The sequence below is a fragment of the Vombatus ursinus genome, unplaced genomic scaffold (genome assembly GCF_900497805.2).
Source record: "Vombatus ursinus unplaced genomic scaffold, bare-nosed wombat genome assembly UNPS02014786.1, whole genome shotgun sequence".
In the NCBI taxonomy this organism is placed as follows: Eukaryota; Metazoa; Chordata; class Mammalia; order Diprotodontia; family Vombatidae; genus Vombatus; species Vombatus ursinus.
Window position 1 is genome coordinate 32,301,742 of NW_020954564.1, and position 71,106 is coordinate 32,372,847.

The 71,106-nt window shown below is 42.9% G+C and overlaps 3 protein-coding genes across 4 annotated transcripts in view; 1 reads left to right on the forward strand and 2 right to left on the reverse strand.

Moving 5' to 3' along the window:
* Positions 1–8,900: 8,900 nt before the first annotated feature.
* Positions 8,901–25,786, reverse strand: POFUT1 (protein O-fucosyltransferase 1). 2 transcript variants are annotated; one of them, XR_003569589.1, is made up of 8 exons: positions 25,652–25,786; positions 24,385–24,506; positions 23,483–23,665; positions 22,356–22,468; positions 17,892–18,084; positions 16,682–16,924; positions 10,521–10,781; positions 8,901–9,529 (listed from the first exon to the last, which is right to left on the reverse strand). XR_003569589.1 is itself a non-coding variant. In XM_027868117.1 (7 exons), exons 1-7 carry the CDS (start codon positions 25,764–25,766, stop codon positions 10,593–10,595), a joined length of 1,158 nt encoding a protein of 385 aa, XP_027723918.1. In that variant the 5' UTR covers positions 25,767–25,786; the 3' UTR covers positions 8,901–10,592. The 2 variants fall into 2 exon arrangements, 1 of the variants encoding a protein (XP_027723918.1); XM_027868117.1 differs by having other exon boundaries at positions 8,901–10,781.
* A 204-nt stretch (positions 25,787–25,990) lies between these two features.
* PLAGL2 (PLAG1 like zinc finger 2) lies at positions 25,991–42,742 on the forward strand. The gene is made up of 3 exons (XM_027867933.1): positions 25,991–26,043; positions 35,704–36,073; positions 37,543–42,742. The coding sequence occupies exons 2-3, from the start codon at positions 35,814–35,816 to the stop codon at positions 38,762–38,764; spliced, it is 1,482 nt and encodes a 493-aa protein (XP_027723734.1). The 5' UTR covers positions 25,991–26,043; positions 35,704–35,813; the 3' UTR covers positions 38,765–42,742.
* Positions 42,743–60,123: 17,381 nt separating this feature from the next.
* Positions 60,124–71,106, reverse strand: part of TM9SF4 (transmembrane 9 superfamily member 4) — a 67,102-nt gene continuing 56,119 nt past the window's right edge. Inside the window, exons 14-18 of the mRNA XM_027867661.1 lie at positions 66,373–66,548; positions 65,213–65,276; positions 63,874–63,993; positions 63,323–63,412; positions 60,124–62,316 (exon numbers count right to left, since the gene is read on the reverse strand). Coding sequence (XP_027723462.1) covers positions 62,167–62,316; positions 63,323–63,412; positions 63,874–63,993; positions 65,213–65,276; positions 66,373–66,548 — 600 coding nt within the window. The 3' untranslated portion in view covers positions 60,124–62,166. The remainder of the gene's footprint in view (positions 62,317–63,322; positions 63,413–63,873; positions 63,994–65,212; positions 65,277–66,372; positions 66,549–71,106) is intronic.

The window sequence follows — 71,106 nt, forward strand, 5'->3', positions numbered from 1 at the left end:
TTTTCTAAGTTAGGGGTAGGTGCTAAAAGACTCTAAAATACTGGGGCTCAGTATGGAAGGAGGGACACTTTTTGAGATTGTACTGGTGTTGAGGAAAAAGCACAGGGCTGGGCGTCTGCTTGGGGAGTGGCCTCTGGCAAGTCACTTACTGTGCCTAAACCTTGGTTTCTTCCACAGTAAAATCACAGTTTCTAAGGTCCCTTCCAGATCTAACATTCTACGTTCTAACACAACTTTCAGCTTTGACTTTCCACATTTTATGAATGAAACTCCTTTCCAGTTCTGATATTCCATCTTTTAAAATCTGAGGTCACTTCAATTCTGGTATTCTAGGATCTGTAGGTTCAAATATAGTATCATCATCATCATGGGTTTCTGCAACATTCAAAGCTTCTTTAGTTATGACCCCTCCTGGGGTATTTACATTCTAATAGAGAATTCTTAAAAACTAATAACCCAAAGGAATGAATCTCTAATAGTGGATTTTCAGGTTCCAGTTGATAGGGGAATGGGGAAAGGAAGTAGAGAGACCTTTTGTGGGCAGGGGGACCTCAGCATGTCCCACATATCACGTCGGGAAGGTAAATGGGGCTTGCTCAGCCAAGGTGCCTGGAGATTCACCATGCTGGTGGGTATTGTTTTCCCTCTTCTTGCTGAGCTATTTAGCTGTGGGGGATGGGGAGAACTTCTGGGAAATCTCTTTTGTTTGTCCCCCTCCTGGTGTTTACTCAGTTCTGCATGGGGTCCTCACTTGAGGTTTGAGAGGCCCCACATCCTAGGACTCTTAATAATGGATTAGATGCTGAAGCAAACGGAGCCTGCTCGCCCTTAAATAATGTTATTTGAAGGAGAAGGCCTGGGGCTTGAAATAAATCAGGTTTCAGGCAAGAATTTGAATTAACATTGACAACATAATCCACAGTCCTTCAGGCCACTGTTTTCCTCTGTCATCACCACTCTGACATGGCAGACTGTAGTGAGATGTGGGGGTGGGGAGAAGTTTTCAGGCTGGTGGAAGCTCTTTTATTGAACTACTATGATTCTTTTGAACTTACTAGCAAGGCTGTAATAAGCTCACTAATAATAACAGTTCGAGTCCATAGTGCTTTAGAGTTTCATAATAACTCACATTTATATAGGATTTTAAGGCTTGTAGAGTGCTTTGCAGACATTGCCTTGTTTGATGCATAACAATTCTGTGAAGTAGATGCTATTATTACCTCCATTTTACAGACAGGAAACAGAGGCTTAGAGAAATTGTGACTTGCCCAAGGTCATACAGCTAGTAAACCTTAAGATTATAGATTTAGAATTGGAAGGGACTTGAGGAGCAATTGAACCGAAGCCCCTCATTTTATAGATGAAGAAACTGAGGCACAGAGAGATTAAGTGACTCCCTGAGACATAGGATTAGTAAGCAGGATTTGAACCCAGGGCTTCTTGCCTTCAAGTCCAGTACTTTATTCCATACTGCCCCTAATGTCTGAGGTGGTATTGAACTCTAGTCTTCCTAACTCCAACAGTTCAACACTATTTGCTATACTATTTTTATTCAGTCATTTCAGTCACATGGGACTCTTCATTACCCCATTTGGGGTTTTCTTGGTAGAGATACTAGAGTGGTTTACAATTTCCTTCTCCAGCTCATTTTACAGATGAGGAAACTGAGTTAAACAAGGTGAAGTGACTTGCTCAGAGTCACACAACTAGTAAGTATCTGAGGCCAGATTTGAATTCACAAAAATGAGTGTTCCTGACTCCAGACCTGGCACTCTATCCACTGCTCCACCATACTATTATCTCCTTAATTTTTCTAACATTTTTCCTTATAACAGCCTTGTGAAGTAAGTAGTGTGAAGATTTTTTACCCCCATTTTACAGATGAGGACATTGAAGCTCAAAGAGATTAAATTGCCTGCTTGGTGGACCAAGTGCTTTCCTCACAACAGCCCTATGCAGGAGGCATAGTTCGAGTATTATTATCCCCATTTTAGAGATAAGGAAACAGGTTTCTGAGAAGGATAGTTAACTTATTCAGGGTCATAAACAATTAAATCGGATTATATGTGTTTTTTTTTCTTTTTTCTTTGTCCAGACCTGAGATTTTGCTGGCATAGGGAATTCTCAGTAAGGAAAATTCCTTTACCAGTGCAGATCAGCAAGTATTCTGTACCCTGTAGTTCCAGAGAGAGTGCACTGAGAAATTAAGTGATTTGCCTAGGATGACATAGACAGCATCTAACAGAAGCAGAACCTGAACCCCATTCTTTCTGACTCTGAGGACCACTTTCTCTATATTACTCTACATCACTTCTCTCAAGGATTCTTTCCACTATACCATGGTGCTTAACTCTAACCTCTTTTCCCAACATTGGTGAGAATGGCTAAGTTGAGGGATGGACTGACATGTGATACCACTCACTCTCTATTTGCTAATATGTCCTTGCCACATATAAGCCCTTTGGAACAACTTTAAACATAAATGGTTCAGGAACCTTGGTGACAGGCAGATCTCTCAAAGAGCACCAGACTTAAAAGACCTGGTTTGAGTTTTGACTCTGCCATTAACTTGATGGGTGACCTTGGAAAAGTCACTTTCCTCAGTGCTTCTCAGACTCACCTTCTACAAAATAAGGATGCTGCTATTTCTACTAAAAGGTGGTCAGGATCAGGGAAGCCCTATATAAATACACCTCTAACAATTATTGGGGCATGACCTTGGGCAAGTCATTTGACTTAGTATCCCAGAAGAATCTAAAACCAGGTTGACCAGCATCAGTAGAGGATATTTTCTCACCAAGGATTCCCCACACCATTGTTATTGCTGGTCTCAACCACTCTTACACTACCTACAACACAGGATTGTTGTGAGGATTAAATAATAGAATAATTAATAAGCAGGTTTAAAATACTTTATAAAGTTCCTTCCAATTCTAAGGACTTATGTTCAAATGCCATCTCTGCCAGTTAATTATGTGTGCCTAAGGGAAAGGAATAAACATTTAGGTAGAGCTATTTGCTAAGTGCTTTAAAAGAAATTGTCTCATTTGATCCTCACAACAACTCTTCCAGGGAGGTGCCTTTTCAAGGCAAACAGAAGTTAAGTGACTTGTCCAGGGTCACACAACTAATAAGTGTTTGAGGCCAGATTTGAACTCAGGAAGATGAGTCTTCCTGACTCTAGTACTTTAACCACTATGACACCAACTTACCTCTACCTGGGAGATGAGTACAGATAATTGAATAAGCAGATGACAAGTTCAACAGGACTCCCAGGAGTCATACTCCATTTTTTACTCTCATTCCCCATATTCAGCCATTAGCCAAATCTTATCTTCTTTACCTCCTTAACAACTGTTGTAATTGCTCTCTTTCTCTCTTTTTACAATAAAATCACCTTTGGGGCAGCTAGGTGGTGAAGTGGATGAAACACCAGCCCTGGAGTCTGGAGGACCTGAGTTCAAATCCAGACTCAGATACTTGACATTTACTAGTTGTGTGACCCTTAACCCCATTGCCTCAAACAAACAAAACAAAAACCTTAGTTTAAGTCCTCATCACTTCTTCCCCATACTATTGTATTTGTCTTCTAATTGATCTCCCTGTATCTAGTACCTTCCTTCTTCAAACCATTCTCCACACAGTTGCAAAATTGATAGCTCTAAGGCTTTATCCTGCTCATGTCACTCTCCTGTTCCAGAAGCTTCCAAAGTGACCTTCCATTGTCTTTAAGATAAAATACAGGGGCAGCTAGGTGGCGAAGTGAATACAGCACCAGGCCTGGATTCAGGAGGACCTAAATTACTTACAAGCTATGTGATCCTGGGCAAGTCACTTAACCCGGGAAAGAGGAGGAGGAGGAAGAGGAAGAGGAGGAGGAGGAGGTCCCACAGAGGGTTAGTTTCCATTCACTCCCTGTTTCCACTGATCTTTCTGCTACACAGAAGTATGACAAGTTGTTGTTGTTTAATATCTGCATTTTACAGAAGAAAACAAGTGAAATGTGAAGAAGGCAAGACCTTCTGTGAGCAGGGGGACCTCAGCATGTCCCACGTATCAAAGCTCAGATGAAGTGCATCCTCCTTTTCTATGAAGCCTTCCCTAGTCCCCAAACAGAAATTAATGCTTCTCACCTCAAATCACACGTAACTTTTCATTTAGATCTCTCCTTTGCACTTGACATATCCAATTTAGATTATATTTACCTTGGGACTTATTTCCTTTGCAAGATTGTGAACACAGGGGAACAGTTTTCAACCTGAACTATGTATCTCCTCCATTACCAAGCACAGGGCCTACAGAAGTGCTTAGTAACCATTTCAGTGGTAACTGTAACTTTCTGGGTCTATAAATATATTTATACTTGGTCTATGTTACCCTCATGTGTGCATCCTGACCCCACAATTCCATTGTGTAAGTTACTCAAAGACCTGCCTTCTCTTTCATCTTTCTTGCTAAGCACCTAATCCAGATCCTTTGCGTGCTGTTGCTAAATTTCCATTTGACACAAATTGGTCTGATTAGCCACAATTGGTACCCTGTACCTTGACCCTGACATGGTGATGTCATTTTGGTCCTCTGAGCACGAGGACAACCACCAACCAACCATTTGACACATGACCCACGGGTGATGAAAAGACACTTGATAGGTTTAAATTGGTAACCTGTGTGGGTACAGTGAAAAAGGTAGCACTAAAAGGAATGGGGCTGGTTATGGGGCAAAAGGGAGGAATAACAAATGGACAGAGCGAATGCTACATTGGTACCTAGGGAATGTTAAAATAAAGAGGAAGGCTTTAGATTGCTAGGTGCACCGAAATATGGAAAATTTATGAAGTAGCCAGTTTGGCGCCATAGATAGAGCACTGGACCTGGAATCAGAAAGACTCGGATTGAAATCCAGTCCCAGAGACTTACTAACTGTGCTATCTCAGGCAAGTCACTTCACCTCTGCTTGCTGTGGTTTCCTCATCTGTAAAATGGGGCCAATAATAGCACCTCCGTCCCAGGGTTATTGTGAGGTTCAAGTGAGAATATTTGTAGAGTACTTTGCACACCTTAAAGCACTATATGAACGTGACCTATTATAACTTATGGAAGAGCATACACAGGCATGATACAGGATGAGAAAGCATTGTATCTCCAGTGGTTGAGGAAAGTCCTACTCTGATCGATGAGATCATAGATCTATCAAAGTATCAAAATATAAATTCGCATATTACTAGATTTTCTGCTGTTTCTGCAAATTTAAAAACAAAAGATCTATGAGGAATCTATCAAATACTCTGAGAGCACAGAAAAAAAAAAAGATGAGTCTTTGATTAATTTTCACAGTATATACCTATGGGGACAGAACATATGCATGGTTCATGTGGACATTTAAAAAGATGAGAGAAACAAAAATAAATGAATTAAGCAGAACCTTTCCATCAATCATTCAACAAACTAAGTTTCTACTACATATTGGGCTCTATGCTCAGGGATGGGGGAGATAAAGGCATGGTCCCTATCTTCAAGAAGTTTACATTAAGCATTTTGTGAGGACAGAAATGCTTATCTTGAACATTTTTCCCATGATTCTACCTGGGTGTTAATCATGGAACACAAATGATTTCAGAACAACAAACATGACAGATAACCCACTGGAAAGGTTTGTGATGGGTGTAAGCAGGTGGTGGCACATTGCCAATAATAACTTGTGCATGAGCAAAGGCATAAGAGACATTAAGGGAAGTCATAGATGATGAGAAAAGGGATCAGACCAGTTATTTGGTGAGAATGAGAGTGGTAGCTGTGATACCTACCCCTGACGTATTTAAAAAACAAAGGGTGCATCAGTACATTGATTAAAATAATCCCTATTTCTATAGCAAAGTTCCTTCAAACCCCACAACAACCTCGAGGGTAGGGGACACAAGTAAATCATCTCCATTTTAGAGATGACTAAACTGAAGCTCAGGAGAGGTGAAATTATTTGTCCCAAAGTTACCTTATTAGTTTCATAATGAGGACTTGTTCCTAGGTCCTTAGACTCCACTTCTAGTGTTCATTATACTAGCATACCACTCAAATTCACAGGGAAATATGAGTAAGATTCACCTAAAGTGAGAAGGCATGAGGTGTGGGGGAGGGGTTGGGTTGTCATTTGGATTGGTAGAGGGAGCAACAGCATGGATTGGATCCATCAGAGCAACAAAACATTCAACTTTGAGTATTTTCACACCTATGAAGTGGGATTTCAGGGGGTGGGGAACCTGCAGCCTCAAGGCCACATGTGGTTCTCTAGGTCCTCAAGTGTGGCCCTTTGACTAAATCCAAACTTCACAGAACAAATCCCCTTAATAAAAGGATCTGTTCTGTAAAACTTGAACTCTGTCAAAAAGCCAGACCCAAGGACCTAAAAGGCCACACGTGGCCTTGAGGCCTCAGGTTGTCCACCCTCGAGAGTCAATGGGGGCAAATCACAGTCCCCTGCAGGTGGACTGGAATTTGGAAATGGACAGAAATCATTGGGAGCAGAATCTGGGAAATAAGGTTGAAGATCACACTGGAGAATTCCATTGGGGAGAGGTGTGTATGTGTGTGTGTGTGTGTGTGTGTGTGTGTGTAAAAATGACTGTAAAACAATTAAAACTGACCATTGTGTGCCATATTTTGGTTCCAAAGTCCCTAAGAGAGGTTCAAGCAAGTTAACCCAGAACCTCACAATGAGACTGCTTTAGAAAGTCAAGCATTTGAATGTACACATTTCTATATACAACACTTCCACGCACCAGTTATCTTACCTGTCTCTGTACTCTCACCACTGTGTGGATCACAATCAGACTGTCCTTCTTATCCAGTGAAATTCTTATCCAAATCCTATGTTGCAGAGCCCCTTACACATGCTGGCTGAATGACCCTGGGGACATTACTTCACCTTTAAGGACCCCAGGCAACTGTCAGAGGCACCACCAACCTCCCTGGGTCTCCTAGTGTTATCCTTGACTCATTTTCATTTACCCAACACATACGATCCATTGCCAAATGTTCTTACTTTCTACCTTCACATCTCCTGAACAAGTCCTCTTCTCTCTACTCACAAAGCCATCCCCTTAGTCCAGGCCCTCATGACATATCACCTGGATTATTGCAGTTCTTGCTGTCTAACTGGTTTACTGGTCTCAAGTCTCTCCTCCCTTCAAACCATACTTGGCTGCCAGGGTGATTTTTCTAAAGCTAAGAACTATGTCACCTTCTTGATTAGTGAGAATCAGTGGCTCCCTAAGACCTTCAGGATCCACTATGCCTTATCTGTTTGGAATTTAAAGTTCTTCATAACCTGGGCCCTTCCAACCTTCTCACTATTCTTATATTTGCTCTCCTCCATAGACAGTATAATCCAGGAATGAGGGCATATTTGATGTTTTTCGTTCCTTCTTTTGGCAATTGGGGTTAAGTGACTTGCCCAGGGTCATACAGCGAGCGTCAAGTGTCTCGTCTGGGGTCAGATTTGAACTTGTGACATCCTGACTCCAGGGCCGGTGCTCTATCCACTGTGCCTCCTAGCTGCCCTACTTGATGTTTTTCAAAGGAGACACTTCACCTTCTGTGTTATACTTGACTTTCCTTCATACACAATACAATCTAGGAATGCAGGCCTATCTGATGTTCCTCAAACCAGACACCCTCTCTTCTGTTTGCATGCTTTGCATTGGATGTCCTGTATGCCTGGAATGCTCGGCCTCCTCCTCTTCCCATCTCCTTAGTTTCGCTGGCTTCCTTCAAGACTTAGCTCAAACACCACCTTCTTCAGGAAATCTTTCCCAGTTCAACCCAGGTGCTAACACCTGCCCCTCTGAGATTACTTTCCATCTACTCTGTATGTACCTCCTATGTACCTGTGATTTATGTCTCCCCTACTAGAATGTGAGCTTCTGGAAGGCAGGGGCTGTTTTTGTCTTTTTTTTGCATAGTGCCTAACACATACTAAGTGAATGCTTGTTGACTGACCTTCACAGGCAGGGTGGTAACCAACATTGGTAGGAATTTCTTCATCTGAGAGTTTCTTAAACCAATGAAATCAAAGCTCCACTCTCTAAGCCATCTCATCCTTTCATAAATCTTCCCTAAAGGATCAAGGAACTAGAGGCCTTCCTCTGGGTCTTTTAATATTTCATGGATACCAGTGTAAGACTTCTTATCCCCATTCCTCCCACACTGCCTTTCCCAGGCATACATGTCTTGGCTATCTTTTATGATCTTTTTTTATTTCTTAAGTCAGTGTTGGTGATATGCTGCAATCTACCTGCCCCCTTCCCTAACTGCTGATTTGGTTTTAAACTCAGTGTCTTTACTTTATAGCCACAGTGTATTTATCTCATTTAACCTTACAAACCTATAAAGGGCAATATTAGTTGACCTATTTTATAGATGAAGAAACTGAGACCCATAATTTAATTATTGTCTAATATCCAACACAGCCAGTGCCAGTTAATATTCAACCGTTGATGAATTGGAGCACATTGGATTTGGAGACCAAAGATCTGGGTTTCAGTCTCTGCTACCCATGTGACCTTGACCAAGTAATTTCATCTTTCTGGGTTTCATTGCGCCTATTTGTAAAATGAAGACAATGAGCCTTGTCTTCTCTCCTCTGCAGGGGTATTGTGAGGAAAGAGCTTTGTAAACTGTAAAAGCCTCGCAGAAATGTGAGCTGCACAATGACTCACTAAACTACACAAGCTTTACGAATGGAGCAGTTAAGTTTGTTCTTGTGACCTTATTCTGGGCAAGACGTTTGGACAGAGATGTTTGGACAGGGGGAGGTTGCTAGGTCTGTTTACCAGCTTGTTAACTTGCCTGGCTGGCTAGGGAGGAAGACAGGAGTGAGAGATGGTCATTTAGATAATTTACTCGACTTAAAAATGTATGCCTGTATTTTATTGAAAAAAAAAATTACAAAATTCCTTTCCAGGGGATTTAAGGGAATTTGAGCAGCACAAACTCATCTTCCTGCATGCCTTCCCTTCCCAGACTGGCATCCTGAGGCAAGTCCCCTGATCACACGGTGACCTCTACAACACATCACTTCCACCTTACGAGGGGAATTAAGCTCCTCCTCCTCAGAAGAAGAATGTCAATGTTAAAACCAAAGTGAAGGGTGGCAAGCCTGGGATTCCTCTGAGAGGTCTCCTAGCTCCCAGCCTGAACTGTCTCCACCAAGGAGAAGCAGAGGAGGACAGGCTATCTCTCAGTAGTCTGAGAGAATTTTACAAGTCATCCAGCTAAAGCTTCCACCCTTGGGCAGTGGGCAGAATGATTGTACAATGCCTTAGTCACACGAATATGTTGAGAAGGAATGACTTCCTCCAGATTTAGACAGCTTTGGAAGAAAATCTCCCAGGTCCTACAAAAGGGATGGAAGCTAGAGTGAGGGAGGATGTCAAGGGTCACTTAAGAGTGAGAGGTCAGATATGGAAGTTCCATCCAGCAACTGGGCCACTTGCATCTTGGTTGTCACACCCCATCGCCACAGCCTCAGATCCCACTGTGCAAAGGAAGGAAGGCAGGAAGTAAGCACAAAGTTTCGGTCAGCACTCTGGAGCCCAGAGAGTAAAAGTCATTCTAAGCAAACTCTTTATACTGAGAGGTTGTGCTAGAGGTCAGCTTATCCAAAATGGTCCTTCTGGGATATCAGTGCACATGGGCCTCACAAGGAGGAGAACCATAAAAGGAGGGGTGACCATAATGATGCATAAAGGTGGGGGCAATATGGGCAGGTGGCAAGCAACCAAAGGGTCATCTTTGGCAAGCATGGTATAGGCTGCCAACCCTTAGTCAACAAACCTGCCCCAGTTTCTCATCTGTTTGCACCATTAAGGCCACTTTAAGTTTCCATATGAATGCCTTCCACTGTCATAAAAATAGTTGTGTGGGAAGGAAAATCTAGGTTGGTCATGTTTTAAAACTAGAAAAGCTGTAATCCAGATCTGCTGCTCAGAGGATTATAGAGTTAGAGTGGGAAGAGACCTGGGAAGTCACCTATGCCAACACTCTTATTTTACAGATAGGATAAGGGAGGTCCACAGAGTTGAGGTGACTCACTCAAGGTCACACATCTTATAAGTAGAAAAGCCAGTGCTTCCAAATCCAGTGCCCTCTCTCCACCACATTAAGTTGCCAGTGGATGCTTAGAGAACCAGGAGGGCCATGGTACTTCAGTGATGGAGTGCCAATTAAACAGGAACCCCTTGAAGAAATAGCAGGATGAAGATGGAAGAGCATGGGGAAATAAGAAACAGAGTATTCCATTGCCTAATACTAACGATTAGCTCAGGAATTACCCAGAAATGGACCACAAAGGCAGTTCTCTTCTTAGAAGAAGCCCTTGCAATTTGAGGTATTCTGCTTTCTGGTCTCCAGCAGGTAAGATGAGAAGACAGCCTATATCCCGGAATTCAGGTGGGTTAAGACCAGATACTGGACATAGTCACCCTCCTCCCCCCAGCATTTGGAATGAAGCAGGCTGGTGACTTGACCTCACTGTCTGGCCAGACGACCACACCACCACTGGATCTATGGTCTTGATTGCTGGGGGAAAGGATGGAAGATCAGAACTCGTCTCGGAGCTGTGGGGGACGGTCCATGCCAAAGAAGGAGGAGGACTGGCCCCGTAAGTCCCGTTCCCGTTTCACAAAGGCAGTAAAGGAAGAGACACAGTTGCCAATGAAGTGGTCTGCCTGGCCAAGGATATATAGGTCAATCTGTGCCACTTCAGGCTGCAGGGTCACCACCTTCACCTGCAGGGGGAAAAGAGGCAGAGCAGGTTAATCTGAGGGACTTGGGGCCAATTCATTTCAACAGTTTAACTAACACTAACAAAGTGCCTACTACACAGAGGTGTAGTAGTGTCTAGTGATGACAGAGATGCAAAGTTTAGCTAAGATGTTGTCTCTGACCTCATGGAGCTTAAAATCGAGGAGGGGGATAAAACACAACATAAAAAACTGCCACGTATAACACATGATAAATACAATGTTCTCCTGGCTTTGAATAACAGAATACCATAATTTCCAAAGAATCACAACTGCAGGAGCCTTAAAGAGCAACCATAAGCCACATGGTAGGCATAAACAAGCACTATATAACCAATAATGACTTGTACCTGGGAAACTTTGTGAAAGATCAGTCAATTAATAAATGACTACTTCATTAAGATACTACTATGTGCAACCTAGATGCTATCCTCAACTCCTCACCATCTCTCACCCCCCCCTCCCACATCCCCCATCCCCATTCAAGCTGTTGCCAAGGTCTGCCGATTTCACCTTTTCGAACTCTGGAACATGTCCCCTTCTCTCCTCTGACACTGCCACAACTCTGGTATAGGCAGGCCCTCATTACCTCATATCTGGACTACTGTGATAGTTTGCCCCCCTCAAGTCTCCTCCCACTCATCTACTCTCCATTCAGCAACTAAAGTGATTTCCTAAAATGCAGGTCTGATCACGTTACCCACTCCTACTCAGTAAACTCTAGTGGCTTTCTATTGCCTCCAGGATCAAATAGAAACTTTGACTTAAAGGGCATTCAGAGCCCTCTACAACCTAGCCTCTCCTACCTTCCCAGTCTTCTTACACCTTACTCCCCACAGGTACTCCTGGGCCACTGGTCTCCTGGCTGTTCCATGAACAAAACACTTCACTCTCAACCTCTGGCATTCTCTCTGGCTGTCCCTTATGCCTGAAATGTTCTCTCATCTGCTCTGACTACTGACCTCTCTGGCTTCCTCTAAGGCCTAACTAAAAATCCTACCTTTCTACAGGAAGTCTTCCCTAATACCTCTTCATTCTAGTATTTTTCCTCTTTTAATTATTTCCTATTTATCCAGTATATAGTTTGTTTTGTATATATTTGTTTGCATGTTATCTCCCTCATTTAGATCTTGAGCTCTTTGAGGACAGGGACTGTCTTTTGCCTCTTTTTGTATCCCTAGCTCTTAGCACAGTGCCTGGCACATAGAATAAACGCTTATTGACTAATTAATGGCTGGAGCCCTAGGCTAAGCACAGGGGATACAAAAGGAGGCAAAAGATAGTCCTTGCCCTCAAGGAACTCACAATCTAATGGGGGAGATAACATGCAAACAAATATATGCAAAACAAACTATATACAGGATAAATAGGAAATAATTAAAAGAGGGAAAACACTAGAATGAAGAGGTGTTAGGGGAAGGCTTCCTGTAAAAGACAAGGTTTAAGTCGAGAATTAGAAGTGTTCTGGACAGCCAGAGAAAATGCTAGGAGTTGACAGTGAAGTGTCTTGTTCATGGAACAGCCAGGAAGCCAGTGTCATTGGACTGAGGAGCACTTGTTGGGGAGTAAGGTGCAAGAAGACTGGGAAGGTAGGAGGGGGCTAGGTTATAGAGGGCTTTGAATCAAAGTTTGTATTTGATCCAGGAAGCAACAGGAAGTCACTAGAGTGTATTGAATAGGGGGATAACAAGGTCAGACTAATGCTTTAGGAAAATCACTTTAGTAGCTGAATGGAGGATGGACTGGAGAGGGGAGAGACTCAAGGCAGGCAGACCCACTTCAGGCTATTACAATAATCTAGGTGTGAAGTGATGAGGGTCTGTACCAGGTGGTAACAGTGTACAAGGAAAGAAAGGAGCACATGTAATAGATGTTGCAAAGGTGAAACTAACTAAAGGTGAAAGGTGAAAGTAACAACTTGGATGTGGCGGGAGAGATCATGAGGAATTCAGGATGAGGCTTGCGTTTTGAGCCTGAGGGATTGGGAGACATCAATGAGATGATGTTTGATCAGAAAAAGAATCAGGCTAGTCGTTTAGTGAGAGTGGGAGAAGAGGGGGCAAGTGCTTCACTGGTACCTGCAAGATATCTCAAGAACCAGAAAAAGATATCCCAACAAATTCAGTAGATCTTCTATGGAGGCGAATAATTCCTTAAACTATTGAAATAAGAGCATTAAAAAGGCACAAGCTAAATACTATGCAAAGTCTAAAAGGGAAGAAGGCAATTTTTTCTTGGGGAGGGGAGAGGGGGAATCAGAGAAGGCCTTATGGAGAAGGTAGCATTTGGGGTGGGCTTGAAAGAATGGGTAGGTTTCCAACAGGTCAAGAGGGAGGAGGACATTCCAGGCACAGGGAACATAGAGAGAAAGCTGAAGAGGGCAAGGTGTAGGTAGGGTAGAAAAAAGAGCAGTTAGGCAAGGCACAGATTATAAAAGGGAGTAACGTGAGATAAAGGTGGAAAGGTATGGGTTTGCACAAAAACACACATGAGTTTGGTGTAGAAATACATTAGACTCAATAGGGAAACAAGTGAGAAGTGGGGGAGGGCACAGAGGAGTTAAGAGAGAAGATAATACTGAGGAGGGAATAGTCACAAGCAAAGCAAATTTCCTAATCCTGAAGGAAGGATTAAAAGTGTGGGAAGGGAGAGAAAAGAACTAGAATATAAGAGGTGCCTTAGCTCGCTTCTTAGACAACCAAGGAATGGCTGGACAACTTGAATAGGAATGTAACACACTATCACTTCATTGTAAGAAGTGATGAAAGAGACTATTTCAAAGAATCCTGAATTGTGACAGCAGAACCAGGAGAACAATTCAAATATGGGCAGCAACAGTATAGAGAAAGTCAGCTTTGAAAAACTCAAGAACTCTCATTAAAGCACTGACCTAGAGGACCTTTAATGAAGCATGTTACCTACCTCCTGACAGAGGTGAGTAATACAAGGTGCAGAGACACACATTTTTGGACATAAACATGGCTTATTTGTTCCAAGGGTTTTTTTCCCCCTCTTTTTTTACTTTTTTTTACTTTTTTCACAGTTAATGGGGAAGAGGAAGAGGAGATTAGCAATAATGATGTTAAAAAAAAGAGAGAGAGAGAGAGGGCCATTTAAAAAAATGCCCAGAAGAGAACAGAAGGAAGTTCAGACAAGCAGGACAGTTTTGAAAGTAACTTGTAGATTATGTACTCTTTAAAAAGGCCAGGGGTGTGAAATAGAGATTCACAATTTCACATAGAACATTTTTTTTCCCTGTTCTCCTGGAATGTGTTGAAATTTTTTTTTGGTGTTTAAGTTCAGAATAAAAGAATATGAAAAATTAAGATATCACCAGAATGTGGAGGGCCTTGAATGCCAGGCTTCAATAAGAGTCAGATTCAATAGTATTTTCTTTCCTAGGGTTTGAGGTCATGACTGAAAATTTAAGGAGCCAAGAGGACTAATACACAGAATCAAATTCCACCTCATATTTGGCACAAACAAGTCTTCAATCTTTTCCAGTACGACACACCCATGAACTTGCCAGTTCAGCCTGTATCTGTATCTTTCTCCATTGCTACCTTCCCTCAGTCCCTCATTCAACCCCTCCTCCACTCCAGTCAGGTAAATCTCCTGAATATTTCTGAAGGCATTAGGCTTTGTTCCTGCCCCTACCTTCTCTTGTACCTCTGCCTTTGCTGGAAACGCTCTCTCCCTCCTTTGGCCTTTACAAACTGTATCGTTTCATTAACACCCAGATCTAGTCTGAACTCCTCCAGGACAATAACAAATTCATATTTCCATGGTTTTTCAAGGTTTACAAAGGGCTTTTCTCACAACGCCCCAGTGAGGTAAGTAAAACAATTATTATCATCTCCATTTCACAGAGGAGGAAAAAAAGTTCATGTGACTAGCACAAAGTCATGCGGCTCCTAAGAGGCAGAGTGAAGATCTGAATCTTATTTTCCTGATTCCCAAGTCCAGGGCTCTGTCCAATGCACCCTATTGCCTCCAGTGGCATGTTTTCTTGATTGCCTACACAAACTCATTTTAATACGTTTTACTGAAGCTTTTTGGTCTTTATATCACCACCATTTCCCATAATCTCACCCCCTTTTTGTGAGGCAATCAGGGTTAAGTGACTTCCCAGGGTCACACAGCTAGGAAGTGTCAAGTGTCTGAAGCTGGATTTGAACTCAGGTCCTCCTGACTCCAGGGCCAGTGCTCTATCCACTGCACCACCTAGCTGCCCCCCAAATCTTCCTTTTCTCATAGAACCTTCCCTTAAAACAAAGAAAAAACAGCTGGGAAAAACTGAATACAGTGACCATGTCGTTCAGCAGAGCCAACATTTCACACCTGTCATCTCCCACTCTTTACTAAGAGAAGTGTGTTCTATTACCTGTCTTCTGGATACAAATCTTGAATTACACTATGGTACAAATCTTGTACTATAATCTGGTCACCGGCTGTGTTTAAATTAGCACTTTGGTGGATGTTCTAGCTGTTTCCACGTATTAAATTTCTTTCTCTTTCAACATGACTATGAGGCAAAGCTTATGTCGTATATGAGACAAAGATAGAAAGTCAGCATGGAGTAGTGAATAAAAACACTGGTTTGGAGTCAAGTCATACCAGTTAGTGATGGACCTAGAATTTGAACCCTGGTCTTTATAACTACATGGCAGAGCCAGGTGGCTCAGTGGATAAAGAGCTGGGCCTGGAGTCAGGAAGACATGATTTCAAATCCAGGAAGACATGATTTCAAATCCAGCCTCAGACACTAGCGGATCACTTCATCCTGTTTGCCTCAGTTTCCTTATCTGTAAAATGGGCTGGAGAAGGAAATGGCAAACCACTTCAGTACCTTTGCCAAGAAAACCCCAAACGGGGTCAAAAAGAGTTGGATATGACTGAAACAACTGAACAACAACTTATGACCATAAATCTGGTGCTCTTTCCACTATCTCATGTTGTCTCAAGAAAAAAAAAGTCCACATACTCTAACAGCGATAAACCCACCACTTCCATAACATATCCACTAATAACAGAGGACGGTGAAGAGGGCAGAACATGGGGCTTCCAAAGCCACCCTCTTCTTTGAGGTGGCACTGATAGCCTGGGTCCGGGGACAGAGAAAGAAGGCCAGTCATTATCACCATCACCACCATCAGACCATTCCCATCTTTCCTCACCACTACCCTAAAAGGCTGGATGGTACAGAGATTATCATCTCCATGTTACATAGGAGTGAAGTGAAGCTCTGAGACATTAAGTGAGTTGCCTAATACAGAGAGAGAGAATGTTAAAGCCAGGAATTCTTAATCAGTACTTAAACACAGTGTTGGCACAAAGGAGGTACTTTATAAATGTTTGTCAATTGATCTGTTGATAGATTAAACCATCTTGACTGCAATATTTTTTCCACTATACGATGTTGCTATTCCATCTCTTTCTTGTATAAGAACACACAGCCTCCTCTGACTTGTGAGAGAAGGCAGGATTTACACATATGGAAACAATTAAAACATTACAATGAGAGAATCCAGGAAAGAGCAATAAACAAGCCCTCTTGGTGGTCAGACAGAGGGGGGAGGATTAATGCTGACTGTAGTTAGCCGTCACAAATCAGAGCCCGGCCTGGTGCTGGTAAGCAGGTGGAGAGAAGGACAAACAAAGGGATGAAAGGCCCAGAGAAGCCAGAAGTAGCAGCAGTGACAAGCAGACCTGCTAATGGTGGCATAGGTTGCCAACCCCTAAGAAGCTGGTCCAGCCTTTTTCTCGTCAGCCTGCCTCCCTCCCTCCCTCACGTCACAGCTCCACACAAGCAGGCAAAGAGTAATCCCAGCTTCGTCTCTGGTCAGCTTCTAACACTGCACCCCCTTCTCTCCCCAAGAACCTACCTTCCCTTTGAATAGCTGCTGAATTTCAGAGACATAGCTCTCTGAGTCTGTGGCAATGTAGACAGACTGGGCTTTGGCCGTCTTCACCCAGAGCCTCAGGGCACGTTTGATCTCCTTCAGGTCTGGCAGGCACATGACCATGGTGAGAGGCACGGCAGTGTTGCGGTTGTAGCCCACACACTGGGGTGAAGCCATGAAGTGGGAGCCCGCTGTCCCATCCTTCAGCATGTTACAGGCATTCTTCTAAAGAGGCAAGATGTGAGTGAGGAAGAAGAGGAAGTAAGAGGAAAAGAAAGGATTAAAGAGATATCACTTTCCTTCTGATGGCCTCTTTCTCTACAAATTTTAAAAAAAACCTCCAAAGAAAATAAAAATTCAAACTCAAAAATTTACATTCTGATGGGAAAAATTAACAACATAATAAAAAAAATGTATATTCCTATGGGCTTCTTCAACTCTTCTCTGTGAAATTTCTGAATATATCTGGTCAGTTTTCATGCTGTCAGGGGGCACCTGGACTTATCTCTGCTTATCCCTCACTGCCTCCTCTATAGCAGCCTGCTTGGAGGTCTCTGTGATGCAGATATTCCTGGATTCTCCACGGCAGGGAGGGCAATGGGGCACCAGCTCTGGCCAGGTCCTGCCAAGCTTGAATGACTTAGCACCAGGACCATGTATCCATCAGCTATGGAACAGCCCCTTTAAGTTCAAAGAAGCTTATCCAGAGGCCTGGCCCCAGCATTCAATTGCTTGATATAGCAAAAAGGAGTTATAACCTATATCTACATGGTACTGAGAGCATCCACATGGGTTATATCATGGTTCCTTGATATCGTAAAAAAGTATCCTACCCCAGTTTCTAAGAGCTTGTCTTTCACAAGAGTCCACAAGCTAGCACAAAGGACGGAGGGTCAAGATTCCCATATTCTATTTTCCCCTCTGTCACTGGCCTGTTGCCTGATCTGGGGAGAATATCACATGCATGACCTCTCACTGCCTCAGTCTATCCATCTGTAAAACAGGGAGAAAAATGGTGACTGTTAAATCACAACTGAGCAGAATCCTTGGAGTTTTTTTGTTGAAAGGGAGTCCAGCAGAAGAATGTTAGCAAACCACAAACATCAAACACACTCATGATATTCCTACAATTGCACACACACCTGGTAAGCTCTGGGCACTGAAAGATCCACAAGGTAAATAGAAAAGTTACCCAGTCAGAGCCAATTCGGAGATGAACCCCAACATAAGGCCTGATGAGATGAGACTGGATCTGGGTCTCCCCCTTTTTTGTCATCTCGTCTGACCATACCATGTACTTCTGCAGGGCCCTGTGTTCTTCTAACACTGGAAACTGGGCTGGAGCTCCAGGCAGGGCAAGCACTGGGTGTTTATCTGGGGGAAACCTAGGAGGGAGAAGAGGGCAGGCTGAGTCACAGGTCCAGCCACTTCAAGGGAGAGGGATGGAGGGAAAAGACATGAGCCTACAGCATACCCCCACAGGAAATGGATGAAGTTGCGCCATGACCTCGGACTAGCTGAAAAGTCGCACCATATGCAACAAGCACAAGAGATTTTGAAATCCCAACGAACTGATAAGAGTGCTAGGTGCAGAGCTCAAAGCTTTATTGTCTGACTTGGAATTTACAATGCTGTCTGCTTGTTTTATAATTAAAAATTTACAGTGGAGTCTTCTAACCTTGTGAATGTCATGTTGGCTCCCAATCTGTGGTGCTGTAATTCACTCCTGGGCGTGGCGCTGGCCAGAGCTTCGGGCCTTATACTCAGCAAATAATGAACATACTTTAGCTCTACGAACAAGTGGCTGCCTTTAGAGAAGAAATGGGTTTTGCTCAGGGCCTCATTGAATGTGACTCTGTAGAACAAGCCTACAAGTCTTCAGCTAAGACCACCTTTAACTTAGAAGGATTTAAAAATATATATAAATTCCTAAAAAGACTAGATTGGCTCCTTTTCAAAATGAAGAAAGAACTATTTCTTTCTTCTGTTGAATTACACTCATTTGCACGCACCAGAAGCAGTAGGGATGTTACCCAGGATCAAGTATAAAAATCACCAATTCCATCCATCTCAGACACCTCTAAAGGAAGCCTGACTTTGACATTTCTAAAACCACAGAAATCACAATTTCAGTTGGAAGGATTTTTAAAACACAGTGTCAGAGATGGGAGGGACCTTGGAAGTCATCTAGTTCAACCCCCTTCATTTAAGATAGTAAATTTTGGAAATTCCATGTTCCTACCAGATCTGGAATATGTCACCCACTAAATGGATCAGGCCCAGTGAATGAGGGGATAAAGTGACCAAGCAGGGAAGAGGTCCACTGTCTTGTAAGAAATGTTGAAACGGTTCTCTTGTTGTTCATGAATAAGTCATCGAGAATAGATTGATGAAGTTGTTTTTTTCCTGATAGGGATGAAAAGTTGCTTTTTGGGAAGCAAGCCTGAATAACAACCATGAGATCTATGGTCTTTCCTTCCTTGTTCCAGCCCTGATCATCTTCTGGCTGAACCATTATGGTCATTTTATGAGTGTTTCTAGAACCTTTTATCACAGGCTACCACGAATGGCATTCTCCCTCCTCTCCTCTAATCCCTGCAGTACCTCTCCCTTAACAGCTACATTATTTTAAACAATAACAATGATTCATATTTAAATAGTGTTTCACAGTTTAAAAAATTCTTTCCTTGACACAACCCTATGAGGAAGGTAACACAAGTATTATTTACTATTTTGTAGATGAGGAAACATGCTCAGAGAAGAAGGAGAGGAGGAAGGAGGGAAGGAGGAAGAGGAGGAGAAGGAAGAAAAGGAGGAGAAGGAGGAGGAAGTAGAGGCGTAACTTACATTTCTATAGTACTTTTGCAGCATGGAAAGGTGAAATAACTTGCCCACAGTTCCACACCTTATAACAGGCAGAGCTGGAACTCAAACCCAGTTCTCTTAACTGCCAGAGTTCTGTAATCCGCAATCTTTCAGACACCACATCATCATTACAAACTCCTCCAACTTTACCCCTATAAACGTATTTGCTGCCCTCTTTATCAAATTTCATGCCCACCACAGAACCTCAAAATGGCGCCTCTCCCAAGAGGTCATTCTTTGTCCTGAAAAGGTATTTATCTATCTATCTATCTATCTATCTATCTGTCTGTCTGTCTATTTATCTACACACACATATAGATACACATATGTATATACATCTACATATGTGTGTACACACACACACATTACAGATTCCCCCAGTTAAGACTACTGGGGCCATGTGACTGAAGGCATCAAACCACAGCAAAAAAATTTTTGACTATGTAAATCCAAGGGGTGACTGTGGAGTAATGAGGCTACTTAAAAACAAACACACAATAGAACTTGCATACCCAAATGAGCTGTTTCTCTCAAAGCAAACCCCCTGGGAGTTCACACATTCTAACAAGGCTCATGATGTATCAGTGCTCACTTTGAAAACGGCCTTCGGGGTCTATGGCAGGCTTCTTTGGAATCTCCTCAATGGAAGCAAATTTGCTATTTTTTGGGGGGGGGGTGGGGCAGGGCACACTCACTAGTTTTTTTGCAAATGCCCAAGAGTTATTTGGAGCTGAGTCCAGAGAAAGAGATAGCAATGATGTAAAGAAATTCAGTCTGGGTCAGAAATGAAGTCTGACTATAAAACAATAAGACATATTTTTTTTTTTTTTTGGAGAGGGGCCCCATGGACCTGCCCAGGAAGCCTATTCCCAAAGAGGAGTTCAGGCTTGTGAGCTGTGGTGCTTTTGAAGAATGACAATATATTTGTATCCTGGCTCCAATGTTTACTAGTTGTGTTACCATGAGCTAGACACAAACTCTCTTTGCCTCAGTTTGTTCACGTTCAAAATGGGAATAATGATACTTGCACAACCTAGCTCACAAAGTTGTAAGGAAAATACTTTGTAAACCTTAAAGCTCTGTATAAATGTGAGTAATTATTACAAGTTCTAATCTATTTATTTATTTTTCTTTCTTTCCATTTTTTTAGGCAATTGGGGGTTAGTGACTTGCTCAGAGTCTCACAGCTAGTAAATGTCAAGTGTCTGAGGCTGCATTTGAACTCAGGTCCTCCTAACTCAGGGCTGGTGCTCTATCTACTGGGCCACCTAGCTGCCCCCTCTATTTATTAAAAAGAAACAAAAACCAGTCTCTACTTCAGTCCCTACAGTAACCACAATCTCACTGACACAGGCATTCTCAACATTATCTACCACCGCCCCTCTGATCCATAGTAGATAGTGTACATAAGGTGCTGCAGTACAGGCCGGCTTTCTCATGATGAATCTCTTGGACTTAACATAGCTGGTTTCAGATCACAGATACACAGTCAAGTGCTGGGCCCATCCTCAGTCTTTCCAGCTTCACTGGTGAAGCCTTTGGGAACCCAACCCTCTCACTATACCTTCATATCATAATGAGGCAGCAGGAGATTTGATTTGATTTTTCCCACCTTTCATTAATTAATTTATTTTTTGTTTTCAACAATCACTTCCATAAGCTTTTGAGTTTTAAATTTTCTCCCCCTCCCTCCACACCTCCCTCCCCAAGACAGCATGCAATCTGATATAGGCTCTACATATACATTCCTGTTAGCAGGGCTTTTAGTGGGACATCTCTTCACTTAACACCAATAAAAAGTAGGAGGTTTGATAGTCACACATCTCTCTGCCTCAGCTTGTATTATGTTGGAAACACTGCTCTGTCCAACTGAATCAAGGGCATTAGTTTAAGAAGAGAGTTTAGTGGTTTAAGAACTATGCTTCTATCTGCCCCACATGATGCCCCTTTTTTCTGCCTCTCCCAAACCTTCCTATCCTTCACAGCCCAGAACCAGACTAATTTTCTCTATGAAGATCATTCTAAGCCTCTTGATCCTTCCTTTCTCTGCCTCCGGCAACATTTATTATCTTTACTACCACAAAGCATTTAGCTTTGACCACTTCGGATTGCTTAAGTTTTCTCTCCCTAACTCAAATATAAAGTTCTTGAAATCCGGGACCATGAAGTCTTCTGCTCTTCAGTATTTCTCATAGCACCTAGTGTCTAACATACAGTAAACAAGCATTTGATAAATATCTGTCAGTACACTTAACCTACTTTTTCCTAAACAATGCTACATGTCTAAGGGCAATTATTAATTATACCGTATCTGATGATTACCAGGATGACACCATTTTCTTAACTGAGGCTGAAATTTTTTTCTCACATAGAAGCAGCTTCCAATTTTAACTTCTGATGAGGAAGGTTAACCTGCAAGTAATTCTCATGCCTTGACCAGAAAACCCAGGTTCACGTGATCATAAAATGTTCGTTTTATGATAGTCTTTATCAGGGGATAAACTATTGCTCAACCCCACAGCAGGTCAACGTCCCACGGTGTGCGGCTGTGAAATGGGAACAGATCAGACAGCAGATACTCTCTGGATACTGGCCCTTTGCTGTGGGTTATGCCTTGCTCTCTAAGCCTCACAGGTTCAACAGATGTACTGGCTATCCCTTCGATCCCAAGTAATTGTGTGTTATAGGATGGAATTGTGAGGCAGAATGGGGCTCTGGCCAGTTACTGACCTCCACTGCTAACACTTGATTGCCCTAACCCCTCTCCACTCCCACCCCCCACTCTGAGTACCTGTGGATCCAATGGTCCTTGTAGGAAGAGCTGAAGGCAATGCCACCAAAAAGTTCTGATCTGTTAAAATTGACATTGAACTGATCCCAGAATGGACCAAAGGGGTTCCCTTCCTGCAAAACAACATATTCAATCAGTTGCTTGGATGGGCAGGAGCTAGGTACTAAGTGGACAAACGGAGCTGGGCCTTGAAAAGACAAAAGGAACAGACTAGGGGTGGGTTCTGTGTGGAGATGACAAGAGATCTAATTCCAGGTGACAACGAACGTCTGAATGGCCTGAACAAAGGTAAGTGAATACAAAGCATACATAAAGTCATACAAAATAATTTCAAAAGGAAGCCAGCGCTAATAATTGGGGTCTAGGGGGGTGAAGGGGATCAGGAAAGACCTCATGTAGGAGGTGGTACCTCATCTGTGCTTTCAAGGAATGCATTCCAGATAGGAGGAGGGAGGAATCTGGACAAAGGCATGGGAGTGGGACTGGAAACACTGTGTATGGGGGCTGTGGGTCAGTTTGATTGGAATGGGAAGTGTATAAAGTCTAAATTTATCATTAAGGCTCTGAAGGGCATCACATACTGCTCACCCCTATAGCTTCATAATTTCTAAAAAGCAATACAAATTGATCTGCCTAAACAAACATTTTATCAAGTACCTACTGTAAGGAATTAGACTGGATTTGAGCCCTGGACTCAAATGACTTCTAACCATTACAGTAATTTGCAGTCAACACAATCACAAAATGTTGGAACTGGAAGGGACCCTTATGGATCGTTTAATTCAACTCCCAAGTAGGACCAAAGGACCAGGGGTGACATCTAAAGAGGAGTGACACATAAAGTCATGCCATGAATTACTGGTAGAAGTAAGCTTGGGATCTAGATTTCCTGACCACTTGTCTGGCACTCTTTCCACCATATTTCATATGGCACACTGCTGTATGCTAGATGGTATTTTTAAGGAACCATAGGGAAACTCAGCAGAAGGAATACTCCTTCTAGCTACATTTGGCCTGAGGAAAAGAAGCAGGAAGAAAGAGCACACAAAAGAAATATATAAGTAGAAAGTACAGTATGTTCCAGGTATGGACAAATGGAGTGAAGGCCAAGGCATCCAAGGACCCACCTTCATGGGGCAGGTCTTCTTGTCAGCACTCCGCTGGGCTGCAACATCAAAGCAGTAGGCCACTCGATTCTCAGGGGGCCAGTGGATCGGAGCCAACTTCTCCATGAACTTTTCCAAGCTGATGACCCGATGATATTCCTTAAGTGGCTCTAACTTGAAGTACGTCTCATAGGACACATGCAGCTATAAGAATGGAAGAGGGACAGAAAGATAGTGGGAAAGAGAAGTGGGACAAAGAAAGAGAAGGGAGAAAAGAGAGAAAATGTAAAAGAGAAAAGAGAAGTAACAGAGCAAGAATGCAGAAGAATTGGGGAGAGGGAAAATAAGGGGAAAAAATGAAGAGAAGAGAGAGGAGTGATTTAGGGGTCATTTTGACTATTGTCTTGATAAGGAGGAGCCATTTTCTGCCCACCTTTGTCCTTGAGTAGATGCCATCTCTTAGAGGAAAATGAAAACCAGCCATTGCTATGTCTGTGTCTATAGGCATTGCTAGCCTATGTCTAGGTGAACTCATTAAAAATATAGTGCTAGTGAGCCAGGGACCATAAGTTTGAACTTAATGTAAGTTGGCTAAGCTGTGCCTTGGCTCACGGTCACAGACTAAACTCCTAATGCCATTTCACCTTTGCAGCATATGTCACAAATAAGCTGAGATGAGAATGAGAATGGTTCAGTGCAACCCATTCATACTATAGGGCAAAGAGATCCAATCACACTTTCTAAAGACAGAATAAGATACTGGAGAAAAGAACACATGCTTGTAATCCCTGGGGTGGACCCAGTCAGTCAGGTCAAAAAGCCACAGTTTACTGAGAGCATCCCACGGACCCACTGTGGAATTTGTAAATTCTCTCAAAATCTTGAATAGCAGGGTTCAGGCTGAGGCAAAACCTAGGACTCACATTGGTGTATGGAGGCTTGTGATGCTGGTATTCAATCCATGGTGGGACAGCCAGGGTTCGGTTCAGTAGCTTTGCAAATGCCAAGGAGCCCAAGAAGTGATCTGCTTGGTTTCCAAACCGCCCTGGAAACAAGAATAAGCCAGGTTGAGAGGGAGCCATGAGGCACTGACTGAAACAGTTCAGGTATGGACAAAATAAGTATTTAGTGTTTGTGGAACTGAAGTGAGCTAAAAAATTACAAGAACCAGAAGGAACCTTAAGAGAGTATTTCTGACTCCCTTAATTTACAAATAAGGAAACTGAGGCCCAGAGAAATGAGCCATGTCCACTTGTACAAAGTCACATAATAAATAGCAAAGCCAGGATTTGAATTCAGATCTTTTGACTCCATATCTAGTTTTATTTCCACCAAGATTGATTTTTCAGTTGGCAAGAGTTCTTATCTATAGGGGAACGAAGGGGAGAAAACAAGAAAATGTATAATTAAGAAAATTATAACTACTTCCTGGCTACCTGTCCCAAGCTTTGAAAACCTAGAGTTCTAGTTGGAGATCTGCCACTGACCCACTGAGGGACCTTGGTCAAGTCATTTCCTCTCTGGGCCTCAGTTTTCCCATCTGCAAAATGGACGGGCAGGAGTTCAAGTCCCTTCCAACTTAAAGATTCTAGCAGCCTACGTTTCCTGGCCATTCCTCTGGAGAAGAGGCCAAGGGCCCAGAAAGATCCCTGGCCTATTTTCTGGGGAGGAGGGGACTGGGGCTCTGCACAGAAGGAACTCCTAGCTGATGCAAAGAAGCAGGCGGGATAGCATAACTTCTATCATCTCCTACATCTGCATAGTTGGGGCCGGGCCTTTAGACGACCACTCCCTGGGTGGCCAAAGAGGGCTACAGGGCAGTCTGGGGGAACAGCTGGAGAAGGCTATCTGGAAACACCGGTCAGGTTACCCCAGGCAGCTGAAATGGACGAATTAAGCTAGAACTGGCGGGTCCTTCCCCCCACTTCCCGGGACCAGAGTGGACTGGTCGGGGGCCACAGTGGGCTGGTCCAGTCCCTGGGTAGACGCAGCCTGGATCTGAAGTAGAACAATCTGGTGGGCGCTAGAAGGGTCCCATCGGACAGGTCCACAGAGAGGCTCATCCCCCTCCCCCCCAGTACAGTGGATTGGTCCGGGGCCAGGCTCTATATCCCGGGACTCACGCGTGCCCCGCATCGCAGGACCGCCGGGAGGAGCCCAGCAGGGGGCGCCCGGCCCAGGAGGCCTTACCCATGCAGGGACAGTAGAGCAGGTACCCGGCGGGGTCCCAGGCATGGGCAAGGGCCTGCGCGGGCAGCAGGAGCCCGAGCAGGAGCAGGAGGAGCGCCCACGCCGCGGGGACCATGTCTGTCCACGGCTGTAGGCTACCGGCCCGCCCGTCGCGCTCCCACCAGGCTTCGCGCGCCGCCCCGCCCGTGCCCTTCTATCCGTCCGACGCGACCATAGAGAACCCGCGGCACCGCCCCCGCTCCTTCCCCCCTCCCCTCAGCGGCCCGAGCGCCCGCTCGCGCGGCTCCCAGAATGCACCGCACAATGGCCCGACCGCCGCCACTACCGGGGCCTGACCGGGCCTGGCGGAGCCGGAGCGCGGCCCGCCCCGGAGCGCGGGGGCCTCGAACACGGTGAGTGAGGAGCGTGAGCAGGGGGAGCGAGGCCGGAGAGCTCCCCCGGGGGGCGCCGGGGCCGGGGCTGGGTGGGTAGAGCCGGCTAACGACCGAGCTGCGTCCCCGCCCCTGCCCCGTTCCGCGCGCCCCACAGGGAGGGAGAGGCCCGGATAATCCGAGCCCACGGGGGTGGGGGGGGAAGAGGAAGGAGGGGGAGTACCGGATAATTCCTCTGCGCGGGAGAGGGAAGCGAAGGCCCGGCCCCTTAGACCCCCGAAGAAGGGGAGTGAGGACCGGAAAGCTCCCGCCCCTTATTCTCCCCTCCCGACCCCCCCTCCCAGACCCAGATAAACGGGATCCCGGAGCCCTGGAGGTCTGCCCCGCATCCCCTCTGGCGGTGACGCCGCGCCACTCCTAGCACCTCACCTTCCCTTTCGTGGGGGCCGGTGGGGGGGTTCTCTGCGTTCTCGACCCCCCCCCACGTGATCCTGGCCCGCCCGCCCGCAGGTGCAGCTGCCCCCCCTTCGGTCCCGCATTCTGTCACTGTGAGTGCTCCCTCCACCCAGGCAGCCCGACCCCCGCTATCTCGTGGGGGCCCTGGCCCCCCACCACACGCACAAACATGCAGCAGGCCCCACGGGTGGGCTGGGAAATTGAGCACCGGAGGGAGCGAAGCTACTTGCCCAAGGTCGCGAGGGGAGCAGGGATCTGAACGGGCTGCTCCCTTTCCGAGTTAACAGTTTATTACTCAGCCCTTACTGGGGATACCTTAGCCCCTGCCTTCCACAAGCAGACGTCCGAGGGACCTGCAGAAAGCATATCCGGGCCTTGCTAATCCTGTTTGGTGTCTCCTGGAGTGGTGCAAGCCGCAGAGGCTCCTTCGCGCCTCCTCTCCCACCCCCACCCCCCATGTAATTCTCGTTAGAGTCTAGAGAGCCTAATGGAGCTATTTCCATTTCCCTTCCTGCTCCTGTATTTTCTCCTCCGGGAATGCATCATGAGGATTTGTTTCTAGTGCTGTGGGTCAGGGCCTGGTTGCTCTCTGTCTATTTATAATGTCTTAGTTGCTATTTTGAGCTCAGAGGAGGGGAAGGCATCGTCCACCCCGGTTTGCACGTTTGCCCTTGGTGATGCTTTCAGTCAGCAGGTGGTGGGGCCAGTTCCTCAGATCCCCGAGTCCTGGAGAAGAGGGATAAGAGAGTCTCATGCTATTTTAGGATAGTCATTGAAGTGGAGACTCTAATCCTCTGTGGGTCTTCGATTTGGTAAGAACTCACATGGAGGTTAACCCTTTCTTTGCTGCAGGGAAATCTCAGGGAACTGCCTTCTCTGGGCAAAAGGTGAGAGTAGAGTGTAAGACTAATGTACATAGGCATAATAGTGCAGAAAAGTTTTCTTAAAAATTACGTAGTGCCAGAAAAACTCTAATTTCATCTGAGTGGAATTAGTAGCCTTTTGAGATTAAAGGATTGACTGGGCCTAATTGCCTCTGATTTAGACTTCCAAAAGGAGTATACATTTTTGAACTGCACATATGTTGATGCAGATGTTTCAGAGTAGTTTTTCCTAACTAGAGGAAAAATATTACAGAAATAGTTCCCATTTGTAATGGATCCTCTGCCCTGGAATTTGAACCTAGTCTTAGGGGTATGCTTTGGCTTATTTGGTAGCCAGTAGGTGCTTCTTGGAGGAGCTTGTGGAATTTTGGAGGAAGCCAGTTCGGAGGAGGAGTAGTGGCTGCAGAGGATATCCTGAAGGAAAAGGAGTAGTAGCTGGCAATTAATTGTGAGAAGCAAAAAAAGGGGGGGTGGGTAGGGAGAATAAGAATGTGGGAGGGGTTGTGAAGGTAACAAAATTGGCTTTGGAACCTGAGGGGAAGAGATACATTCTTTAGTGCCTCATTGCCAAGAAGTGGGTAAAATTTAGACATCAAAGGAGGTCCTTCCCCATCCATTTCCCCTTCCTCCCCTTCCCTTCCCCCCGCAGCCCCATCAGACACCAAAAGGAATCTGGAAAACGTTGGAGAACCACACCATGGGGAACCAGCTTTTACTGAGATGTCTTGTCAACTGGGAGGGAAGGATTGTGTTTGTTTTATGAGAACAGGTTCTGTCGGCTTCTCTGGTTGTTAAGGTCAAAGCACAAGACCAGAAGAGCAGCCTGGAGAGAATGACAGAATTCTTCTGAAGCTTTACTGAGGAAGGGGAAACCTGAAGGATTAGGGATTCTGAAAAGCACAGAGATCTTCCCAGGTTAGAGAGTAAACAAAGACAGCAAAAAAGGGTATGTCCTCCAAAAGGATGACCAAGTTACACCTGTTTCGTAAACAACCAGCGTGTGACTCTAGGTGTAAAGTAATTCAACAGCCACTTTGAACAGTTTGGTGTAGATAGAGCAGAATTAAGGGTGTTGGTGGGTTCTTTTTTCTTTGAAAGCTACATTCCGATTAAGTGCAGCTCAAGCAAAGAGAACGGAACCATGTGCTTTTTGTATGGACAGAGCCCTTTCTCAGCCCCCGCTGGCCTCTTCCTAGAAGCCCATTACTCACTCTTTCAGTAAGAGTGTATTGAGCTGCTTGCTGCTACTGTTTCTGCTTGTTCAGGAGAACTGATGAGGTGGATGTGTGGGAGGTTGGGGACGGACTGTTCTCTTTCTGAGTTTGAGTGGAGTTTCCAGAACCAGTCCCCTCTTTCATGTCATTGAAACCCAAGTGACTAGGACTCACTTCTCTCTGCTTTTCATCTTCACCTAGACAGCAGGCACCAGTTTGGTTTTAAACAAGGGTAACTTCCAGAACTGGAAATCTGTCTCTTTTTACTACGCCATGGGCTCTGGTAATCACTGGTATTATAAACAGGTAATTCCACTCACCCATCCCCATTGGGGAGGGGAGTAGCACAGCATGAGAACTCGACATTAAAGAAGTTTGAGGAGCATTGTGTGGCAAACAAATACAACAGGATCATCCAAGGGCTAAAGTGGGACTGGTTTTTAGTGGGCCATCCTCAACATGTGACTAGTGTAAAATGCTGCCACCTTTGTGCAGATCTTTCTAGACAGATCTGTACTTCTGATGGGAAAATAGTTGTATTATGTTTGGCTATTTATTAAACAGGAGGAATGGTCTCTAAATAGGGGAAGCTGATCCATTTTGCAGTTAATAGCTCCTGTGTCTATTGTATTTTACATTTTACAAAATCTTTACAGCAATCCCATGAAGTAAGCATGTACCTGTTGTTTTTTTTAATCCCTGTTTTTCAGATGAAGAAACTGAGGCTCAGAGAGGTAAAGCAATTTGCTCATGAGTCTTATGACTTGTAGTTGGTAGAGCTGGGGCTTGAACTTAGATCTTTGACTCCAAGTCTAATGCTCTTTCTTTATACCATATGTTAATTACTGATGGTGGAAACTGGCTATCAACCTGTTCTATTTCTCTAGGCTTCCAGGAAATGGTTCTTGTGAACAGCAGGTACAGGCATGAGGAGCAGGCGTTGCGGTGGCTTATCATGTCCTGGTCCTTATAAACAACCCCTTCTCCTTTCTAACATAGACCTATAACCACATATTCTGTCTGGAGAAGTGCTTGCCTAATGAAGTGCCATGCTTGCCAGGGTCAGCTTGATCTCATAAGGAAATCTCCTTCTGTTTACAAGAGATTGGCAACTTAACAATCTATGTATCGGAGGTAGTGAACATAATTATTTTCAATAGCACATTAGGTGGTGGCTGCTATACTATACTCTTCTCCCTACTGCTTTTAAGATTGAACGTAGTAATACATCTATGGAGCACAACCCTTCCCCCTTAGTTGGTAGCCTGGAGATAATCACACATATAATCCTTTCTGCTTCCAGCCATACAGAACCTTGGCATTTAGAACCTTCATCTCTTAAAAAAATTTATTGATATCTTTTGTTCTTTTATTACCTTCATTTCTGAATATATCCTCAGTGAACTGAATATATCCTCTGCTTTCTGTAACCAAAAAAAAAATTTTTTTAAAGAATAGTTCAGTAAAACCAACCAACATATCAACCAAGTTTGACACACTGTGTGCAATAGCTTAAATCCATATGCCCTACTTTTTCAAAGAAAAGGGAGGAAGGTACATTTTCTTGACTATAGGAGTAACCATCATTATAGTTACATAGCATTCCAGATAAGTTTTTTGCTCCCATTTTTTTTTAGTCATTGGATAAATTGTTTTCCTGGTCCTGTCTGTATCAGTTCACATAAGCCTCCTCATGCTTTTCTGAATTCTTCATATTCATTGTTTCTCATGGGGCAAATTCTTTCACGTACTACAGTTTGTTTAGCTATTCCCCAATTGATGGGCATCAACTTTGTTTCCAATTCTTTGATAACACAAAAAATGTTGTTATGCCATTCGCCATATTAAGTGTTTACTATATGCGGAACACTACTAGACGTAAAGGATCTAAAGCTCAGATTGTTCCATTCTACTTACTCAGGATCTCAAGCAAATTGGACTATACACCCCACCCTTCTACCCTCATTCTTATTCTTCCATTTCTTTTTTTTTTTTTTGGCTAGGCAATGGGTTAAGTGACTTGCCCAAGGTCACATAGCTAGTAAGTGTTATGTGTCTGCGGCCGGATTTGAATTCAGGTCCTTCTGAATCCAGGGCCGGTGCTCTATCCACTGTGACACCTAGCTGCCCCTTATTCTGCCATTTCTGTTGCTTGAAACGGATTCCTCTTCCATTCTGTTGCCTGAAATGGACTCTTCTCCACCCATTTCTGTAGGTTGAAAACTCTCCAGTCTTTCAAAGCCCAGTGTCACCTCCTCCATGAAACTTGTCTTGATTCACACACCCTGTCCCCAAGGTGGGCTGACCCTTACATTTTTCATTAGCATTTTGGGTTTACATCGTTTGTATTCTTTTATGCTTATTATCTGCCTTGTATCATAATTATTTGTGGATGTATCTTACTGCCCTTTCTAAACCCTCCCCCCAACAATTGTAAACTTGAATACAGGCATTGTTGTCTTTTATCTTTGTATCCCCCAAGCACCAAATGTGGGACAGGCCTTTTACAAAGTAGTTGCTTACATTTCCCAACCTCATGGAACTAATCTAGTAGGGGGATAGCATATATAAATAAATATACATTAGCTTTGCCATGCAGAGTAGAACATGGTAAGGACATCATGCAAGGTATCCTGTTGGGTCCTAGGAAGGAAGGAGTGAATAGAGCTTTCAAAAGGTTGCTAACCTTTTGTTCAAATAAAAAAACTTTCTGGGATTATGTAAATCCCTGGGGGAGCCTCACAGTCAGCATATATATAGCCTGTGTTTGAGTGCTCAGAAGCAGAAATCTCATCCTGGGTATGCTAGCGTATACACTGCCTTATCAATCTAGTTCTAAGGGCAGGTTATTCCATGGCTCATTTCCCAAGAGAGGATTCTCTTATTCTGTCTGCCTTTTAGGTGTTTACCTATTATTACCTCTCTGATGGAGGCAGAAAATTAAGAGTAGCATAAAAGGGAAACCAAAATCTGTGTTAAGGGCTTTGATGGGAAGATTTGTTGATTCTAACAGCTGAAAAAGAAATTTGAGGCTTAGCAATGGATTCTGGAGAGGCAGCATGATAGGTGAAAAAAAGCATTGGCCTTGGAAAACTTAGTTTTCAGATTCTGTATTTGCTGCTTACCAATGTCACCTCAGGCAATTCTTTTTCCTCTTTGAGCCGCACTTTTTTTCTTTTTCTTTTTTGAATTTACTTAGTATTTTTTTTCTCCAGTTACATGTAAAAAACAATTTTTAACATTGGTTTTTAAAACTTTGAGGTCTTTTGAGGTTTTTCTCTCCCTTCCTCCTTCTCCACCTTCCCCCCCATTGAGAAGGCAAGCAATTTGATATAGATTATACATGTATAGTCATGCAAAACATTTCCATATTAGTCATGTTGTAAAAGAAAACAGACCAAAAAGAACCTCGAGAAAAACTAAAAAAGCAAAAAAAAAGTATGCTTCAATTGTATTCAGACACCATCAGTTCTTTCTTTGGGATGGATAGCATTTTTCATCTTAAGTCCTTCAGAGTTGTCTTGGATCATTGCATTGCTGAGAATAGCTAAATCATTCACAACTGATCATCTTATAATGTTGTAACTTTGTACACAGTACATTTCACTTTGCATCAACTCATGTAAGTCTTTCCAGGTTTGTCCTGCAAGCATCCTGCTCACCATTTCTTACAGTATTCCATCATAATCACATAACACAGTTTGTTCAGCCTTTCCCCATTTGATGGTCATCCTCTCAATTTCCAGTTCTTTGCCACCAGAAAAGAGCTGCTATAAATATTTTTGTATATATAAGTTCTTTTCCTCTTTGTTTTTTATCTCTTGGGATACAGACCTAGTAGTAGTATTGCTAGATCAAAGGGCAGGCATGGTTTTATAGCCCTTTGGGCATAGTTACGAATGGCTAAATCAATTCACAACTCCACCAACAGTGCATTTATGCATTCCCTCCTACATTGGTCATTTTCCTTTTCTGTCCTATTAGCCAATCTAATAGGTATGAAGTAGTACCTCAGAATTGTTCTAATATTCATTTCTCCAATTAATAGTGATTTAGAGCATTTTTTCATATGGCTATAGATAGCTTTGATTTCTTCATCTGAAAACTGTTCATATCTTTTGATCATTTATCAGGGGAAAAGCTCTTATTTTTATAAATTTGACTCAGTTCTTTATATGTTTGAGAAAAGAGACCTTTATCAGAGAAACTTCCTTCAAAATTTTTTCCACAGTTACTATTGCTAACTGTATTTCCCTCCATCCTAACACCCCCCCCTTTTTCTTTCTCTCCTTTTACCCTGTCCCTCCTCAAAAGTGTTTTGCTTCTGACTACCCCCTGCCCCAATCTGCCCTCCCTTCAATCACCACCATCTCCTTCTCTTATCCTCTTCCTCTCCTACTTCCCTGTAGGGTAAAATAGATTTCCATACCCAATTGAGTATGTGTGTTATTCTCTCTTTGAGCCAATTCTGAGAGAGTAAGGTCCCCCTCACTTCCCCTCTATTCCCCAAGCTTTTTCTTGCCTCTTTTATGTGAGATAACTTCTCCCTTTCTCCCAGGACATTTCTCTCTCACCCCTTGATTTTTTCTTTTTTAGCTATCATCCCATCATACTCAACTCATACCCATGCCCTCTGTCCATGTATGCTCCTTCTAACTGCCTTAATAATGAGAAAATTCTTACAAGTTACAAGCATCATCTCCCCGTGTAGGAATGTAAACAGTTTAACCTTATTAAGTCCCTTATGATTTCCCTTTCCTGTTTACCTTTTTATGCTTCTCTTTGTCTTGTATTTGAAAGTCAGATTTTCTATTCTGCTCTGATCTTTTCATTAAGAGTGCTTGAAAGTTCTCTATTTCATTGAATATCCTTTTTTTTTTCCTCTGAAGGATTATAGTCAGTTTTGTTGGATAGGTGATTCTTGGTTGTAATCCTAACTCCTTTGCCCTCTGGAATATCTGATCTTTCAATGTGGAAATAGCTAAATCTCGTGTTATTTTGACTGTGGCTCCATGATACTTGAATTGTTTCTTTCTGGCTGCTTGCAGTATTTTCTTCTTGACATGGGAGCTCTGGAATTTGGCCATAATATTCCTGGGAGTTTTCATTTTGAGATTTCTTTCAGGAGGTGATAGGTGAATTCTTTCAATTTCTATTTTATCCTCTGATTCTGGAATATCAGAGCAGTTTTCTTTGATAATTTCTTGGAAGGTGGTATCTAGGTTCTTTTTTTGATCATGGCTTTTGGGTAGTGTAATAATATTTAAATTCTCTCTCCTGGATCTATTTTCCAGGTCAGTTGTTTTTCCAGTGAGATATTTCACATTGTCTTCTATTTTTTCATTCTTTTGTTTTTGTTTTATTGTTTCTTGGTTTCTCATAAAGTCATTTGCTTCCATTTGCTCACTTCTGATTTTTAAGAAATTATTTTCTTGGGGCACCTAGGTGGTGCAATGGATAGAGCACCGGCCCTGAAGTCAGGAGGATCTGAGTTCAAATCCAGCCTCAGACCATATACTTGATGCTTACTAGCTGTGTGACCCTGGGCAAGTCACTTAACTCCAATTGCCTATATATATATATATTTTTAAAAAAAATTACTTTCTTCAGTAAGCTTTTGGATCTCCTTTTCCATTTGACCAATTCTACTTTTTCTTTTCTTTTTTTCTTTTTTGGTGAGGGAATCAGAGTTAAGTGACTTGCCCAGGGTCACACAGCTAGTAAGTGTCAAGCATCTGAGGCCAGATTTGAACTCAGGTCCTTCTGACTCCAAGGCTGGAGCTCTATCCACTGTGCCATCTAGCTGCCCCCAATTCTACTTTTTAAGTTTTTTTCTTTAGTAAATTTTTGTACCTCTTTCTCCATTTGGCCAGTTCTGCTTTTTAAGACATTCTTTTCCTCATTAGCTTTTTTCACCTCTTTTACCATTTCACCTAACCTGTTTTTTAAGGTGTTATTTTCTTCAGTATTTTTTTGTGCTTCCTTTACCAAATTGTTGACTCGTTTTTCACAATTTTCTTGTATCACTTTCATTTCTTTTCACAATTTTTCCTCTGTCTTTCTTGCTTGATTTTCATAATCCTTTTTGAGTTCTTCCATGGCCTGAGACTAATTCCTGTGTTTCTTGGAGGCATTGGATGTAGGAGTTTTGAATTTGTTATCTTCTTTTTAGTGTGTGTTTTGATCTTCCCTATCACCATAGTAACTTTTATGGGCACCATTTTTTTCAGTTGTTTGCTCATTTTCCCAGCGGGGCTCTGCTTCCCGGGTGAAGGGTGCACTGTCCCAAACTTCAGGGGTTTTGTGCAGCTGTTTTCAGAGATACTTCCAAGGACCTGTAAATTTTCAGTTTTTCCAAGTTGGATCTAACGAGAGGTGTGTTTACTACTCTCCTGGCTTGTGCTCTGGTCTGTGAGTGAACACAAGCACTCTTTTCTGCCCAGGAACTGTGACAAGGGTCCCTGCTCTGCAAGCTCTAGTGTGTTAGTGTTCCTCCTAGCACTGGGACTGCCACCCAGGACTGTGACTCAGATCTAGTAATGGGCAAAGCAACAGAGTGCTGCCTCAGTGCTCGCAAAAAGAACCCTGTAATCTCCTTTTGACCAGTTTTTCAACCCCCTTACTGTCTGTGGCCTAGAGCTCCCAGAGCAGTTGCTGCCACTGTTGATTTAGTGGCTCTCAAGGCTTGCCCCTGGTTTGCTGGGGTTAGGGCTGTGCTGGACTGTGCTGTACTTCACCCAGGTGTGACAGACCTTTCCTGCTTACTTTCTAAGTTGTCTTTGGCTGGAAAATTATTTCACCCCGTCCTTTTGTGGGTTCTGCTGCTCCAGGAATTTTTATGGCATTATTTAAAGGTGTTCAGAGGGGTTTTGGGGGAGAGCTTAGGCAAGTCACTGCCTTTCTCTGCCATCTTGGTTCCACCCCTGGTCCTCAGTTTCTTTATCCGTAAAGTGGGTAAAATAATGCTTGTGCTACCTGTGTCAAAGGTGTTATGAGAAAAATGCTTTGTAAATGTAAAAGTACTGTTTCTATCACTGTCAATCTCCTTGTTTCTATTGGCATAGATAATCAAAACTACTCGTGACCTCCTGCTGGCTTTCCTAACCCTAGTTTTTCTAACATTTCAGGTGAAGATATTCTTCTGAAGCCTCCTTTGAAAACTGTGTCAGAACAGAGTGAGCACACTGCTGATGGGGAAGAGTTCTCATTAATATGGCCCTCCCCCATTAGCCCTGCCATGACGGCATTCTTCACCAGTGTCCCTAACTGGATTCAAGATGCAAAGCAGGAGGAGGAGACAGGCTGGAAACTAGTTCCCAGGCCAAGAGGCCGTGAGGCAGAAAGTCAAGTCAAGTGCCAATGTGAAATCTCCGGTACCTCCTTCTCAGGTGGGGAGAAGCTGAGAACCCACAGCCTCCCCCACACAGAACAGAGACCGTACAACTGCCCTCAGCTGCACTGTGGCAAGGCTTTTGCATCGAAGTACAAACTTTATAGGTAGGTAATAAAATCCATTCTAGGGACTGCTTTGGAGCCAGAAATTCTTTTGGAAACAAAACCAAGGAGACCATTCATTGTAGTGAGTTCCATCTCTGTTAAAGAACAGTACACTTCTTGAGGTCATGGACTATGTCTTCTACATGTTCGATGCCTGATGTTGTGCACATTCATTAATTGATGATGGTGATCTACCTGGAAAATGAGAATCAATCATACTTTTAGAACTTGAAGGGAATTTAGAAATCATTGAGTTCAACATCTTTATAGAGGACAAACTGAGGCCCAGAGAAGGTGATTTGCCAAAGATCACACAGAAAGTCAATGGTACATCCATAACTAAAACCCACATCTCCTGTTCATCAATCCAGTGTTCTTTTCACATAGTATGTTACCATTTAAAGTTTTATGACTTAGGATCTATGTTCTCTAGTTTGGCCTATATAACTTTCTCTTCCAGATGAGTGGAAAAACTCTAATTATCATGTCTTTTCAAATTTGATTATCATCTATGCTTTCCAACAGAGTAGCAATGAACTTAGAAGAACAACTTAGAATTACTTGCCAGAATGAATTAGTCAGTTATGATGCAGATAGCTGAGTTTCCACTCTCATTTTTATTCTGTTGTTTGTTGGACAAAATTGATAATAGGTATTTTTAATTTTAAAAACAAATTCAAATTTTTGCCTTGTTGTACATTTAGCATTGTTTATTTGTTTTATCTTAGCGCTGATGAAGAAGGTAGTAATATAGCAAGAATCCTACACTGGGTGTCAGGAAATGTATATTCTCAATTGCCATTTGGTCATCTTTTGATCTTAGGCAAGTCACTTTCTTTATCTGGGCTTCATTCAGTTTTCTCCTCTATGAGTTTGATGAAATGAGCCACCGAGCTCCCTTCCAACAAGAAGCAGCATTCTTGCGGTGCACGTATTATGTTCTCTTACCCCAAAACAACATAAGTTAAACTTACAGGCATTAGACTGTCAGATCAATGAGGCAGAGATCATATTTTAGCTAAAATGCTGTCTCGTCTTCAGTACCTTGCATAGAATTTTGGCACAGGTGGTCCCTGACAAACACTGAAGTGAATTGAAGCTAAAGGAGAAGAATAATTGTCATCTGAATGTCTGTAGCATCCTTCCTCTTTTGAGAATTTGCACATGTGTTATCTGCTTGATGTGAGGATATAGTGAGAGAATGTATATAAAGCATTTTGCAAAGCCACATAACACCTTATGAAAGTCAGGTGGGATCTGGCATGCTAGAGGAGGATGAGAGATTTTGGGTTTGGCAAGAGGGAATTGACACATTAAGGATAAAGAGAACTGTGTTTCCAACTCCTAGCTTTTGAATCACTAGGCTAAGCCTTAGTCCTCTTTCCTCCCTCACCCTTTAACCTTTGGATCAAAGAAGATTGTAGGTTGAATGTGGTCAGGTCTTTTGATCATCTGCTTTCTTTATCCAGGCATATGGCCACTCACTCAGCCCAGAAGCCCCACCAGTGCATGTATTGTGAGAAGATGTTCCATCGGAAGGATCATTTGAGGAATCACCTGCAGACCCATGATCCCCATAAGGAGGCCCTCCACTGCCCGGAGTGTGGCAAAAACTATAACACCAAGCTGGGCTATCGACGCCACCTGGCCATGCACGCTGCCACCAGCGGTGACCTTAGCTGCAAAGTGTGTCTCCAGACCTTTGAAAACACCCAGGTTCTGCTAGAGCACCTGAAGGCTCACTCACGGAGAGCATCAGGTGGGGCCAAGGAGAAGAAGCATCCCTGCGACCATTGTGATCGACGCTTCTACACCAGGAAGGATGTGCGGAGGCACCTGGTGGTACATACGGGACGCAAAGACTTCCTTTGCCAGTACTGTGCCCAGAGGTTTGGGCGTAAGGACCACCTTACTCGGCACGTGAAGAAGAGCCACTCACAAGAATTACTGAAAATTAAGACGGAACCAGTGGACATGCTGGGACTCCTCAGCTGCAGCTCCTCAGTCACGGTGAAAGAAGAGCTGAGCCCAGTTCTGTGCATGGCATCCAGGGACGTGATAGGGGGTAAGACCTTCCCGGGCATGTTACCTATGGGTATGTATAGCACCCACCTTCCAGCCATGCCAAGTTCAGGGATGCCCCATTCTCTGGTTCACAATTCCCTGCCAATGGGAATGAGTTATCCTCTGGAATCTTCCTCATCCATCTCCTCTCCACCACAACTTCCCCCCAAATACCAGCTTGGATCTACCTCATACTTGCCGGAGAAACTACCCAAAGCAGAGGTGGAAAGCTTTCTGTCGGAGCTTCCCGGAAGCCTGTCTCTCCCATCCAGTGAGCCCCAGTCCTCCTCACCTCAGCCGGCCCTTTTGGATGAAGCCCTGCTTTCCAAGAGCCCCGCCAACCTCTCTGAGGCGCTTTGTGCTGCTAACATGGATTTTTCTCACCTCCTGGGCTTTCTCCCCCTGAATCTTCCTCCATGTAACCCACCTGGGACCACAGGAGGATTGGTCATGGGTTATTCACAGGCAGAAACCCAACCACTGCTTACCACTTTGCAGTCTCAGCCTCAAGATTCTCCAGGACCTGGGGGTCCCCTGAACTTTGGGCCATTACATTCATTACCCCCAGTTTTCACCTCTGGCTTGAGCACCACCACTCTGCCACGTTTTCATCAGGCGTTCCAGTAGGTTGAAGGAGGTACCGGGCTTGGCCCTCAGGTCATAAATCCCAACTCTTATTTCTTCCTTCTGTTCCCTGTGAAGGCTGCTGAGCTTTCAAAGCTGGGTTCAAGATGAAAGGATTCCAGTGTCTGTATGGAGCACTTGGGTTCAACCTCCCAGAGCAGCCTTGAGGTTGCGTGAACCCTAACCCCGTGAAAAGATTTCATACAATAGGACTTCAGGTATTTTTTGTTTGTTTGTTTTCAATCTGAATCGGGAGCCACACTTAGCACTCTCCCTCCCTAAGGCTTGAGAGCTTCATTCTTCTCTCTGGGGAGAGGGGCTCCTTGGAGAAGCAGGAACAGTGAGGTTTCACCTTGGATTGTCTCATGAAAACCAGCTGGAGAGACCCACCTTCCAGTCCACGATTGCAGACCCTGTAAACAGTCCCTGCTGATGGAGAAGGGTCTTCGAGAGATCAGTTCCAGTAACCTGCCTTGGACAGAGTGGGCAGGAGAAAGGGCCTCCTTGTTCCCTTCCCCCACTGCCCCATCCCTCTTTACCGCTACTCTACTCTGTATCAGTGTTGCCAGCAGTGATACCGTTTACACAGTTGATTCAGACACATCATTTCACTTCCCCTTGCAGAGCCGTTAGAGTAGACTTATTCCAGTGAGCATTGTTTACACACCATGAATCCATTCCCACCAGTACAATCCAGTTGGCACTAGCATGAACCTTTTGGGTATCTGGTGTTAACTGGAGCCCTGTTTACATGATGGAGTCGGGTTTCACTGACTTCTCTTCACTTGAGGTCACATTTTTCCCCCATGGGGAAATAAACTGACTTTGGACTACTTCAGTTTCTGCCGTCCTCTGTGGCTCTCTTAGCTCACATTACCCCATGAGGCAGACAAGGAGAATGGAGCAGTTTTTAAGAGGTCTGGATCACTTCTGCTCAAATACACGTTGGTCTCCTTTTGAATTGGAGATGGAAACAAGTTAAAAGGCAAGACCTGGGGCCTCCTACCCTTCCACATAGCTTGTGCTATGCCTAGATATAGGAAGGCATCTGGACTCCATAAGTTAGTTAAGGTGGCAAAGGAGAGGGTGTGAGCACCTCATTTGTTCTCTCCAACCCCATTCCCCTTCCAGGAAGCTGTGGATTTACTGGAAGGATAGTATTCAGGAAGTTAGAATTTGAAAGTCCCAGATTGGTTTGTCATTGAGAAGTAACTATATATGAACTGTTCCTTCCAACACTAAATTCCTCTGATCATTATACCCACTTTCATCTCTGTTTTCATAGTCACTGATATATCTAGGGACCTTGGTATGCAAGCTTTTCTCAGCAAAAGGCCCCTGGTCTTGCTTTCTTCTCTGCTCTTATTTTCCCATCCTTGGTTTTATATGGTAGTACCAAGGAAGGTATCTGTCACCCAGTAAATATCTGATCCCTGTCAGCTTTCAACCTTGCATCCCCATCCATCAGTGCTTGTGTTTAAAGTAAATCTGGTTCATCTTCCCCCACCACCCTGCTGGCTTTGCCCCTTTCTGTTTGTGACCCAACATGTGCTCCCACCAGCCTGCAGGCAGGAGTCCCAGGGCCAACATTGCTGGAACCCATCCAGATGTCTCTACCAACCCAGGAAACACACATCTACCTCTTTCACTATGAACTCCACAAGCGCATCCAGTGGCCAGTCCCCTAGGGTTTCTCATTTTGAGTGATTCCCTCACCTGATATCTCACTCTGGCTTTATCATTCAATTTTTAGGACAAACTACTAAGGTGATTCTGCCTCATTTGCTTAAACCTAGTCCATTTTTCATGGTCTTTTGATTCCCCACTAGGAATTATCTCAGAATTGCCATTTAGGAGAAGAGCAGATAGGTGATACTACGCACCTGCTCTGGCCTGTGGCGTACCAGTTGTTTGAGGTGAAGGTGTTAAAACATGTTGATGCCCTTAATTGTGAAGGGATGAGAATCAAATGAGCATGTTAAAAAAAAAAATTAACCAGGTAGTTTGGGATACTGTTTTCAGATGTAGAAATGTCTAGTCCTCCTTAGGTTTGGGCTAGGTGGTTTGCTTTCAAGAATCAGCTGTAAGTGAATTCCATGGACTAATTATGTTTTCTAAAAAAAGGCGTGGCCTTGTTCACATGGCCAGTTGCTGTTCATTTCATCTAAGACTTATATTATGGGTAATGGTAAAGGAGGGGCCACTGGGGCTCATCGCTACCATTCTTGACTTTATACTCATCTGTTATATTTTGTCTTCACCACTGTACCCCCCATCCCTCTCCCTGCGGTCACTGCACACTTGACCAGCAGAGGTCATGGGACCTCTGGCTGTAAAGTACAAATTTCCCTTAATCCTAAGCCGGCGGAGGACTTGGATGTGAGTGTTTGTTCATCTTTTTCCTCCCCCTGCATGTTTCCCCAAGCCCGTCACTCCCCTCTAGCTTTCCACTTGCTTTCTCTGGCTGAAGTGATATAAAGTAAAAGGGCTCCCAGAAATCTTATGTGATAAGCAAGGCATCTACTTAACCCTGAAACTGGTACCTCATTTCACCCTCCCCAAGTCTTGTCATCCTTTATTTCCCCACACCTACCTCTCCAAATATCCTCATAAACCACCATAAAATTACTGTCTCAAGGTCAGTTTTTCAGTATGCCCTGTGCAGAGGAAACATCGGCAGCTCCTTTTGGCCAATAGCCACCTGATCATTCCTTTTTGGGTCCAAATTAGGGAAGTGAAGTTACCCCATTTTTTAAAGGCTGAAAGTACAGTTATTTTAAAGATACAAGTAGTTTAATAACTCTGTCTTTGCCCTGAATTCAGCACCCAGGCTTAAAAGATTTTTGTTGAAAAGTGCTGCAAAAACTCAGACACCTTGGCTAAGGATGATAAGCTCTTATGCAGCATTGACCAAAAGACAACCAAGAGTTTGTGCAGTCAAGATAACTGAGTATCAGGAATATGAATGGCAGAGGAAACTCCAGTCCCAGTGTACCTTTTCTGCCTCTACCCTTGTTCCCAAATAACTTTCCCACTTAATAGTGGCAGCTTTTGACTGACTAGGTTTTGCCTACCTTGCACAGCAGAGCTGGCCAATATGTTCCCACTCTGAACCTCCATCAGTCTGGCTTCTGTGTAACCTGCTGTTCCCCATTCCTGTTTAGGGGGAGGGGTGACGTGGATCTGTGGCATGAGCTGAGCCCGTGAACCCCTTCAGCTACAGCAGATAGGCCCTTTAGTGAACTTTTTCAGCCTTTGACTAATGGCATTTTGTTAAAAGTGGAAATCTGCAGAGCAGGTTTGATTACTTATGCTCGTAGATATTGCCCTAAGTTTATGAAATCCCCCTCACTCCCAATCTTTCCTTAGTGCCTCATTAACCCTTTCCCTATTTTTTTTGGTAGTTTTTTCCCCTCATATCTAGGAGCTGTTTTTAGCACGATTTTTTTTGGTAACAGTTTATATTGTACAGGATCAATATTTTGCTTTTTAACAAGGATATTTATGTAATAAGAAACTTTGCCTTAGGCAGGTGGTGACCAGAGAAGTCCAGAGTCTCTGGAGCTCCCACCCCGGCCTCTCCTGAAATTAGTTGAGCTCTGAACCTGCTGTGGGAGGCACACTGCCAGTGACCTTCACAGCTGGAGGGTGGTATTTCCTAAGAGGAGCAAGCAGGGAGGATCTCCAGATGCCCCAGAGAAGGCTTTTCAAGGGACTGGGGCAGAGGGAAAAAGTGGGGTTTAACAATGGAGTTTTACAGACAGCAAAGCTTCCTCAGCAGGCTGTCCCTGGTAATCTGGATGTTTGGCACCCTCTCCACCTCTTAGCACACTCGCTCCTCAAACTCCCCTTCCCAAGTCCTACACCCAACACCCCCCCACCTCCCCCAGCTGTTAAGGCCACAGAGCTGCCCGTTTGTAAGGCCGGACTATTTAAAAAGAAAAAAGGAAAAAAAAAAAAAACAAAACAAAAACTTTCTAGCACTTTGTATACACAGTGAATAACCTCTTTTTATTGGAGTATTTTTGGCTTTATATAAAACAAGGTTTTTAATTGTAAAATATTAAGTGCCATTAGAAAATGCACAGGGCGTATCTTTGTTAAATTAGATTTTTCAATGTTTTACAGAATTACATTTTCAAGAAGAAAGTTTTTATAATGAAGTTGTTTATTAAAAACCTTTGAATGATGTATTTGGAAGTTGTGAGCCTCTGATTGGGGAAAGGGTTGGAGAGACACTTGAAAAGAGTTGGAGCCTCTCAGCTAAATCCACAATCTGATCCCTTGGTCGCTAAGCAGGAGAATAGGTGTGGGTGACATGGTAGGAGCACCATGGCCTACTAGAGAGTCTGGATTTAGAGTCCAAGGATCTGATGTAAATTTCAGTTTAGCCAATCACATGTGGTGATCTTGGAGGAGTTGCCTGACCTTTCTTTGCCTTTGTTTCAGCATCTAAAATTCATGGGTTGGATGAGATGATTTCTAAGATTCCTTCCAGACTTTAATCTTGCGCAATACCCAGGCTGTTGGATTCAGAGCCCTAAATTGTGCTATCAGGTGGACTGAGTACAAGTTCTGGCTTCAAAGATATGTCATGCAAAGATGTATGACTACTGGTAAAATCACTGAAGCTCTTTGAGTCTAAGTTTCCTCATCTGCAAAATGGGGACCACCATACCTGTCCTGCCTCCCTCAAAATATTAGGAGGAAAGTTCTTTGTCAACCTTAAAACATCAAAGAAATGAGAGTTGTTACTTACATATTCATCGGTCACCACCGCCAAACTCCTAGTACCAGGAGCCACTTAGAAAGTGAGTGTAAAGGCTTTGTCAGCTTTTTCTTCGATCCATCAGTTCATTTTGTAAATGTGTAACTCTTAAATGCAGCCTAGGACAGTGGAGAAAGGATACTCACTGACTTTGGAATAATGGTAGCTGACACTATAGTAGTTTAAAACATTTATTTCATTTCTTTTGAGCCTCACAACAAATCTGAGATGAGTACTAAAGGTCCTTGGTCTGAATCCTGGTCCTGCTTCTTTACTGCATTCATGACTGGGCAAGTAATTTTCCTTCTCAAGGTTATCAGTTTCTACTGTAAAATGAAAGGGTTGGGCTAAAGGAACTCGGTTTTCTTCCAGTTCTTGAAGCTATGAGAAGCAAGTATGGCTAACTGCTGAGAAAATATGGAAGAAGACCCCTGACTCCTGCCCTGTTGGTGAGGTAATACTGGACTTTTTGAGTGGTATTCAGGACTTAATAGCTGTGGTTGCCTCTACACTGTGTTCTCATGGAAGTGGATCCTATGAACGGGAATTTAGGCAGAATAATTTGAATCTAAACATCTCGGAGGAAAGACTACCCATATTGCTGTGGTCTCTAATCCCTGTTGCCTTTTGAGAATTATTTAGATAAGGTGCAGTGAAAAGAACAATGAACTTGAAATAAGAGACCTAAGTTCAGATTCTGGCAAATGTTTGCCCTTTGTGTGACCTTGGACAACTCTCTGGACCTCAGTTTTCTCATTTATAAAGTGAAGGGTGTAGACTTACTAACCTTAAGTTCCCTTCCAGTTCTAGATTTATGATCCTGTAAGCTGAGGACAGGTGGGGTTAATCCAAGAGCATTGGCAGTTTGGTCTTAGTTTGTATGAAGAAGCCAGGTAGTACGGTAGAGTATTAAAAGCATTGCATTCAGAGTCAGGATAGATGAGTTTGAATCCCAAGCTGTGCTGTTTTATCTGTTACCTTGGGCAAAGTGCTTAATCTCCATTTCCTCATTTGTGAAATGAAGGGATTGAACTAGATGATTTTGAAAGTGCCTTCCAATGTTAAAATCTTGTGATCTTACTAACCTTCACCTGTTCCCAGCACACCGAGCCCTGGTGGAAAAATGCCAAATGAAGCTAACTACATCAGACCTTAGAACAGTAGTGATCCAGGAAGGAGTGGAAACTGGGAATGCAAATGTAATGAATGTCACTTTTTTCTTGAATTTATTTTTGTTATCTCCCACCCATTGAAAAGACAAGAAATAGGATACATATTACATGTGGGAAGTCATGTGAAATATTTCCACATTGGCAATGTTGCAAAAAAAGAAAGAAAAACCCCCCAAGAAAAACAAAGAGAAAAATTACTCACTCTGCCTCTCTAGTCTGTCAATTTTCTCTCTCTCTCTCTGGAGGTGTATAGTATTTTTTATTATGAATCTTTTGGAACTGTCATGGATCATTTTACTGATCAGAGTTGTTAAGTGTTTTCTTTTTAAAAAATTTTTTTGTATTTATTTGTTTATTTTTAGTTTTCAACACTGGCTTCTACAAGATTGAATTCCAAATTTTCTCCCCATCTTGTCCGTCCCCCCCTCCCAAAACAGAATGCATTCTGTATATCCCTTCCCCTAATCTGCCCTCCCTTCCCCTAATCTGCCCTCCCTTCTATCTCCGCCCTCCTCCCTTCTCTTATCCCCTTCCCTTTTTATTTTCCTGTAAGGCCAGATAGATTTCTATATGCCATTGCCTGAATATCTTATTCCCGAGTTGCATGTGAAAACAATTTTTAACATTTGTTTTTAAAACTTTGGGTTCCAAATTTTCTCCCTTCCTCCCTCCCCAACTACCCGTATTGAGAAGGCAAGCACCTTGATACAGGTTATACTTGTGTAGTCATGCAAAACACTTCCATAGTAGTCATGTTGTAAAAAACTACCTATATTTCCCTTCATCCTATCCCATCCTCCATTTATTCTATTCTCTCTTTTGACCCTGTCCCTCCTCAGAAGTGTTTGCTTCTGATTACCCCCTCCCCAAATCTGCCTTCCCTCTATTATCTCCCAGTTCTCTTATCCCCTTTCCCTCTGTTTTCCTGTAGGGTAAGATAGATTTCCATACCCAATTGAGTGTGTATGTTATTCCCTCCTTAAGTCAAATCTAATGAGAATAAGATTCACTCATTCCCTCTCACCTTCCCCCACTTCGCTTTTCTTGTCCGTTTTATGTGAGATAATTTACCCCATTCTACTTCTCTTTCTCCTTCTCCCAGTATAATCCTCTCACCCCTTAATTTTATTCTCCAGATATCACCCCTTTGTCTTCAACTCACCCTGTGCCCTCTATCTACCTCTCTCTCTGTATATATATGTATGTATATATATATATGTATAAAATTTTTTTTGCCTCCAACTACCCTAATACTGACAAAGGTCTCATGAGTTACACATATCATCTTTACATGCAGAAATGTAAACAGTTCAACCTTAGTCCCTTATGATTTCTCTTTCCTGTTTACCTTTTCAAGCTTCTCTTGAGTCTTGTATTTGAAAGTCAAATTTTCTATTCAGCTCTGATCTTTTCATCAAGAATGCTTGAAAGTCCTCCATTTCATGGAATGTCCATTTTTCCCCCTGAAGGATTATACTCAGTTTTATTGGGCAGGTGATTCTTGGTTTTAATCCTAGTTTCTTTGACCTCCAGAATATTATATTCCAAGCCCTGTGGTTCCTTAATGTAGAAGCTGCTAAATCTTGTATTATCTTGATTGTGTTTCCACAATACTTGAATTGTTTTTTTCAGGCTGCTTGCACTATTTTCTCCTTGACCTGGGAACTCTGGAATTTGACTGTAATACTCCTAGGAGTTTTCCTTTGGGGATCTCTTTCAGAAGGTGATCAGTGGATTCTTTCAATTTCTATTTTACCTTCTGGTTCTAGAATATCATGGCAGTTTTCCTTCATAATTTCTTCAAAGGTGATATCTAGGCTCTTTTTTTGATCATAGCTTTCAGGTAGTCCAATAATTTTTAAATTATCTCTCCTGGATTTGTTTTCTAGGTCAGTTGTTTTTCCAGTGAGATGTTTCACATTGTCTTCAATTTTGTCATTCTTTTAGTTTTGTTTTACAATGTCTTGATTTCTCATAAAGTCACTAGCTTCCATTTGCTCCATTCTAATTTTTAAGGAAGTATTTTCTTCAGTGAGCTTTTGGACTTCCTTTTCCATTTGGCCAGTTTTGATTTTTAAGACAGTCTTCTACTCATTGGCTTTTTGGTCCTCTTTTGCCATTTGGGTTAGGTTAATTTTTAAGGTGTTATTTTCTTCAGTATTTTTGGGGGTCTCCTTTAGCAAGTTGTTGACTTGTTTTTCATGATTTTCTTGTATCACTTTTATTTCTCTTCCCAGTTTTTCCTCTATTTCTCTTACTTGCTTCTCAAAATCCTTTTTGAGCTCTTCCATGGCCTGGGACCAATTCTTATTTTTCTTGGAGGCTTTGGATGTAGGAGCTTTGACTTTGTTGCCTTCTTTTGAGTGTATGTTTTGATCTTCTTTGTCACCAAAGTAAGATTCTATGGTCTAACTTTTTTTGCTGTGTTTGCTCATGTTCCCAGCCAATTACTTGAGTTTTAAACTCTTTGTTAAGGTAGGGGCCTGCTTCCAGTGTGGATAATGTACTGTCCTCAAGCTTCAGGGGTTTTGTGCAGCTGTTTTCAGAGGTACTTCTAGGGACCTGTAAATTTTCAGTTCTTTCAAAGTGGTACGATCAAGGGCGAGGTGTTTACTCCTTTCCTGGCCTGTACTCTGGTCTGTGAGTGACCATAAGCACTCTTTTCTGCCTTGAAACTGTGAGGAGGATTCCCTCTCCTCCACCACCGTAAGTTCCACCATGCCAATGCTCCTTCTCTCCCCAGGACCTCCACCTAGAACTGTGACCCAGATCCAAGCATGGGCAAAGCAAGAGAATCCTGCCTTAGCACCAGCAAAGAGATCCCAGCAATTCCCCTCTAATCAGCAACTCTATTCCCCCTTCATCTGTCGGCTGAGAGCTCTGGAAGGAGCTGTTGCCCTGAGGCTGTGCCAGGACTGGGGAGGGAGCTGAGCTTCTCTCTCAAAGACCTTTCCTACTGACTTTCTAAGTTATCTTTGACATTTGTGAGTTGAGAAGTCTGGAAACTGCTAGAGCTCCTCTTGATTCAGTCCTCTGAGGCCTGCTCCAGGTTCACTGAGGTCTGGCCTTTACCTGCATGCCCACGCTGAACTGCACTCCTCTCATCCCAGAGCAATAGACCTTTCCAATCAACCATCCTGGTTGTCTTGGGCTAGAAATTTGTTTCACTCTGTCTTTTTGTGGGTTCTGCTGCTCTAGAATTTGTTTAGAGCCATTTTTACAGATATTTGGAGAAGTTTGGGGGAGAGCTCAAGCAAGTCATTGCTTTTAAGCCACCATCTTGACTCCGCCCCCACAGTATTGCTGTTATTGTGTAAATTGTTTTTCTGGTTCTGTTCACTTCACTTTGTATCAGTTCATATAAGTCTTCCCAGGTTTTTTCTGAAAACCGTCTCCATCATTTCTTAAAGCACAATAGAATTATATTATATTCATATATCATAACTTATTCAGCCATTCCGCAGTTGATGGGCATCCCCTCTCAATTTCCAATTCTTTGCTAACACAAAAAGCTGCTACAAATATTTTTGTACATGTGTCCTTTTCTTTTTTTCCTGATCTCTTTGAAGGATAGACCTAGTAGCAGTATTGCTGGGTAAGCTTTTCTTGACAATTAAGAAAATTGTTGGGGCAACTAGGTGGCGCAGTGGATAGAGCACCGGCCCTGAAGTCAGGAGTTCCTGAGTTCAAATCCGGCCTCAGACCAAACACTTGACATTTACTAGCTGAGTGACCCTGGACAAGTCACTTAGCCCCAGTTGCCTAAAAAAAAAAAAAAAAGAAAAGAAAAAGAAAATTGTCTTAAGACTTAAGGGCAGAAAAATAACCACACATGTAGTCAATCCATTGTCCATCTTGGAGTGCAAAGTTGTAACGTGAACCTCATGGGTTGTCCCCAACAGCATCCAAGGTTAAGGATGGACATGAACATCCTGAGCTTCCTTAATAACCAGTTCATAAAAGCTCAATAGTTGGAGCCTTAAAAGTTGTCTATTTCAACTCCTGCTTGAGAAATACCTTTCTATAGCATCTCTAAGAAGTGGTCATTTAGCATCTACATGAAGTTTTTAGTGTCTGGGGACTTTGCTTCATGAGGCCACCCATTCCATTCCTGAACAACTCTTCTTCATAATGATCCAGAACTGGCTTCCATGTTTCTCCCCACATTGTCCTAGCTGTGCCCTTATGGGCCAAGAAGAACAAGTTAGAGCACCATGGAGTTTAGAGCTATAAATGATTAATTGTCTGACTTTACAGGTGAAGAAAGTTAAATTAAGCCCAGATAAGTTAAGTGCCTTGACCAGTATCTCACAGATGATAAACAGCAGAGCTAATGTTTGAACCTGATTCTGATCCCAAGTCCAGTATTCTTGTCACTGTACCATGCCCTTTTCCACGTGATAGAAAGGCAACTAGATGGCTTAGCGGATAGAGTGCTAGCCTTGAGTTAGAATTGAATTAGACTTGAATTAGAATCCTGCCTCAAATATTTACTAGCTGTGTGACTGAGCCTCATTTTCCTTATCTGTAAAATGAGATTATTATAGCACCTATCCTACAGGGTTGTTGTGAAGATCAAATGAGATTTTATAATACATATATACATACATACATACATACATACATGCCATATATATGTTCATCCAGATCTTAAAGTACTACATAAATGTTAGCTAATATTGTATGAATCTCTCTTTGTTTCTTTCTCCATATATATGTATGTATATATGTGTTCGGGGTTAAGTGACTTGCCCAAGGTTACACAGCTAATAAGTGACTGAGGCTGGATTTGAACTCACATCTTCCTGACTCCAGGGTTGGTGCTCTATCCAGTTCACCACCTACCTGTCCCAGTGCTTCACATATTTGAAAACAGTTATGTCCCTTAACAGCCCATTATTTTTTTTCTTTTTCTTTTCTTTTTTTGCAAGGCAATTGGGATTAAATGACTTGCCCAGAGTCACACAGCTAGTGAATGTTATGTGTCTGAGGCCAGATTTAAACTCAGGTTCTCCTGACTCCAGGGCCAGTGCTCTATCCACTGTGCCACCTAGCTGCCCTGCAACCCATTATTTTTGAACTTTATCTAAGCTCTTCTTAAATTTTGCTGTATTTTTAGCTGGGTACCACTTTTTGAGAAGGATTGGGGGAGCGGTCATAGAGGCCCATTTGTCCTAAAGTGAAATCTTTCTAGCTTCAAGATGTACATTTGTCTGGAATATGATAACCATGTCCAAACTCTCCAAGATGAACTCTTTTTTTTTTCCCAAAAGTTAATCTGCCACTTTCTTTTTTCTTTTTTTTTGTTTTATTTCCTTTTTTTTTAAGATTCATTAGTTTATTTTTAGTTTTCAACATTCACTTCCACAAGATTTTGAGTTCCAAATTTTCTCCCCATCTCATCCCTCCCCCAACCCTAAGATAGTGTGCATTCTGAATACCCTTTCCCCTACTTTGCCTTCCCTTCTATCTCTCCCCCCTCTCTTATCCTCTTCCTCTTCTATTTTCCTGTAGGGCAGGATAGATTTCTATACGCTATTGCCTGTATACAAGATGAACTCTTTATACTTTTATGTACTTAGTTTTAAACCCCTTAGACCTCACTTTGCTGAAGAGTCCCAATCTTTTTAGTTTTCCTCATGCAGCAGTTAGTGAAAAGCACACTGTTTGGGCCATAAAACCAGCCCTAATACTTACTGTATGGTTTAGGGGAACTCAACCTTTCTAAAATCCAACTTCCTCACATGCAAAGTGGTAGACCATGCAAGTATTGCATAAAAATGTGAGTTGTTACTGTCCTGCTCCTTCATCTTTGTTCATTCCTTTGTTCATTTGAGTTGCTTGATTGGGAACATTTCCAGCTCTGTTATGTCTTCCTTAAGGTGCAGTGAGCAGACTTGCACACAGTTATATGTGTAGGACTTTGGGGGCAGAGTAATATTTGCTGTTTAACTTCTGAAAATCAGGAAGGGAGTCTTTTGAAGAATTGGTTTGGGAGGGGACTGTGGAATCCTTGGGAAAATGAGCCCCAGTCAGGACCCTGAATTAGATATGCCCAATCTGTGCTCATATAATTTTTTACATAGATTGTCAGGCCATAGCTATATGGGTATTGGAGACCTGATGTCCATGAACTTACTGTATGACCTTGACAATTTGCTTAAAAATTCTTGACCTTACCCAGTTTCCTCATCTGTAAAATGAGGAGGTTGGACTAGATCAGGACTTCTTGGACTCCTTTGGCATTTTGATGAAGCTATGTACCCCTTAGAATAATGTGGTTTTTTTTTCTTAAATCATAATTAAAAGAAATGTCAAATTTCAATGAAAGATTAGTAAAAATAAAGATGTAATTTTATTCCTACTTAAATTCATGGACATTTTGAAACCTATCCACATGTCCCTGGGGAGTCCTTGGACAAGATGATCTCATAGGCCCCCTTCTAGTCTGATGTTCTAAGGTTTCCTTCCACTTCTAATGCTCTACCTTCATATTTTCTAGTTCTGTTATCCCACACTGTATATTCTGATGTCCCTTCAAGTTTTTGTATTATTTGGCTCTAAGATCCTTTCAATTCTTATATTAAAGTTGTGTTCTAAGATCCCTTTCCACTTTGAAATTCTATGTTGGGGGGGCGGAGCCAAGATGGCAGAGTAAAGGCAGGAACTTGCTTGAGCTCTCCCCCAAACCTCTCCAAATACCTTTAAAAATGACTCTAAACAAATTCTAGGCAGCAGAACCCACAAAAAGATAGAGTGAAACAAATTTCCAGCCCAAGACCTGGAAGGTTGACAGAAAAGGTCTGTTACACTAGGCTGGGAGTGGAGTACAGTCTAGCATAGGCCATGCCAGTACAGACCAGGTCCCAGCAAACCTGGAGCAGGCCACAGGGGACTGAATCACTGGCAGCAGTGGCGGTTTCCAGATTTCTCAGCCCACAGATGCCAAACACAACTTAGAAGGTCAGCAGGAAAGGTCTGTCAGACCTGAGTGAGGGAGGAGCACAGGCCAAGCAAGCACAGACGGGCCCCAGCAAAGTAGGAGCGGGCCTTGAGAGTGACGGAATCAGTGGCAGTGGTGGTGGCAGCAACAGCTGCTTCTGGAAATCTCAGATCACAGATGGTAAGAGGGTCGAACAGCTGGTCAGAAGGAGGTTACATGGGGTCTTTTTTGCTAGCACTGAGGCAGGACTCTGTTGCTTTGCCCATACTTGGATCTGGGTAGTCCTTGGGCAAGGAAGAGCACTAGCATAGCAGAGCTTGTGGCAGCAGTGGAGGGGGGCCCTCCTCAATTCCAGGGCAGAAAAGAGTGCTTGTGGTCACTCACAGACTAGAGCACTGGCCAGGAAAGGAGTAAACATCTCTCCTTAGATCATACCATCTCAGAAGAACTGAAAACTTACACGTCCCTAGAAATATCTCTGAAAACAACTGCACAAAACCCCTGCAGCTTGGAATAGTTCGCCTTCCACACTGGAAGCAGACCCCTACCTTAACAAAGAGTTAAAAAGTCAAGTAATAGGCTGGGAAAATGAGCAAACAGCACATAAAAAGTCAGACCATAGAATCTTACTTTGGTGACAAGGAAGATCAAAACATACACTCAGAAGAAGACAACAAAGTCAAAACTCCTAATCCAAAGCCTCCAAGAAAAATAAGAATTGGTCCCAGGCCATGGAAGAACTCAAAAAGGATTTTGAGAAGCAAGTAAGAGAAGTAGAGGAAAAACTGGGAAGAGAAATGAGAGTGATGCAAGAAAATAATAAAAAATGAGTCAATAGCTTGCTAAAGAAGACCCAAAAAAATACTGAAGAAAATAAAACCTTAAAAAATAGACTAGGAGGTGGAGCCAGGATGGCAGAGTAAAAACAGTGACTTGCTTGAGCTCTCCCCCAAATCCTTCCAAATATCTGTAAAAAAGGCTCTTAAAAAAATAGACTAGACCAAATGGCAAAAGAGGTCCAAAAAGCCAATGAGGAGAAGAAGGCCTTAAAAAGCAGAATTGGCCAAATGGAAAAGGAGGTACAAAACCTCACTGAAGGAAAAATAATTCCTTAAAAATCAGAATGGAGCAAATGGAATCTAATGACTCTATAAGAAATCAAGAAATTATAAAACAAAACCAAAAGAATGAAAAAATTGAAGACAATGTGAAATATCTCATTGGAAAGAAAAACAACTGATCTGGAAAATAGATCCAGGAGAGATAATTTAAAAATTATTGGACTCCCTGAAAGTCATGATCAAAAAAAGAGCCTAGACATCACTTTTGAAGAAATTATCAAGGAAAACTGCCCTGATATTCTAGAACCAGAGGGTAAACAGAAATTGAAAGAACCCCCCAATCACCTCCTGAAAGAGATCCCCAAAGGAAAACTCCTAGGAATATTATAGCCAAATTCCAGAGTTCCTAGGTCAAGGAGAAAATATTGCAAGCAGCCAGAAAGAAAACAATTCAAGTATTGTGGAGCTACAATCAGGAAAACACAAGATTTAGCAGCTTCTATATTAAGGAACCGGAGGGCTTGGGATATGATATTCGGGATGTCAGAGGAGCTAGGATTAAAACCAAGAATCACCTACTCAATAAAACTGAGTATAATCCTTGAGGGGAAAAAGTTGACATTCAATAAGATAGAGGAATTTCATGCATTCTTGAGAAAAAAGCAGAGCTAAATAGAAAATTTGACATTCAAATATAAGACACAAGAAGTAAAAGGTAAACAGGAAATGGAAATCATAAGGGACTTATCAAAATTAAGCTGTTTATATTCCTACATGGAATGATGATATTTGTAACTCATAAGACCTTTCTCATTATTAGGGTAGCTAGAAGGAGTATATATAGACAGAGGGCACAGGTGTGAATTGAATATGAAGAAATGATATCTAAAAAATAAAATAAGGGGTGAGAGAGGAATGTACTGGGAGAAAGACAAAGGCAGAGGTAGAATGGGGTAAATTATCTCACATAAAAGAGATAAGAAAAAGCTTTTACAGTGAAGGGGAAGGGGGGAGGCAAGAGGGAATGAGTGAACCTTGCTGTCAGAATTGGCTTAAAGAGGGAATAACATACACACTCAATTGGGTATAGAAATCTATTTTACGCTACAGGGAAGTAGGGGGAAAGGGGATAAGAGAAGGCAGGGTAATAGATGGGAGGGCAAATTGGAGGAGGGGGTAATCAGAAGCAAACACTTTTGAGAAGAGACAAGGTAAAAGGAGAGAATAGAATAAATGGGGGGCAGGATAGAATGGAGGGAAATATAGTTTTTCACAACATGACTTATGGAAGTGTTTTACCTGACTAGATATGTGTAACCTATATTGAATTGCTTGCCTTCTCAATGAGGGGAGGAATGGAGAGAATTCGGAACTTAAAATTTAAAAAAAAGAATGTTTAAAAATGTTTTTAACATGTAACTGGGGAAAAAATGAAATACCAAATTAAAAAAAATTCTCTGTTTCAAGGCTCAATCCAGCTCTGACAGTATGTTCTAAGGTCTCTTCCAACTTTTGACATTTCATGTTCTGAGGTCCTTTCCAGCTCTTCTTATCCATAAAATAGGTTAATGTGAGAATAGAATGATCACTTAGACTCTAGGAAGATGGATTCTAACTCCCTCCACCACCTTCAACACCCCATGTCCTCCCTGCCTCTCAGTTTGAGAACCCCATTCCCTGAGGCTTCCAAAGACCAGAAACCCACTTTATTCCTTCTTACGTGTTTGCTAATGTACTAATGACAGGTCAGGGAAAGAACTTTGTACCAGTTCTTATAAATCTGAGAAAAGTTTGTAAAATTGCAGTCATTACTGTAATCAGTAACGGCAAGCCCTGATTAGGGTAATGTGGTGGGACTTTCCTATTTTCCTCAAAGCCTGTTTCTTCAGTACTGGAATGAAAGGGAGGGGCACAGCCTGGCTCCCATCCTTCAGTGTGAAAGCTAAACATTTACCTGGGACTGAGGACTTTGAGTTTCCCTCTGAACAGATCTCAGAACTTCAGGGATTAGTGATAGCCTCGTCTCTAACTAATCTGAGTTTATGGTGGGCCTACAGGAAAGAATATTGATTGAAGCTTTATGTAAAGACCACGAGGGGAGATGATAAGAATAAGAGTAAAAAGTTGGGAGGCAGTGCAGCACAATGGAAAAGGTGCCAAATTGAGAGTCATTGGACCTGGGTTCAAATCCTGGCTCTGACAGTTACTACCTAAGTGATTTAGACAATTCACATCACCTTTCTGGAACCTCAGTTTATTTGTAAAATGAGGAGTGTTGGACCAGAGGTTTTCTAAGGCCCTTTCTAGCACTGTGATTTTTGTAAGCCTGTTTCTGGTCTGATCAGGGCCTCAGGGAGCCAGTAGTCCTTCACCACCACTTCTGAAGAATGAAGAATAAAGAAAGTCAAAGATAGCCTGAAGTAGTAAGAAAAAAAAAGTCATTGAGCTTAGAATTAGGAAACTGAGGCTGGAATCCTGGCTGTAACACCAATGTTTGGCAAGTTGCTAATTCCTCTGAGCCTTGTTTTCCCTTGTCTGTTAAACAGTGATAATACTTGTACCACCTAAATTCACACCATAAGAAAACAGTAAAAAGTACATTTCTATCAGAATATAAGCTGCTACTAATAATAAAGGAAACGGTAGTCAGGCACCGGTAATGTACACATAACATGAGCGCTACGGTGGTGCATCTGCAACCTAGGCTTGACAAACGCTGGGTACAAGGCTGCTATAGTACCTAGCAATGTCATCACTGTACCTGCTGTTTTTTGAAAATCACTCCAACTACAGAGTTGTTTTTTTTTTTTTCCCATTAATGACCATTCTCCTTTGATTACACTCAAGACATGGAAAAGAAGTTAGAAAAGATCATAGAATGTAAAGCTGGAAGGGACCTTGGAAATCATGTAGTTCAATGCCCTCACTTTATTTATGAACAAAAATCTATTTTCTATAAATAAAAATCTATTTTCTCTCCTTTCTATCCCATTGGGGAGGGGGGAGAGAAGAGACCTTGCAACAAATATGCATAGTCAAGGAGAACAAATTTCAGCATTAGCCATTCCCCCCTCATCCCCCCCCCCCCACAAAAAAAGTTGTGGGTGACACACTTCATCATGGGTCTTCTTGAACTATAGTTGGTCGCTGAATTCCACAGAGCTCTCAAGTTGGAGTGACTTGTCTTTATAAACAACCCCTTAATTTCATAGAGGAAACAGGTCCACAGAGGTCAGTGAAGTGGGAAGAGTGTAGGACTCAGAAGAAATCTGGCTATGAACATTTTCTCCAACAATTAATGCTACTGCAACCTAGGCAAGTCATTTAACTTGAGCCTATAAGCCTCAGTTTCTTCCCCTGTAAAATAGGGATACTTGCAATGTCATCTTATAGGGCTAAATGGTTCAAGTGCAAAAATGTTCCATAAAGTATTTACAAAACATAAAGCATGGTGTGAATGTCAGCCATCATCATATTATCAAATTGCCCAGAGTTACAGTTACTTAGTAGTAGAGCCAGAATTCCAACCCAGATCTTCCGACTAAATTGAAAAAACACCATTGCATGAAGACCTGCCTGGGGGGGGGGGGGGGCGTGTTTCAGCTGTTATGGCCTGCTTCCTATTCTCTAACCTCCCTCCTGATCTCCAGTCTTGCATGTTTTTAGCTGACTTTTAGACATCTTAAACTGGATGTCCAGTAAGTATCTTAAACTCAACACATCTAAACTTGAACCCATTATCTTGCCTCAAACTCCTCTCTTTCTAACTTCCCTATTACTGCCAAGGGCACCGCCATCTTCCCAGTCACCGAGGCTCCCAGCCTAGGTGTCATTCTAGACTCCTTGCTCTCTTACCTCCCATATCCAATCAGTTGCCAAGTCCTATCATTTCTACCTCTATTAACATCTCTTGTATATGCCCCCTTCTTTCCTCTGACACTGCTACTACCTTGGTGCAGACAGGCACTTATCACCTCCCACCTGGAATACTGTAGTATTTTGCTGGTTGGTCTTCCTGCCTCAATTCTTTCCCCACTCCAATCCATCCTCCACCAAGCTGTCAGACTGATCTTCCTAAAACTCACCCCTTTATTCAAAGAACTCCAGTGGTTCCCTATTATGTCCAGGATCAATCATAAAGTTTTCTGGCTTTTAAAGCCCTTTATAACTTTGCTCCTTCTTACTTTTCCAGTCTTATACATAGTCTGAGATCCTGGCCTCTTTGCTGTTCCTCGAACTCTGTCTCCCAAATCCTCGCTTTTTCACTGGCCATCCCCCATGCCTGCAATGCTCTCCCTCCTCACCTCTGTCTCCTATCTTCCTCAGCTTCCTTCAAGTCTCAGAGCTTAAGCATCACTTTCTGCAGGGAGACTATCCCCAGTTTTTCCTGTATTGTTTGTACATTTTCTCCTCCATTAGACTGTGACCTCCTCGTAGAGCAGGGACTGTTTTTTTTTCTTTCCTTTTTTACCTTTCTTTGTATCTCCAGATCTTAGCACAGTACCTAGCACATTGTAGGTGCTTAATAGGTGCTAACTGACTGACTATTCCAATGCTCAGGTATAGGATTTAGAGCCAGAAAGGACCTAGAAAAATGAAATATCTTCATTAAATGTCTTGCTCCAGGTACTTGGAAAATTAGGATCTGAATCCAGGTCTTCTGAATCCAATCCAATGCTCTTTTGACTATACCACATGGATGGGAAGGATTGAAGACTTCTGATCAGTTGGGCTGCTGCTAGCCCTCCTCTCATATACAATCCAGGGAATACCCTGGACAGACTCGCTCAGTTTCCCGTTTGAACTTCTGTAGCTGGCTCTCATTGATACCCCTGGCCAATGTCAAGACAACCTTTATTTATTTTTTTTCTTGATTTCTTGGAAAGTTGGAAATTTTTTTGCCCTAATGGAAATGTCATGGACCATAGACAAAGAGCTTGAAGCTCTGTAAAGTTTCCAGTCCAACTACCCCTGCTTATGCAGGAGGGAAGCTACAGAAAAGCTTGTCTACTTCACACCAGAGAGAAACATTTGTTCAGGAACCAGAACAGATTTAGCTCCTGGTATGGTCAGCAGGGGTTACTGTCTCACTACTAGACTGGCGAGAGCTGAGGAATGTGACAGATACAGTTTGCCTAGATTTTAGGAAAACATTAAACAAAGTCTTAGGCTCTTGCGGCCAAGATGGAGAGATGTGAAATTTCAGGCATAGCGTTCACAGCTAGTGAGAGTTCCCCTGCACTCTGCTGTGGTCAAAGTACATCTGAACTATTAGTGGGGAAAGGGAAGGCAATAAGTATTTATCAAGTGCCTACTATATACCAGGCACTGTGCTAAGTGCTTTTTACAAATATGATCTCATTCTATTACATACACATCCGGGTGTCACATTTTAGAAAGGACATTGACAAGGGAGAGGGCATCCAGATGATGAATGGGCAGGTGAATGGCCCTGAGCTCATGCCATCTAAAGATGGGTTGAGGTATGAAGAAGATATCCTAATGGAGAAATGGCTGCTTTTGGAGGTAGTGGGTCCCTCTTTACTGGAGGCAAGCAGAGAGGCTGGGTGACTACTTGTCAGGGGCAGTAGGTTAGAGGGCCTTCTGGGTCAGGTGTGGATTAGACTTGATGGCTTTTGAATTCCCTTCTAACTCAGACCCTGTGGTTGACCTCAACCCAAGCCTCTGGTGGTAGAGTGAGAAAGAGAAAGAGCCTGAGGTTGGGGATCAGAAATTCAAAGCCAAGTTTGCTGAGCCCTGACTGGAGTTTTTTCTTGTTGGTGGCCCTGTACCACTCTCCATCATGATTAATCTTTTGCTTCCTCTCTGCCTCCTCTAAGAGTCAGGGCCAGGATAAGCAAGGGAGGCAGGCAAGGGAGGCCATTAGTTTTTGAGTAAGGGAATGACATGGCCAGATATCTATATTAGGTGTCCTTTCCAAAGGAAAAGCATATTTGCTTTTTATAGGTAGGGTGTTGGCAATGCAGTGCAGGGGAAACACCATTGGATTTGGAATCAGAAGACCTAGGCACATAACCTGGGCCTATCACCTCATCCTCAGAGCCTCATTTTACTTTGTAAAATGATTATAACTTGTACTATCTACCTCATAAGGAGATTGTGAGGAAAATGCTAGAGAAATAGGTGTAATCATTATTATTTTAAGGGACATACTCTTTTAAGGTGCAGACACACTCCTTAGAGCACAATACACAGGTGAGTACAAGGGGGGACATTTTAATGACTTCATTGGTTGCAGGAAAGAAAAATGACATTGGTCTTGCTTTAAAGGAATTTGTTACTTTAATTCAGAGATCTCATAATAGCCCTGAGCAAGGATAGTCCTTATGGTTCAACTCTGGGCCTAGCTCACACAAATAAAGTATTACATATTTAAGTTTGAGGGAAACTCCTGAGAACGTGGCCAAAGAGCAGGTAAATGTTGGAAAAAAGAGATTCCCTGGGAGGCAAGGGAAAAAATGGAGGGAGCATGGTATAATGGCTAGGGTGCTATACTTGTGTCAAGAAGACCAGGGTTCAAATCCTACCTCAGACATTAGCTGTGTCAATCCTGGTCGTCACTTCCCCTCTCTGGGTCTCGGTTTCCTCATCTGTAAAATGAGGGGCTCGGACAGGTTGATTTCTAAGGTTCCCTCTAGCTCTAAATATATGATCCTTTCTGGACAGACCTGTTTCCTCCCCTCAAAAACAAGAGGGTTGAACTCATTGATTACTGCCTCTTTACAGATGAGAAAGCTGAGGGTAGTAAAGTGGTTTGCCTATGGCTCTGAACTTGGTACAGAAGAAAAAGGCCTGGATTTGGAACCAGAGGGGTCAGTAGCTCTACTGCTTGCTAGCTGTGTGACCTTTGGACAAGTCACTTCAGTTCTTTGGGCCTCAGTTTTCTTTTCTCTAAGATCTCTAAGGGCTCCTCCAACTTGAGGGCTGTGATCTTGTGAACTCCAACCTTCTGTCTTCCAGTCCAGAACTCTACATGACCTTGGTTCCTAGACTCAAGGGCCCACAGAGGTCATCTAATCCAATGCTCTCCTTTCCTTTTATCTAAAAGGAAACTGAGGTACAGAAAGACTAGGTGATATGACCTTGGTCATGATGTCACCTAGCTGTTCTGGACCTCAGCAGTGAGCGGCAGAGCAGGTTGCCCTCAGATCGTCTAACGCCCACACCCTTGTCCTCTCACAGAGCAGCCTTATGCACAGTGCGGCTTGAGAGGCTGAGAGCACCAGACAAAATTGGAATAAGGTGGACTTCCAAGTTTGTGGGGAGAAGTAGCACTGGCCTAGCATTACGGAAAATTACTTTGCCTCTGCCTGCCTGCTCTGGGGTGCTTGCCCCACCCTGGCATGTGAGGAAAGAGAAGACACAAGAATATTTACACAGGACCCAAGAGCCAAAACAACAGGACAATGGCATATTTATTTACAACAGGACAAAAAGATACACGTATTAATTAAAAATTAAAAACCATAAAAAAAGTCAGAAAAACCTTTGATGGTTTGAACTTCTCCATGAGGAGTCCATCCCAACATTATCTCTTAGAGAGAACATCCCAAATCTAAATGAATTATAGATTCCAAATCACAGTTAACGATTGTCCCCTGGTTCCCCTTTCCCATCTTGATCCTTGGCTGATCCAACTTTGGTGTTACAAAGTAACCCCAAAGAGTTATTAGGCAAGATTGTAAAGTAGGTTCAATGGTTTTAGCTGGTGGGTGGGGGAGTTGGGAGAAATTAAGAGGGGAACCTCACTTCTCTCTTAAAATAGTAAATCAATCAGCCATCTATAAACAACCCTGAGCTTTGTTCTGTGGTGGGAACCAGTGAGAAGGAACAGGGCAAGAGAAAAATCCCAAATGCACCCCATCCAGGTATTAATTCTGGTATGGGCTTGGTCTCTTACAACATACAATACGGAAATTGGTCAGGGCAGAAACAGAACTAGTCCTATGAGGTCCGTGTGAATGATTAAGGGCACTGTCTGCAGAAGGGCCATACTTGTCCATACATGTCAAAACACTTTGCCTGCCACAAAGAAGAAAGATGGGGAAGGCTTCCCATTTTCTCATTGATATTTGGGGAAGACTCCAACTCACCTTCCTTCTTCACTGCTCTCCATTTGAACTTAGTGGTTGTGACTGTTCCAAAGGAGAAAAGTGAGAATTCAGACTTGGCTCTAAAGCCTGGGGATAGATGGATTGAGGGCCTGGGAGAGGGAAGCTGGTTGTAAGATACAGCCTGTAGACTGAAGGAAAGCCTTTTCCTCTTCCTCAGCCAACCTGCCACCAAAATGAGCTAAAACAAGGAAACCGGTTTCCTCTCTTGTCCTGTCCACAAGAGAACTCGAGGGCCTAAAAACAGTAGTGAGAACAGCTACCAAAACATATATAAAAGTGCAGTCCTTTTGAATAATGGAGATGACTCCTAAGTGAGAGTGAAGTGGGGAAATGGTCTCAAAGCCTCCCCGCCCACTCACTCACCAAAGTCCTCCCCTCCCAAAGCAAGGCAGGAAGGCTCACTGCTCAGTCACATGTTTCTTGGCACCACAGAAACACTGATTGGTTTGTGTGAAGGCCTGTCTTCCTCTCGTCCAGTCCCCAAGACAGGGAGCTCCCGCTGCCCAGAGAATGCTGTCATCCCGGCATCTGGGTTTTTTCACCTCATATCATGGGTGCTGGTGCTCAACTCTGACCTTCCTCTGGCCACTGGACAGGGCTTGAGTTTTAGTTGTTGGAGCGGACATCACCAAGCTCTTCCCTGCCTTGCTCTGTCTCTGAACATCCAGGGTCACAGCCTGAGGAGGGGAAAGGAAGAAGCAGGATGGGCAGAAGATGGAGGCAGAGGGCACTTGGTGCTGGGGAGACAGAATGGCCCATCTCCAGAGTGGGAACTGCTCTCGTAAAGATCCACGGAAAACATAATCAGGGGTGATGGGGAGAACCCCGTCAAATGGATGAAAAGCAGCCTCAAAAATGCCCTGGGTATCTCAGGATTTCCTCTTCCAGGTGGTTTCTGGGGGGCAGGAGATGGAAAGGTTCTCCCCAAATCAAGAGCCCTGGTGACCAAAACTCAGTGTCCTGGAGACTCCTCATGTTTCCAATCTCAAATCCATTTGTGTAAAATCGAGGGAAGAAAAATAAACAAGCCAAAGAATTATGAATGGAGGGGCATTTCTTAGCTTTAGAAATTAAAAAAAAGTCCCCCATAGAACTGTAATAATATGATAAAATGCAAGATTTATCTACATGTCCCTCCCACCCCAAGTAGCCCCAGGATCCATGAACACTGTGCCAAAAATGACATTCCAAACGAGCAGGAGTTATTTTATTTCACTCATCAATCCCCACTGGTTGGTTTCCTTTGGAGACCAGGGAAAGGAATCCCCCTTCCTTCCTGGCAGGAAACGCACAGGTCTGTCTCTTTGTGCCAAGCGAGTTTCATGTTCAGTCTATCTTCACTGCTGCATAGATTTTTCGGACAAACATGTAGGCTGCGTAGAAGCCGATAGTGCCAGTGAGCAGCCAGAAGGACAGGACCATGAGGGCTGTGTAGCCAAAGTATAACAGGGAGGGAATGAACTCGACAATGTCCAGCTAGAGAAAAGAGAGACAAGCAGAGGGAAGGCAGTGTCAGAAGGACCCAGTGTCAGGGCCCTTTCTCATCTGGCTGTACAAGAGGGGAGGCAGGTGGCCTGGGGGAGCCCTGACACCAGCACAGCAGGGGCTTGGATCTCTGAGTTTACATCTCTCTGGCACTTTGAAGTTTAAAAGTATTTTCCTCAAAGCAACACTATAAGTAGGGTGGTACAAGCATCATTCTCATTTTACAGATGAGGAAACTGGTTGAGAGAAACGAAATGACTGGTCATAGGTCGCATGGAAAAGCTAGAAGCTGACCAGGGCTGGAACCCAGGGCTCCCTAGTTGTCTCTTTCACACTTGAAGGGCCTCAGTTTCTGTATCTATTGTTAAATTTGGCGAACAAGTCTTTGTCCATACAACCTCACCCCTGAAGGTTTTTCTCAGCGTCACCATGAAGAAAAGACCCATAAAGAAGCTCTCTTCTCAAACCCTCAGAGACTCAGAGCAGCCAGGTGAGGTGGCACAGGGTTTACAATGTTAGACTTGGAGTCAGGAAGACCTGAATTAAAGTCCTGTCTCACATGCTTACTAGATGCGTGATCCTGGGTAAGTCACCATACCTCACAGCCTCAGTTTCCTTATCTGTAAAATGAGGAAAATAACAGGACCCATCCCATAAGGTGATTGTGAGGATCAAATGAAATCATCTATGTAAAGGGTTTTGCAACCTTAGAGCACTATGTAAGTGCTAGCTACCATTATTTATTTATCCATTTGTTTGTTTATTGATAGAAAAATCTAAACTCTTAAGTCCTAAAGAAATTAGGGGCCAATGTCTCCTATAACAGAACTGGGGAAGGAATAGATTGTGATAGGAGAGGGGGTTGGGGAAGACAGCTGGATACCCTTCTGGGCATGTGGGGTATCAAGATTCAGAAACTTGACTCTTCCTAATCCCCTACCACCATGGTCCTATTGCTCATGGGAGATGGCGGTGGCCTCCAGTTTGTAACCTATACCTTATTAACGAAGTAAAAAATGGCATAAATCAGGACATAGAAAGCAGAGCCTCCAGACACCAGGAAATTCCTCCACCACCAGCGATAATCCTGAGCAGGAAGAAAAGAAAAGAGAGAATCAAAATTACTGACTCCAGCTAGACCCCCCTTCCCCTACCTTCCATAGCTGACTATAGTTCTAAAATCCCTGAGGTCAATTTATAGACGGGATGAGATGGTGAATCATTTGGCTCATTCCTCCGACAGGACACAATACTGAAAACAAGGTATATCTAAGGCCTTGACTTTGTGTTCTAAGGTCCCTTCTACCTCTGATATCCTATATTCCAAAGGATCTTCCAGAAGTGACATTCTATGTTCTAAAAGTTTTTACAGCCAAAGCACATTACATGCCTTATGTTCTAAGATCCGCCTTGCTTCCAACATTCTATGTTCTAAGGTTCGTTTCAAGTCTGACATTCTATAGTTCTGTGATTACTGAAGGCTGTCCTTTCACTTGAGTAGGGCTGGAGCGCCTCTAACCAATTCTATCCAGATTTGTTCTTACTCACCTCAGCGCAGAGCTGGAAGTATACCATGACAATGCTGATCTGGGAGCAGGACACAACCAAGATGATAAATACGAGGAACAGAAAGCCGAAGAGATAGTAGAACTGATTCTCCCAGATTGCCTGCACACGAGAGGAAAGCGTTTCAGGTAACCTGCCCATCCAGTTCTCTCATCTTTCTGTTGTCCTGTCCTAGTACCAGACTCCCCATTCTAGGGGCAGGACTCAGTGGATGAGCTGAGTTTTCACAAGGCAGGTGACTAAGCAACCCTGCATGGAATCAGACGTACTGAGGGTCTGGATCTGTCCCTACAGATGTGACAGCCGATGGTCTACAACAGAGGTCAAACTCATGGCCCTTGGGTCAGGGAATCTGGCCTGAACCAGATTAAAATCTAACTGGGAAATGTTTAACAACAACAACAACAAACAAAACAAAACAATAAAAATGATGTTAACTTGTGGTTTTTTAAGTCCATATTCTGCCCACAGGGATGGAGGGATCTGGTTAGAGCTTGACATCACTGGTCTATAATACACGAGGCAGAGATCCTTCTCCCTGAAGTCAAGAGTCCTAGCTAGCAATGGCCACCATTCCCAAAGCCATGCTTTGTGGGGCTCCGATATTGTCCTGCTTCCCATGGATTACAGAAGCAATAAAAACGGAGGCAGCACACACTGAGGTGTTAACAGATCAACAATGATAAATGACTCAATCCCTTTTAAAAGTATTCTTTCATAAGAACGGACAGACAGGGAAACTATATGATTAAATGAGCAAAGCTTCCCTGAGCATCTACATAAGCAAGCCTCTTGATACAATGAGATTTGAATTGGGGCTGTGCTTTTAGTTATGACATGGTGCAAAGACCACTGGACTTTCAGTCAGATAGCCTAAAGTCTTGGTTCCATGACTTACTGGCTATGAGATTTTGGAAGAGTCATGTTCTGTTCTTTGGCTCTCAAATAAAGGAGCTGGATTGGATGATTTCTAAGGACTCTTCCAGTTCTAAGATTCTGTGATCATTTCTGAGCAGTGCTTCACCCTTAGCTACTAAAACAACGATGGCTCAAGCCTCTCCCATGGCACCTGGGACAAGAAGCAAACCTTATAATACTAGAGGCACCAGGGTTCTTTATTATGGAAGCCGGAGGGAAAGAAACAGCAGAAGTACAACAGAACAAAGCCACTTTATATACAATATCTGGAAGCAAAGGGGGTTAGACATCCCTCTCTTGGTTAATCAAGTTGCAGGGCCCAAGGCGCTGTGTGTGTGTGTGTGTGTGTGTGTGTGTGTGTGTGTGAGAGGGGGTGTTGGGGCAGCAGGGAGGGGGTGCTCACACTGAAGATGAAGAAGAGTTCGATGAACATGGCTCCAAAGGGCAGGATCCCAGCCATTAGGATACTACATGGAAAAAGGAAGAGAAGAAGAGAGGGCAGGGTTAAAAGCACAAGGTATCACAGGAAAACAAGACCATCTGGCTTTCCACTATGGATCACATGGTCCCTCACACCTGCGTGGGGGATGTTTTCAAACCACATTCACATCTCTAATCACACATTAGTCCTATGACAGCACTATGGGATAAAGATAAGTGTAATGTCTTCATTTTATTTTGTTCTATTCAAATTTAACTTGAGTTTTAAAAACGTTTTATCGAAGCCTTTAGTCTTTGCATCATAACCATTTTAGCTCCACTGCCCCTTCCAGACTGACAAGGAAAAACAGTTCAGCAAAAATGGGTAATATAGTGACAATGTGTACGATATTCTCCTAGTAGTTCCCTCTCTCTCCCCCATTGAGGGAAGATTAAAAAAACCAAAAAAAAACCAAAATGTTTTATAGATGAGGAAACTGAGGCCGAGAATAGTGAAGTGACTTCACCACATACAGTGAGTGAATCGATGGTGGAGGCAGGATCTGAACCCAGATCTCCACACCCCCTTGCTAGCACTTCTTCCATTAGATCAATACAGGGGTGGGATGGAGAGGAACAGTTTCATCCCTTTTAGTCTCTCTAGGTATACCTTCTCTTTGGGCACTAGTCAGCTTTGCTTCTTCCTCAGAGTAGCTCTAGAAGGATGAAGGGAGAGCTTTGGAATACGGTGCCCATTTTCATGATAAACACAGTGAAAGTCACTATGGTGTAGTGGAAAGACACTCGATTTGGAGTCAGAAACCTGGGGCTGAGCACCAGTTAAGATGAATCCTAGCCATGTGACTTCTCCTCTGTAGGCCTCAGTTCCTTTATCTGTAAAATGGGGCTGGAGAAAACTGCATAGCAATACCTGAATGGGAACTACGATGAAGATGACAACGATGCAAATGGTAAATGAACTTAACTCTAGCAGACAGACCTCCCTGGCCAAGATTCCCTCCTAGTTCTTTCCCAAGGTCCCATTTCCTTGCCCCTCTGGAAGAATAAATAGCTCTAACTTAGAAGCAAAGGACAGGCAAACTCCCCTGTGCCACCCAAGGAACCCACAGGTACTCAACTCACCCCACGAATCTGTTCATGTACCACCGCTGCTCAGGGATCTGCCGGGGGATCTGGTTGGTGCGCACAGGGTTATCGTAAGGCTGCTTGCGGAATCCAAAGTAATAGCCCAGGTATACCAGTGGCAGAGAGATCCCAAACCACATACATAGCAAGGCCACCATTGTAGGGAATGGCACCTAGAAACATTGTATCCAGGACATGAATAATTTCTAAGAGAATATGAACATCCTGCATTTGCAAGTTGATTGCCCATCTAGTTTTTAGAAAGCTGTCTAATGTTTGCTTAAGGAACATAGATTCAAGACAGTTTGGTCACTGGCAATTACTAACTGCATAAGAGTGGAACAGAGAATGTCTGATGTTTCATAAAAGCAATATTCTTGGAATGCAGCACCAAGAAGTGAGTCTGCCATTGTACTAAGCAGTGGGATTCACCGGGGGAGCTATATGCCTTAACTTTTAAAAATTCCTAGTCATGCTTAGCTATTCTCAGCAATGCAGTACAATTCAGTACAACTCTGAAGGAATTATGATGAAAAATGCTATTCATGCCCAGAGAAGGAACTAATGGTGTTTGAATACAAATTGAAGCATACTTTTTTACTTTCCTTGTTTTTCTTGAGGTTTTTTTTGAGGGGGGGGGAGGGGTCTATGTTTTCTTTCACAACATGACTATTATGGAAACGTTTTGCATGACTACACATGTATAACCTATATCAAATTACTTGCCTTCTCAATGAGGGGGGTAGAGAGGGAGGAAGGGAGAGAATTTGGAACCCAAAATTTTAAAAATGAATGTTAAAAAATTGTTTTTTACATGTAACGGGAAAAATAAAAGACTAAATAAAAGAAAAAAAAATTTCTAGTCATAGAAACTGGCTTGGTGACTTATTGGGACTGTGATATGTCTGTCTTCCTGCCAGAGGAAATCATCAACTGGGAAAGGCACAATGTGGGAAATGCATACTTCTCTACCGGCTTGAGGAAAAGGCAAAAGGATGTGAAGAAGTTTCTCTACAATCCAGCTCATTTGGGAGAATGGAAAGTTCATTGATAACATTCAAGAAACAATTTAAAAAGAAGCCCAGAAATAAAAAGATTCTAAGGAGGCAAAGGAATATCAAAATGAGGGTCTGGAGGTTAGTGAATGGAAGGACACAACAGAGAGAAGGAAGGGAAGAACAACAGATAACTCTCACTTAGAGGGAAAGGATGGAAAAGAAGGGAGAATCCTGTCTGTCACTCAGGAACCCAAAGACACTCAACTCACCCCACAAATCTGTTCATGTACCACCACTGCTCCACTGCCCAGTGAAGCTACACAATGGATAGGAGGTACTTCCCCAAAAGGATGCATTTGGAGCCTCCCAGTGAAAAGCTGCATCCATGAAAAAGAAAGATGACCCAGAAGCACCAGTATGGGCTTGCTAGGAAATCAGTTACTTGTACTAGGGGGAAAAGACAAGTTATGGTGCCTAGTAACTCCCTACTGTGAAGTACAGAGACAAAGCAGTCATATATATACTCGATATAAATGCTATTTTCCTGTCTGCCGTATTTGGGGATGTGATAGAGAACCTGTCAAGACTAATCAAACATAATGACTGTCCACTTACAATGATTCAGTGAGGGTTATATAAGAAGAAATCTGGAAAGGTCTGTGGGGACTATGAAAATCTGGGCAGGAAATAGATGTGGGGCATAAATAGTAGTGCCATATCTTTTTTCCAATGAAAGATTTAGATTTTAGAATAGAAAAGACAATAAAAGAATTGAAGAGAGTTTAGTTAAATGTTGGTGTTTAAGAATTAACTGCCGGGACAGCTAGGTGGCACAGTGGATAGAGCATTGGCCCTAGATTCAGGAGGACCTGAATTCAAATCCAGCCTCAGACACATAACACTTACTAGCTGTGTGACCCTGGGCAGGTCATTTAAGCCCACTGCCTAGGGCCCTCCCCCCCCCCCCCCCAAAAGAATTAACTGCCAAATCCAATGGCCTCAGTCTTCTTGACTTTTCTGTAGCATTAATGGAGCTCACCTCCTAGACCAGGGTCTCTTAACTATTTTTGCATTATGGACCCCTTTGCTGAAGTCTACAGTTCCTTAGAATAATGTTTTTAAATGCATAAAGCAAAACACATTAAATTACAAAGGAAACGAATTATACTGAAATACAATTCTCAAAATATTTCAATGACCAGTTCATGAATCCCGGGTTAATAACTTCTGTCTAAGATACTCTATCCTCCTTGAGTGTTAATAACACTGCCTTCATCTGTTTTTTTCCGCACCCCTGTGGCTGTTCCTTAACTGTATTATCATCCTTATCCCATCCCTTTTGCCTGGACTGCTGAGGCAGTGACCTGGGCCCTCTATTTTTCTCTGTCTAAACAGGCATCCGCTCTCATTAACTCAACTGTGGCCTTTATGTAGACTTCCAGATCTACCTCTCTAGCTCGAGGCTCAGATTACCAATTGCTTACTGGATGTCACCAACTGGATGTCCCAGAGGCATCTGGAAATCAATATGTCTGAAACAGAAGTAATTATCTACACCTCTCTCACGCTCTCCTTTCCCAAACTTTCCAATTTTTTTTTTGGAGGATAGGGCCATTGTCTCAGGTTCACAACCTCAAAATCATCTTAACTTTGCCCTTTTTAAACCCTCACACCTAAGCAGTTGCTGAGTCTTGTTGATTCTACCACCACCCTGTATCTCTCATCCATTTCCATCTCTTTTCCTCTCCTCACATAGCCACCACTCTAGTTCAGGCCCTCTTCTCACCTAGACTATTGTGATGCCCTCTTAATCCCTGCCTATGGTGGCTCCCTTCTTCAATCCAGTCTCGAAATAACTGCCAAAGTGATATTCCTAAAGCACCTATCTGTTCAAAAGGCTCCATCCAATGGTTCCCTTTTGCCTCTAGAATAAAATACACATTCCTTGATTGACTTTTAAAGCACTTCTCAGTCTGGCTCCAGCTTAGTGCACACACTCTCCATCATCCCTTCTGCATTATAGTCCAAATGACCTTCTTGCTGTTTCTTATACGTAACATTCCCACCTCCACCTCCCATCTCCATGCACACGCTGTCTCCCATGTCTGGAAGGAGTGGCAAGAGCTCTGGGATTTATGTAAGTGTTATATGTTCTTAAATGTTGACCATAGTGCTTACTAAGGGTTTGTGATATTTAGAGTTGATAAAATGGACAGTGGCATAGCACTAAATACCAAGATGATACAGAAGTGAGGGTAATAAAGTATGTGAATGTGGAAATGGAGGTTTCAGAACTGGGGTCTGAACCAAGGTCTTTCCTTATTAGCTGCATGACAATCTAATAAGTTAGGAATTGCAAGTTAAAATCTCAATTAATGGGAATGAGAATACTTGCAACAATGACTTCACAGGGTTGTTGGGATGAAAGCATTTGTAGATCTTAAAGCTCTCTCTATCTGAGCTATATATTTCCAGATAACTGTGTGGAAATCCACAAACCTTAGGAAGCAAGGTAGAAAGCATTTGGGTAGTATAAAAAGAGAAAGAAAGAAAAGTAATAATATTATGGCAGTATGTTACTAACCACCCAGCCAGGGGGAGGAAAATGGATGAGAGTTCCTGATAAAGATCCCCCAACTAGCATTGAGTAAAGATACAAAAACACTGAGAGATTGTGATTCTTTGGATATTCGCTAGAAGTCTAATTCCATAAACTAACAAATTCTATTTTTTTTTTAATTTTTAGTTTTCAACATTCACTTTTATAAGATTTTGAGTTCTAAATTAAACTAGCAAATTCTCCATTGAACTTCTGGACATGTCATCGAACAAGAAAGGTTTTGAACAAAAAGTAGAAACTGGTTGAAGCAGAAACTATAATCTTGAGAGAAGATTACCATGTCATTGTAGACTTTGTAGTAGGCAAAAGGAACACACTAAACATGGTGAGCTATGTCTCTGAGCCTTTTGCAAAGTAAGATTTATTAAGTTTAGAAAATAAGCAGTTGAGTTCCTATTGCCAGGGAATAATCAGTCAGTCAATCAATCAATCAATCAACAAGTATTTATTAAATGCCTGTTATATGCCAGGAACTGTGCTAGGTACTGGGGAGACAAGTACAAAGCATGAAACAATTCACAAAAAGCTTACATGCTAATGGGGGAGACAACAAGTACAGACGTAAGTACACAGAGCATAAATTTTAAGTGAATAAATACAAATATATACAAAGCAGTTAACTGTAAGGCAGTTTTGGAGGGAAGGCACTAGTGGTTTGAGGGATCAGGAAAAATCTCATGGGAAACATCACGCTCAGGTTAAGTCCTAAAGGAAGAGAGGGGCTCTCTGAAGTAGAGGTACGAATAGGCTGCTTTCCACACGTGAGGGATGGCCAGTGCAGAGGCAGCAGGTGTGAGGAACAAACAGCAAGAAGGCAACGCTGGCTGGATTGCAAAATGCAGCTGATGTGACCAGTGACCAAGGAGGATAGAAAGATAGGCTGAAGCTAGGTTGTATATGGCTCTAAAAGCTAAACAGAGGAAATTATATTTTATCCTATAAACAAGAAGAAGCCACTGGCGTTGACTCAAGAGGGAAAGCACATGGTCAGATCTACATTTTAGTAGCAGGGTGGACTGAAGAAGTGAGAAGCTTGAGGCAAGGAGACTAATTTGGAGATTATAAATTATATAATTTAAGAGAGAGGTGAGGAAGGCCTGAAAGGTGGTAGCT

What these genes read in the sequence shown, in the direction of transcription:
- PLAGL2 (XM_027867933.1), top strand. Translation starts at nt 35,814, where the DNA reads ATGACGGCATTCTTCACCAGTGTCCCTAACTGGATTCAAGATGCAAAG. An exon ending in TCGAAGTACAAACTTTATAG is followed by an intron (nt 36,074 to 37,542) that starts GTAGGTAATAAA and finishes TTCTTTATCCAG; the next exon opens with GCATATGGCCACTCACTCAG.
- POFUT1 (XM_027868117.1), bottom strand. Translation starts at nt 25,766, where the DNA reads ATGGTCCCCGCGGCGTGGGCGCTCCTCCTGCTCCTGCTCGGGCTCCTG. An exon ending in AGAAGACCTGCCCCATGAAG is followed by an intron (nt 22,469 to 23,482) that starts GTGGGTCCTTGG and finishes GTTGTTTTGCAG; the next exon opens with GAAGGGAACCCCTTTGGTCC. An exon ending in AAGGACCATTGGATCCACAG is followed by an intron (nt 18,085 to 22,355) that starts GTACTCAGAGTG and finishes TCTCCCTCCTAG; the next exon opens with GTTTCCCCCAGATAAACACC.